This window comes from Antedon mediterranea, chromosome 7, assembly GCF_964355755.1.
Source record: "Antedon mediterranea chromosome 7, ecAntMedi1.1, whole genome shotgun sequence".
NCBI lineage: Eukaryota > Metazoa > Echinodermata > Crinoidea > Comatulida > Antedonidae > Antedon > Antedon mediterranea.
This window is the reverse complement of record NC_092676.1, coordinates 10,369,946-10,430,893: the sequence shown is the minus strand read 5'-3', so window position 1 is coordinate 10,430,893 and position 60,948 is coordinate 10,369,946. Positions and strand designations below refer to the sequence as shown.

Here is a 60,948-nt window from a genome sequence, read left to right as displayed (position 1 = left end):
AATAAGGGATTTATTGCCTTTTTTATGCAGAGGAATGACATTTGATTTTTTCCATTCTACAGGAAAATATCCTTGGCTTATATCAGTAAAAAAAATAAGTAAAGTACTCACTTTAAAAACGCTAGCACATATGAGAACACTTAGCCAAACGAACATAGTAAACATTGAAATAAAAACAAGAGAACACGTTTTTGCTATCTAAAATCAACAAATAATGGTCATATTCCGTCGGTAAGAAACGAACTGTTAATGTCACCGCACAGTCTAAACGTTCTTAATGTTCAGCAATCAGTCGTTCAAAATCATTTTCATTCTTGACATGCTTGGGTTTTTCTTCACCTTTACACAGGGCCCATATCTTGCATCTGTTAGTCCAGGCACGTTGAACTCCATCATGGTGTCTAACCTTCCAAAAGAGATTGAAATTTGCTTTTGTTAAGTCTTCCGAGATATAAACCGGCATACCCTTCAGTTTGGATTTGGCTGCAAACACATTGTTACGCGTCCTGATTGAATTGAACCGAACAATTATTGGCCTAGGCTTGTCAGTAATAGGACCGATTCGATGAGATACTTCAATATCGTCGGACTTGAAAGTGATACCCATTTTGTCGCGAATAACCTCCGCCACCAAATCATCAGTTGACTTTGTCGAGTCCTGTAAACCGTAGAATCTAAGGTTATTGCGACGTGAATATTGTTCTAAATAGTCCAATCTGGTTTCAATATTACTGATTTGCTCCTGCAGCTTATCAAATGCTTTGTTTAATGTCTCAGTAATAGAAGTAGTCAGCTCCTGAAGCAAGTCTTTCTTCAGCTTATCAACATCTAACTTCGGGGCCATGATTACACTTGCTTTTATACAGTACCACCACTGTTTTACATATCAGGTCACAATCACAGCTGGTAATTTCGGCCAAATTTACTAATTTGCATAAGTGACGCAGATGTTTGGAAACCTTATTGAAGGATTTTGATTTGCATATGGCTAGCACAGTAATAGTTAACCTTGCAGTGCTTTCAACGGCGAGCCAATGGCAATAGATGCGGTATCATGGGGGTAAAATACTCACTGCTTATTTACACCGACAGAGCATTGACCATCATCTTTAAAAGCTTACATGATAAGTCCTAGAGGCTATTTACGATGATAATGATACAATCGGGAAAAAACTTCGTTGAATGTTATTGTTATTGAAACAAGTAAAATTGTTGCTAATAAATATTCAACTAATTCCATTTAAATTCACCAAGAATTTGTTGTAACACTGAACAGTATAGAAAACGTAGATATGGGCGCTCCATACTAACGGCCCCTTTGCACAGGAAGTCGAATTGAATAGCGGCCGGAGTGCATAACATCGCGCTAAACTGATACGGCGGCCGGAGTGAAGCGCGGCCGGAGTGATCGGCTACCTTTTCAGTTGCCTAATTTAAGATTAGTAATAGCAACCATAGAGTACTTTACCCCATGTAGTAACCCACTTCTCTAATAGTAACCCCCTTCTAATAGTAACCCACCCTAAAAAACAATCAAAGAATAATATTTAATAACCCAGGGTTACAATTAGAAGATTAACGGTAGGCCTATATTAATACGGCCTTGATATGTTGTCTGGCTCCTATCTTCGTGTGCCAGCAGAGAGCGCGGAACGATGACGGCGGCGGCGGCAGCAGCAGCAGCATAATAACAAGGACACGCATTAGGAGAACTAGCCCTATTTAGCGTGAGCTTTTGCCTCTGGCATCTTACTTGTTTATTTTTGCATAAAGCCAGTCATTAATGTCTTCTCTTAGTCAATTAATAAATCACGTAACACCTTGTTCATCTTCCAGGCTCAGCCTTCCTTGCTTCTGATTGGCTGCAATGCACAGCCTATTTTGGAATTGGTCACTCATTGTATTTAGAAACCACCATTATACCATGGGTACATTTTTTGCACACAAAATTAAAGAATGCAAGTGGCCTTGTGGTTAGCAAGGTCAGTTCTAATCGAACAGCAGGGAGCCAAAGAATGAACTGTAGAGATGATTTTAAATTAAAAATGTGTGTTTTGTGCACCCAGACTAAAATCGCTGGAAAAGCAAAAACTTTTGTTTTGAAATGAAAACTATATTTATAAACTATTTCATGTTCTTCTGAGATCTCAAAATGATCTCTGTGGATTTGCCACCCCTCTAATGTGTACAGTAATACTATTTCAAATTCTAAGCAAATAAATACTGTATTTTATAATCATATTTTATATATAGTTACTTACCTGTCCGTAAAAAAAAATGTGAACCTGCATAATGCGATAAAGTATTGTGGGCACATATATTAAATCCCGTCACAGTATATCTTGTATCCTTTAATATTTTGAATGAGTCGGTGCATGGCCAGATATAGGAATAAGGATTATGAAGGGGATGAAAAAATGTGAAAGAGGTAGCACAATTTCCCAAATGGTTAGCACAATTTCACAAAGAGGTAGCACAATTTCCGAAATGGATTGAACAATTTCTCAAAGAGGTAGCACAATTTCCGCAATGGGTAGCACAATTTCTCAAAGAGGTAGCACAATTTGCCGAATGGCTAGCACAATTTTTTAAAGAGGTAGCACAATTTCCCAAATGGTTAGCACAATTTCTCAAAGAGGTAGCACAATTTCCGGAATGGATTGCACAATTTCCGGAATGGATTGCACAATTTCCGGAATGGATTGCACAATTTCTCAAAGAGGTAGCACAATTTCCCGAATGGTTAGCACAATTTCTCAAAGAGGTAGCACAATTACCCGAATGGATAGCACAATTTCTCAAAGAGGTAGCACAATTTCCCGAATGGTTAGCACAATTTCTCAAAGAGGTAGCACAATTACCCGAATGGATAGCACATTTTCTCAAAGAGGTAGCACAATTTCCCGAATGGTTAGCACAATTTCTCAAAGAGGTAGCACAATTACCCGAATGGATAGCACATTTTCTCAAAGAGGTAGCACAATTTCCCGAATGGTTAGCACAATTTCTCAAAAAGGTAGCACAATTTCCGCGATGGGTAGCACAATTTATCAAAGAGGTAGCACAATTTTCCGAATGGTTAGCACAATTTCTCAAAGAGGTGAAAAGACGCACAGCACTAAACCAAAATTGGCACTATTACATTACCACATTAAAACTGTTTTTGCAATAACATCTCAGTCCGGAGCTACGTTGGGAATTAAAGGACTATTCAGACATTCGGATTAAGCAACTGAGTGATCTAAATGTAATTTTCTACTTGAAACTCAATTTTAATGATCACCCAAATCAAGGGCATCAATAAATACATCTGCAGTTGAAGTTTGACCAACAGATCATTTACATGTACGTCCTTATCCTGTAGTTAGACAATGATGTAACAACATTGCAGAAATATTGAAGGGTACGTATGAGAAGCTTGGTGATAGTTACAAAGATCAGATAGTTTTCCCACTTGAATCATAAATTTCAAGAATGCTACCAGGACTACTAGTAAGGAGTAGCTCATTTTATGACAAATTCATACATGCCGGAAAATCAAAGATAGTTACTTTCCTTTCTGCATACAAAAAATCAAGCATACGCCCGCTATTTCAACATATGAGTGATAAAGCAGATGACTTACAGTCTCTTGTAAGTCCAGCTCATATTGAGAAGGCAACTAGTGCTATCGGGCGACTTGGAACAGTCCTGAATATTGTAGTAATGATCAAACTTGCAAAGTCACTAATGTGAACTTCCTAGCATTAACTGCAAACACAATCAGAAGATGTAGTACTTCAATAAAACAAATGTCAAACAAAGAAAGAAAGCAGAAGAAAATACTAGGTAACGTTAAAAAAAGAAGTAACATCAATAAAGATTTACAAGGGGATTACAATTTGTGCCAATCGTTTGACTGGAAAGGCCACAAACTGCCAACAAATAAAACATAATGGAGTAAAGCAAGCTCTTCTTGAGATTTTGGTTGATGATTCCTCACTGGACAAAATTAATTTATAAAAAACAAATTCTAATCTCTTACAGCACACAACAACCACACAAGCTACCCAGTGATTTTAAAACATCAGTAAAGTACATAACAGTTGCCGGTCAGAAGTTTCGCAGCAAAGTCCAAACTCGTGCCGAATACTATGAACATGTACAACGGTCATTGTTTTGTTTCTGTTTAAAAATTGCCATCATATAATTATGTGTGAGAAAATCACTCACACCCGAATTCCTTAAGTTAGACACACGAAAAGGAAGAATAATTTAACAATCCATCACAAGTCATCACTTTCTTACCAAAAATGAGATTCTCAGCAAAGGAAAGTTTAATGAAGCAGCCCTAACGTCAACACAAACAGGAAATTCCTTAATAAGCAAATGGTTATTACGTATTAAGGTCTTGGGTAGAAAACTTTCAATAATTTTTTACAGTGACTACTTATTTGATGATGAAAATATGTCCAGTACACCTATTGAAGTCCAGTTCCGGGAAAACGGCTGCCATACAAATAAGCATTTGGTTGATATACATCAACGCAAAAGAGAAGGAGAAGCTGCACAAATTGATTGGCTTCCCGAAGCACTTAAAGTACTTAATGAAGGTAACTCTGTCCTGGCGTTTGTTACTTCAGGAGACATTGACGCTGTCCTCCTTCATATTCTTGCTGTGTACATACTAAAATGGCCATGGGAAAGAAAGTGGTGACTTTGTCTATCCAATTGTAGTTGCCCTTAAGAAATAATATAACAAAAATAGTCGTTATAATTGAAGGTAAATTTGGAAGTTTTGCACTTGCAGTCATTATACCATTTTTCTTAATTATGGCTGGGATCTATCACACATAGCAAGTTTATCCAAGCTGAAGAATTAAAGACCGACCTTATTCAGATTCTTTGGAATGAAGGTAAAGCTGAAAGTGCTCATTTAAATAAGAAAAATTCAAAGAACTTTTAAAATCACTTTTATGTTCTACTAAAAATCAGTCTATGGTTGGTAATTTAATAGTCTTTTTTAGTGGTCAACATTCCCCATAATATATGTCATCAAACATCACCACAACTATGAACACAATAAACCAAATACAAATATTATTTGGACAAATGTAATATTTATTTATTCTAAATATTACAATATATTAATTTAACAGCACCTTCCCTGCGTTTCGGTGGCACCATAAATATGTCATGAAGGTGATAAAATCACATGCTAGGTTCTGAATAAATAATGTGTAAATAGAATTCATATAAATCATATAAAACACATACAATTTTTTTCCTTTGTTTCATAGAAGAGTACATACAATTCATTAAAAAAGATGATAACATATAAATTTCAAGATATCAAATGTTATAATGTAAAACCAATAAACAATTTACTGAATTTAACCAACTACCTACTGATTTAAGGATTTCGTTAATTGAGATTGTAAATGGCAGATGAATATTGTAACATTTTGAATCAGGAGCATCAAACTGCACAAACACTTTATTTAAAAACATAAAAATGTGCAATGTGTTATTTATAGTTCATTTCATTCGAAGTCTGTAGATATTGTTGGTATGTATTGGAATGGTGAAATCCCTAATTCTAATTAAAGAGAAGTTTCTTCTTCTTTCTCATACAAAATAATTAAAAAGAATACTTTATGTTCATTAGATCAAATAAATGCCCTGAGCATTGCATTATTTCCAATATACTATGGTTACCGATATAAGAAGCCATTTTTATTGGTAATCTAGTGATGCCAATTTAATTTAGTAATCTAACTAAAATTACCACCAATATGAATATCTGGAAAAAACACATTTAAAAATAGTGTTTTAATTTTAGATGATTGACCTAAAAAGTACTCCCCACCTTGCTCGAAATATGTTATGGACGTACAATCATGTGACGTTATAGTTCTGTCGTATTTTACAAACATAGTGCCCTCAAGGTTAACTATTGGCAAGGATGTTGTGAAGTTTGACCAACTGCGATCTTACTGTACCACTGTATACAAATACAAAGCTGATCTTTTTGCCATATACAAATTCATTTGTCTTTCTACAAAACTTTTTACAAAACTTTTCGTCTTCATGATGCGTCATGTGCATATCAAGTAAAAAGTTAACTTGTGTGAGTCAATTTTTTTCCTAATTATTATTTTTTTCAGTCTAATTAAAAAAAATTTACTCTTTACTTGAGTCATGTGACATTTTATGAAAACGAAACAATGATCAAGTGGGTATCATCGGTGGCTGGATCTCTATCAGATTTCTTCATCTTTGTGAAATTTATTGCCTATGGTCATAACCATAAGCAATTAAATTCATGAATATTACAATCTGCTTTCATTCTTATTTACTTACTTACTGAAAATAGTAGGTATGTAAATTAGCAATGTTCTACAGGAATACCTTGATGAATTTTAAAGATCTTTCCCATCTATACACTATCATATTTTGTACGCATTAATACAATTTGACAACTACTAGGTAAGTATCTCCACCATTTATGAATGTGTCTATTCCAACTGATCCAGCCTCTGATTATTCTATTGATTGTCTAGCGAATGTCTGAAATAAAGTGTGAAAAGAGCTTGTTTGACATCTAAATGAGTGAATTACATTAATACATATGTATAAAAAAATGTATAAAAAAAATTAAAAATTAAGTTTACAGTACATACCACTATGTTCGTTTATTTTCCAAATCTCCGACTTTAGCTGCATAGTTAATTCCATTGAAGTAGTTTGCTGCGTACAGTACATCATCCATTAAGAATAGTTTACCACTATAAACCTCCATGACTTGGTAGCTTAGAATACTCTAGAAATACGTTTACTGGTAAAATTCCATTTATACACTATGAATTAAAATCATGGATGACTTATCGTAGAAGTTGACCACAAGTAAATAATGATTTGTTGCCCATTCTGAGTATGATGTATCCGCCCTGTGTTTCAATTTCTTCATGTTCAAAGAAACCTATACAATATATAAAATAAAATATCAACACAATATGAAATATTAGCAACTGAGCCGAACACTGATGATCATAATATGGAATTGGGAACTATACTTATTACTGTATGAGCAGTGTGGAAATGTCAAGCTGGGGCCAAGGGACATCAAAGGGTAGGACACAATTTTCATAAGGTTTTGTTTTATAGAAAATGACATCGGGATCCCGATCGGGATGTGGTGGAATCCTGTTCGGATAGGCTCATCCCACCGGGATGGGATGAAATACCATCGCGTTAAAATACCGTTCCATTACTGGGATTTGTATTACAACTTTGGGGTCGATATGATAGTGCATTTATATTGAAATTAACAAAAAAAACGTAAACTATCCCCTGCCGGACACCATCCCGGTCTAGGTTTTGGGGTCTATATGATAGTGCATTATATTGAAATTGACAACAAAAAAACAAAAAATATTCTGTTGTAAACTATCCACCGTCGGACACCATCCCGGTTTTTCTAGGTTTCGTGGTCGATATGCTGACATTTAATTTAGTTCCTAGGAACAGATACATAGGTTTGATCATGTATATAAATGAACAGACAATTAAATCAGATACAAGACACTGGTAACATTATTATCTGTCCAGGCCTTACTAAATGAATGTGGTTTACGATATATGGTGATATTCTTGGATGATCACATATGGGCACATATCTGTGGAAATAAAGTGAATTAATTGACCACAGCTATCTACATTCTCTTCTTTCCGTACACAACACTGCAATTACTCCTCTTGCTTATTTCTGTACTCGCACAAGTAAAATGTGTTTCTTCCTTTTGTATAGAGGTTGAATTGCCCAGTGTATTGCACTTTTGAAATCAATTCAAAATGGGCACAGTTTTCTGTGATCTCTAAAAAATATATATATATATTGTTAGCTTGTTTTTTGGGTAAAATATAGTGTAAATTGTGAAAAATCAAGTAGAAAATTTCAACTGAATTAAGCAAAGTTGCTGTAACTAATGATGGTAGGCCCTTTGCCATACCAACAGCAACTGAAATCTATATTAATCAAACATAAAATAAAAGTTAAATAAGCAAATCAGAGTCATCATGATTGTATTTGTACGTAACTAACATACTGTACAAATCATGTATCAATACAACATTGAAAATCAAAATCCTTTACTTGGCTATTAACAAATCTTGATCCATTAAAAAGACATTCACTGATTTATACAGTTTATTTGTACAGTGGGCCAAACATCCTGCACACATCAGTCAGGTGTGTCAGCAAATGCAAATTCATGCTAGTACTATATGTTTGTATTATTATAAACGTAAACAAGGTAAATGAAATGAAAAATACTTATTTTGCAATAACATTTTGAAATAGATAAAGTGGTTCATCACAAAAGAGAGAGAAAACATAAGTTCAAAACAATTACCATGCATAAAGAAATAACAAGAAATATAACAATAATACCAGATATTACGTTTATTTACTAACTTTTTTCTTTGGTATCTATCCACAGAAAGACGAGGTATCCACACAGAAAAGACGATAAGATCAGAGCCATTCGCAACAACAAGTACATAAATAAAATTATAAATGTGCCGCAATACCCATTCTCAATTTAAATGAAATAAAAATAAAGTTGATTTAATTTAATTTCGCTTTCTTATCTTATTTTTTTTACAGTTGCGTTTTTGATCACATCATTGCAGATCTTCAGTTGTACCAAAGGATTGATTAAATGTAACCAGAATTTTCAAGGTCGTCAATAAAACCATCAAAGAAATGTCAACATTTAGGGCCTACGGGACGCACTGACCAATAAGATTTAAGATTGGGAATTTATTTGGAATAAAAAATAGTAATCGCGATCTTATACAAATAAAAAATCCTGCTAAAATTATTGGGTTATCATACGCGATACCGTATTTCATTCAGTGAATTGTGTGCAAGATTCTGTATTGTGTGCAAGATTCTGTGAATTGTGTGCAAGATTATGTGAATTGTGTGCAAGATTCTGTAAATTTTGTGCAAGATTCTGTGAATTGTGTGCAAGATTCTGTGAATTTTGTGTAAGATTCTGTGAATTGTGTGCAAGATTCTGTGAATTGTGTGCAAGATTCTATGAATTGTGTGCAAAATTGTTATCAGGTTGAAATTTGACAATTCAAAGGTTAATCAACCTTCGTCTATACAACGTCACTAAGTCGATACAACATTGAAATTAGCTGGTTAAAGACTGACAATTTAAGGTCAATCTACCTTCGTCGATTCAACGTCATTAGTATAACGTTGATTCAGGTTGAAATCTGACAACGAAATGTCATCATTTAGGGCCTATGGGACGCACTGACCAACAAGATTTAAGATCAGGATTTTATTTGGGATAAAAATAGTAATCGCGATCTTACACCAATAAAAATTCCTGCTAAAATGATTGGGTTATCATACGTGATACCGTATTTCAGTCAGAGAAAAACATAAAATCTTGTCCGTAATTGGGATTTAAAAACATTTCTGGAAATCTCGATTATAAATCCCAATCACGAAAAATTCTGTGAATTGTGTGCAAGATTCTGTGAATTGTGTGCAAGATACTGTGAATTTTGTGCAAGATTCTATGAATTTTGTGCAGGATTCTGTGAATTTTGTGCAAGATTCTGTGATTTGTGTGCAAGATTCTGTGAATTGTGTGCAAGATTCTGTGAATTTTGCGCAAAATTGTTGTTATCAGGTTGAAATCTGACAAATCTGATCAACCTTCGTCTATACAACGTCACTAAGTCGATACAACATTGAAATCAGATGGTTGAAGACTGACAATTTAAGGTCAATCTACCTTCGTCTATTCAACGTCACAAGTATAATGTTGATTCAGATTGAAGTCTGACCATTTTAAGTCGATCTACCATCGCCGAAACAACATCACTACTCAAAAAATTATACTGAGACTGAGAGATTGGAATTTCCATTTATCGTAAATCAATACATTTGTATAAACAAATATTATATCGAAATAGTATTTTTAAAGAAAATCAGCCTATCTTCAACATCATGATGCTGTACTCAAGCTGTTCAACCACATCTAGCCTAATATTAATAATTTTTTTTTTGCATTCTTATTTTAGAAAGTAAGGATGAGTGTGAGGCGTGTGATGATACCACCGCCAACGAATCAAGTAACCATGAAACGCCAACTGGCCCGGGGAAGAGGAAAACCAAAAAACGAACTTTCTCAGATTTTCAAATGGGTATACAACTAAAACTAATTTTGAAACTATTATAAAAATATGTAGTAGCATTTCAACTTTATTTCACATTTTTTTTAGTTTAAGATAAATCATTTTCCATATCCCATTAAACTTATTTAAATTTTTACTTTTTTTCAGACTCTCCTTCCAGTTTTGATGATATTGAAGTTAGATCACCACTATAACCGCCACAATTTACGCCACCGCAGTACTTTCAGTATACTGAGTATAGTTTATTAAATTTTGTCCAACACCCAATGGTGCCATAAGAGTACATAGAAACAACCATTTTTGTACAGGATTTCAAATGACAGTGCTCAAATTTTTGACTAAATCGAAAGACTCTGAAATAAACTTGGTATTAGATGAAACGAAAGACCCGATGGTAAATGTTAAGAAAGTACAATCAATGGAAGAGTATTACAAAACAAATAAAGAATTACAAAATGAGGAGAATTATCGATTAATGGTAATTACTGTAAACAGGATAGTGCCTAATACAGTATAAGGCAAGTATCCTTAAGGCTGGTTTCCTGTCGACGTAAGAAGTCGAATTTTGCAACGATTCTTGCGTTTCATACGTTTCTTACGAAAGTTGAGAAAAAATTGACGTCGTTGACGTTAGTCAAGATCGTGTCGGGCCGCAGAGAAACATCTGTAGTTATGCTGCTCCCGAAAGTTGAAATTTTGGCTGTGAAACACACGTCGTATGCTTACGTCGATTTTAGTGTTGTTACGAAAGTTGAAATTTTTTTCTTACGTCGGTCAGATTTATAACGTATTTGAAACAACATCTCTGATTGGTGTTTCTTTTTAGAGCGGGTTTTGTCATTCGCGCGAAATGTTGAATGATGTTATTGTATCTGTAGCTACTCAGCAGCAGTGTCAGTGCAGCACACCAACATATTATTTTTAGTAGATAGGCTAGGCCCTAGAATTAGTAATAACTTACTCCATGATTAATACTGTAATAGGAATTGATTTGACCAAAATCTAATCAAACTAGCCTAGGAGCCTAGGCTAGTAGGCCTATGTACTATTGTATGAATCAAAATATGAATTAATTATTCTGGCCTAGCCTTAAATAGTTTTCAAAATTAAAAAAAAGGCAAATCATTTTGGGATTCCTATTATTATTAGACCTACTTATGCCCTAGGCTAGGCCTTGGCCTATGGGCCCAGGCATACTCTAATCGAGCATGAGATAGTACTACCTCAGTAGGATACCCATTATTTACAGGCCTATAATAAGAATAAATTTAACAAAACAATATAAATTATACAAAATCAAGCAAACACTTTTTTTAAAAAGTTACATAATAATATTATATTTCTTACAAAGGGGCTTTCTATATCTTATCTTCTTGCAAATGTTCACCTTTCGCGACGTTTCTACCGACAAATAGAACAGAAGAATGTCGGTTTCTTTGAAATGCTGATTGTTTATTGCACGTCCATAAATAAGTGTATTATATTTTGATATGAGTTGTAAACTCCCTGATTAGAACATTATTCTATTGAAACTATACTGTGCATTTGTAAAGTATGTACAACATTGTAAAGTGGGCTAAAATTATAGTAGTAAATACATACAAATGTTATTGTCCGGCTTTATTTCAATATAAGGTCATACACATTACGGAAGAAAACGTCGTAACGCAACATTTGTTAGGTCATCGGTTTCCTGTAAAATCGTTTGTCGTTACCATTTTTCTTACGTTGCGTCGATTTTATAAATTTTCGATCGTAATCGGTTTCCTGTAAAATCCGCATTTCTTACGACAAATCGACATAGTCGCAACAAAAGTGATGTTCTTACGTCGACAGGAAACCAGGCTTTACCAGCCGAGTGGTTGATTTTGTATCGCATGCCATTGGTTATTGAATTCTTTTATTCTATTTTTAAAGTTGTTGGTATTGCCTTGTTTATTATAGTAACAAAAAGCCTATATATTTATAATGCAATTTGAGCTCTACAAGTTAGCCCAAATCTAAGATATGTAAACAAATTACCACTGTTACCATAGGGACTGACGCTATTATACACGAACCCATCACAGAACCTACTTTAACCTTTTCGACTCAAAGCCATATTAGATGTCAAATCGGATATCAAATCGCTTGACTGCAAATTGTCAGAACAAATATTAACAATTAATGAATGAATTTCTGTTCCATTATATGAAAGTGAAAAAATGGACAAATTAGAAAAGGAATGTTATGAACTCCATTCTAGTGTATAGTGAATAGTGTAACCATCCGTATAAAGAAACGGGAATATTTCACATCAGCCATTAAAGCTAACAGAAGTGATTCTTCCATGCTGTGGAAGAAACTAAAAGAGGTTCTTCCGAATAAACAAAAATCTATCCCAAATTCAATCCTTTCCAAAGATAGAAAGAACATTGACGATCATGTTGGCATTGCTGATACGTTCAATAATATTTTTCCACAATTGGACATCGTATGGCAAATAGTGACGACATTGCACCGGAATTTGATATGGACATCAATATCCGTAATCTTCCACGTTACGAACCACCTCAACCGTGTATACTGCCTAATATCACGGAAGATTTTGTTCGAAAGCAAATATTATCTATGTCTGCTAGGAACAGGTCCAGATGGAGTTAGTGTGAACATTCTTAAAATAGCATCTCAGTATGATAGACCTATCTTACAATCGTTAGCGCATGTATTGAACCTCTCAATACAATGTGAAAAATATCCTGCAGATTGGAAACATGCATTGGTCACACCCATTTACAAGGGGGGGGGGGGGGGGAGACAAATGCAATACAAACAATTATAGGCCTATTTCAATACTACTGATTATATTGAAGATTTTAGAAAGATGTGTGCACTCAGTAATTTATTCGTTTTTGAATGAAAATAGTCTAATTCCACTTTACAAAACCAGATAGTGGTTACAGATAAGTTTTTTAGTCAAGGTTTCACTTGTTGGTGGAAAGACAGTCAAATATACACGAAACTCCAAATATTAAAAGTTGTAATGGGTAAGTTTTGTTACGTTGATGATTTTTTTTGTAGGATAAATAAACAGCTTTCTGATTATTTACTGTTTAAATTTGTTGTTATTGATTATTGATAATTAAATAGCACTCCATGAAATTAAATTTTCATCACCAACTGGCAATGCATTTAAGATTGCAGAATTTTGCCAATCCAAGAATCAGGAAGTGGCGGTCTTTTTGAAAGATTGTCGAAGAACAGCAGCAGTTGCCAGATAGGAATGTTATGAAGAAGAGGCAAATTTGTGCCTTCTATTATCACTTCAAAAGAGTACAGCTACTGTTAAATCCTGTCATGCACAAACTAAGGTGCATTAAGTTTGGAACAGGAAATAATCAGCAATATAAAATCACAACATCACAAGTAAGTTTTATAATAATTTGTAATAAATTTGTACTGAAAGGAATTTGAATGTTAATACACAAATTTTTCCCACTGGAAAGCACACAATTCTGTTTGTTTTTTAAAAAAAAAAACCCAAATAAATCTTAAATTTTACAAACAATGTTTGCATAAATGAAGAAGGGAGAATGTGTTTTTTCATTTTTATTAAGTACTGTATTAAAGTTAATGTGATCTTACAGTGTGATTTTTGCAGAGAATTAATATGCTGTACAGTCATTACTGAGAAAAATACTTTAGTAATAATAATATTATTTATTATATATATATAAATCCAAAGGCAAATTACTGAAAAAAATGACAATGCTGTGGGTATCAGTGGCTGGATCTCAATGGAGATACAAATAAAAAAACGAAAAGCTAAATCAAAACGATAAAGTAAACAGCCAGAAAAGTTAGCAGAGCTTTCGGGCAACACTTATAGCCCTTCATCATATATATATTCTATTTCTATGCACTACTGATTTGTTGTTTCTAGCATTAGAAAAGGTGAAAAGCCTTGCAAACCACATACTGTACAGGTGTCTCGAAAACAGAGACCTCGAAAACAGAGACCCGAGACCCAGGGTCTCACTAAAACGTCTCAATATTAAGTAATATAGGGGGTCTCTGTTTTCGAGTTTTTGAAAACAGAGACCCCCACTAAAACGTTACTCGAAAACAGATACCCCCTATATAACGTAATATTGAAATGTTTTAGTGGGGGTCTCTGTTTTCGAGAAAATCTCGAAAACAGAGACCCCACTAAAACGTTTTAATATTACATTATATAGGGGGTCTGTTCTCCAGTTTTTCTCAAAAATTAAGTCAATATTACGTTATATAGGGGGTCTCTGTTTTCGAGAAAAACTCGAAAACAGAGACCCCCACTAAAACGTCTCAATATTACATTATATAGGGGGTTTCTTTTTTCGAGATTTCTTGAAAACATAGACCCCCCCCCACCCACTAAAACGTCTCAATATTACGTTATATAGGAGGTCTCTGTTTTCGAGAAAAACTCGAAAACAGAGACCCCCACTAAAACGTCTCAATATTACGTTATATAGGGGGTCTCTGTTTTCGAGAAAAACTCGAAAACAGAGACCCCCACTAAAACGTCTCATTATATTTGGGGTCTCTTTTTTCAAGATTTCCCGAGACTCCCTAATATAATACCTGTTTATTAAGAGTGTTGCAAATACCCACCAACGAGCTTGGTCATAAATTATTAAAACCCAACTTTTATCGCAAAAACCGTGAATTTATGTTTATTTATTTATCAATTTATTTATTTAAGGCTCGCTGTCATATTATTTATGTTGTGATTCTCTGTGTTTAGATAAGGATGCTTTAGACCAGGTCCGCCTTATATTATTAGCCAATCAAAATCGTATAATTTTGGAGGGAAAATGTTATCCTCCTCTGAAGCCTAAAATTTGCATATCCAGTATAAAAGTAGAATGTAATAGATATTAGAGGAGAAGAGAGAATAAGATCAAAGTAGATAAACGGAAAGATGATAAAGAAAATATTAAGGCTTGACTGGTAGTGGTAGAAAGATGTATTAATCGAATTACAAGGAATAAAAGTTCTAGTTGAGTTAAATATACTTTTTGTATGAGTTATCATTCAGTGACAGTGTACGTCGCGTGGAGTTATATACAGTATATACGCCTGAGAAAGCTCGGAACCAACTTAAATAATTCACTACATGGTGGCAGCGGTGAAAATTTTTGTTTAAGATACATGATTTAGTATCAAAAAGAAGAAGAAGTGACAGTGCCTACTCTACGGGCCTGTTAAATCAGTAACCAAAAAGTTAAATGGTTACGAAGATCTGGATTCCTGACAGTTTTTATACCGTGCGTTGTTTGGATATTACAACGAAGAAGAAGTACTGTTGAGCTCAAGGCTGCTGGATATTCATCGGAGATATATATTCACCGAGATCTGAAAGAAGAAAACTGAAGTAACAGAAGGAAGCCCAGTAAATTTTGAGAAGATTTGAAAAGCTGACTTTGTAAACTATTTTTTATTTCGAAAGTAAATTTTTGTACGGCGCGAACTTGGAACGTTGTTTGTGACTTTGAAGTAAATTAATGTCTTATATTGTATTGCATTTAAAAATTTATGTGGATTTCATATTTTTTACATATCTGAATGGAATCAAGGTAATACAAATACTTTTATAACATATTTTGTATACATAAGTTTACATATTTCATTAGTAAAATTGTTATTAGCATGACAACTTTAAGATCGGGTAAAAATATAGATAAGACTATGTCAGACAAAGATACTAGGGAAGATATGGTTGACCAAGAAGAGGTTGACCAAGTCAATGAAATATATGATAAAATGGCTAGGGATATTGATTTGCCCGAAATACCCGGCGGTATGCCTAAAGATATGATGCTCGAATATTTTCGAATGAAGTTCGAGGCCGAAAACAATAAGTTAAGATTAGAAGCAGATATAGAGCAAAGAAAAATTGAATCACAAGAAAGAGTGAAAATGATGGAATTAGAAAATAGGTCTAGCTACAATAATGCTAGGAATATAGTAGATGAAATGAAGGTAAAGGTTCCTACTTTGAAGGAATCAGATGATATTGATATATATTTTAGAACATTTGAACACTTGGCAGAAGCCACAGGTTGGGATAAGAATACGTGGTCCGCTAGGTTAGCACCTGAACTGTCTGGTAAAGCTAGGACAGCATATGCATCCTTAACCGTAAAAGAATGTGTAGATTATGATACCTTAAAGAAGGCAATCTTAGAAAAGTATGATGTGTCCGCAGAGACCTACAGATTTAAATTTAGAAATTCAAACAGAGTTAAAGATATGTCCATCAGGGAATGGCTGAATGAGCTCTCCCATTATTTAAAATGTTGGATGAAATGTGCTAATGTAAAAGAAGATGATGCTGCAGGCATTATTGAAATGATTATAATGGAACAGGCACTTGATAAAATGCCTGAAGATCTGAGGCTTTATCTTAAAGATAAACAAGTAAATAAGAGCTATGATATGGCTATGATAGCCGATGATTATATAGCTAATAGAGGTGGCCGTGGCTATTGGAATGCCGTAAATTCTGAAAATAAGCCTACGTATTATAAGGGCCAAGAAAATAGTAAACCTAAGAATAGTACAACTCAGAATAACCCTGGAGCTAGGCAGCAAGGATACAATAGGTATCGCGGAAGGGGAGGCAAATTCCATAACTATGGTAGAAATTTCCAACAGAGAGAACCTTCAAATGAATGGATTAATGGCCTATGCTTTAATTGTAAGGAGAAGGGACATAAAATAGGGGATTGTCCTAAGATGGTAGCAAAAGGAAAGACTAGTGACACTAAGAAGGGCCCGAATGTGAAAGATGGCTTAAGATGTGAAGAAATAAAATCAGATAGACCCCAAGTAGTTATGGATAGTGTAGAAAATAAAATGGAGAAGTGTACAATACCAGGAAAATTAGAAGGACAGGATATAACTATGCTTAGAGACTCGGGATGTACCCAGTCAGCTGTTAAGGAAAGTCTAGTGCCTAACAAATGTTACTTGCCAGGAAAATGGGTTACGTTAAGAGGTATAGGAGGCGATATTACCGTCCCCTTAGCTGAGGTAGCTATAGAAAGTAAGATAGTGACAGGAAAAGTGATTGTAGCCGTAATCGAAGGATTACAGAGGGACATGTTATTGGGTCATGATTTGGACCAAAATTGTGGGGAAACAATGGCTAAAGAAATGTTCGTCCTAACTAGGGAGCAAGCCAGAATAGAAAATGATGTTAGAATACAAGACGAAATGATATTGTTAGGGAAAGATAGTAACTTTAAGCCGATAGAAGAGCCGCCTAAAGAAACTAATGTACAATTGTTGAAAACAGTAGTAAATGACAACAAAGTAAATAAAACTAAGTGTTTAGATGATATGAATGTTACAGAAATGAATAATTTGTTTGACGAAAATGAGGATAGAGCTAAAGATAAAACAGTCAAACATAAAACTTATGAACAACTGCACAAGCTGTTCTTATTTTCATTCTTTTTTCAGTGAGCCTTCTCCGGACGTTCCCCGGGACTATCCAGGTCTTCCTGACTATGCGGTGGATAACTTAAGTTCTCTGTCTGTGAATCAGCATTCTGTGGAAAAGGCACTTAGTAACATTGATATCAATAAAGCTACTGGCATTGATCAGATTAGTAACGTTGTCTTAAAGGGTGCCTCCTCCTCACTCTCTTATCCGCTTTGCAAATTGTTTCAGCTATCTATTAATTCTGGGGTTTTTCCTTCATCTTGGAAACACGCTAATATTGTCCCAATTCACAAGAGTGGTCCCAAAAAACTAATCTGTAACTATCGTCCTATTTCGTTATTGCCTACTATGTCTAAGATTTTTGAGCGCATTGTGCATGATGGTTTGTCATCACATGTTGATAATGCTTTAAGTCCTAGGCAGCATGGTTTTGTCTCTGGGAGATCATGTCAAACCAACCTCGCACTGCTTCTTGCTACATCATACGATGCAATTAACAGCAAGAAGCAGTGCGATGTGATTTACACTGATTTCTCTAAGGCTTTTGATTCCGTTTCCCATGATTTGCTTATTTTTAAACTTTCAAAATTTGGTTTATCCGGTTCACTGTTAAGTTGGTTTAAAAGCTATTTAACTAATAGACAACAGCGTGTTGTCATTGGGGGAGAGACATCTGATTGGCTCCCTGTGTTATCGGGCGTTCCGCAGGGCTCGATCCTGGGCCCGCTTTTGTTTAATTTATTTATCAACGATCTTCCTTTAAAATTTAATCATTCCGAGTCTCTTTTATTTGCTGACGATCTGAAATTGTTTAAAGTGATTACCACTCCACAGGATGCTTTTTCACTTCAGGAGGATCTGGATGGTCTCGTGGAATGGACGGAGAAGTGGGGGATAAAACTTAATGCTAATAAATGCAAATATTTATCTATAACACTTAAAAAAAGGCCTGTGCTCTTCAATTATAATCTGAGTGGACATGATCTTGAGATGGTTTATGTATGGAAAGATTTAGGTATTTTTATTGATAGTAAATTAAATTTTTGTTCACATATTAATCATGTGTTGTCAAAAGCTAATAGAATGATGGGCTTAATATGGAGAAATTGTAGGTTTATGAACGACGGCAGGGCACTTTTATCTTTATACAAATCTATTATACGTCCTCACCTTGAATATTGTTCCGCAATTTTCAATTCAATTTCTCCATGTCAGGCCCGTCGAATCGACACTGTTCAACGGAAGTTTGTTCGATTCCTGTCTTATAACTGTGTTAATTTTGCCTTTTCCATTGATTCTGTCAGCAATCGTCGAACGATATCTGATATGGTTTTTTTATATAATATTTTAAATTCTAAATATGACTGTTCATTAATTTCACTATTTAGTTTAAATGTTCCTGGTCGTACACGAAATAGACATTTATTGCATATTCCTTTTAGCCGTGTCGACTGTACTAAGAGGGGACTTTTTCATAGACTACCTTATACATTTAATAATCTAAATAGCAATCATATCGATATTTTTAATGATAGACTTGGTTATTTTAAGAGGACGATGATGTGTTCACTTCTTGAACAGTCTGCATAACCTGTTTTAATTGAAATTTTTTATGGCATGCCAATCTATGTTTTATATATATATATATATATTTTATCTGTATTTTATTGTTAACCGTTTTTGATGTTGTATTGTTTTATGTTTCAAACCTGTTAGTGGCGGTATTTATCGCTGTTGGTTTTGATTGAATAAAATAAAATAAAATAAAAAATAACTAAACAAGAACTGATCAAATTGCAAACTAAGGATGACTCACTCAAAGGAGTGTTTGACAGGGTAGTCCCTATAGAAGAAATAGGTCAGCATAGGGTATGTTTCTTTATGAGACAAGGTATATTGATGAGAAATTGGAGTAGTATTAAAGATAAGAATAACCAAGTGGAACAGATTGTATTACCCACTCAGTGTAGACAGGGTGTATTACACTTAGGTCATAATGTGCCATTTGCAGGTCACATGGGTGTTGAGAAAACTAAAAGTAGGATCCTGAACCAATTCTATTGGCCAGGTATATTTAAAGATGTGGTAGTCTATTGTAAAGTCTGTAAGGAATGCCAAAAGGTAGATAAGGGTAAAAGTAAAAGGAAACATACTTTGATACCATTACCGATAGCGATAGACATTGTTGGACCCTTATCTAGAACAAGCCGTAATAACAAATATATGCTTACTATAATTGACTATGCTACGAGATATCCGGATGCTATCCCGTTACCCAATGTTAGAGCTGAAACAGTAGCCAGGGCTCTAATAGAAGTCTTTACTAGAGTAGGATTACCCGAAGAGATTGTACATGATCAAGGAACTAATTTCATGTCTTCAATTATGCAATCTATATGTAGTATGTTGGGGATTAATCAATTAAAGACTACAGTGTACCACCCCCAAAGCAATGGGCTTGTTGAAAGATTTCACGGTACATTGAAAAATATGATAAGGACACTTACAGTTAAGCAAAGAAAAAATTGGGATAACTACATACCCCCCTTTCTGTTTGCATACAGAGAAGTTCCTAGTAAAGCGACGGGCCATTGACCTTTTAAATTGCTTTATGGTAGAGAGGTGAGGGCACCCTTGAGTTTACTCAAAAGTAATTGGGTAGAAGATGAAGAAACATCTACTGATGTTATCAAATACATGTTAGACATAAGAGAAAAAATGGAGGAATTAATGAAAGATGCTAATGTAAACAAACTTGAACAACAAGAAATTATGTCCCACAATTATAACAAGAATGCTATTGATAGAGAATTTGTAGAAGGGGACAAAGTGTTGATATTCCTTCCAGTAGGAAATAGTAAGTTAGACAGTAAATGGCAAGGCCCCTTCACTGTTACAAAAAAGGTCAATGATGTAAATTATGAAATATACATAGGAGGTAGAAGAAAAGAAAAACAAATTCTACATGTTAATATGTTAAAGAGATGGTATGATAAAGTAGAAATAAGTAAAGATGGTTATTATGTAGTAACAAATGTTCAGTCGATAGAAAAAGTAGACTTAAATGAAACAGTCCATGACAATGAGTTAGATAGTGAAATAGACATAGGATTGTCTTATCATCAATCACAAACATGGAGAGATGTTAACGTTAGTAGTAATTTAAATGATACACAAACTAAACAATTAACAGAATTGTTAAAGTACCAACAGAATGTATTCTCGGATGTACCAGGTAGAACTCACTTAGTGACACATGAAATTAAGACTAGTGGTGAAATGCCTATAAGGCATAGGGCATATAGAACGCCCCAAGCATTAAAGGGTAAATTGAAAGAAGAATTAGATAGTATGTTGGCTATGGGTATAATAGAACCTACAGTTAGTGCCTATGCTGCACCTATTATTGCCCTGAAGAAAGGCCAGAATCAAATTAGAATGGTGACAGATTTTAGATCACTAAATAAGACTACACAATTTGACCCTTATGTTATGCCTCGCATAGACGAAATGTTGGATGAGGTATCATCCGCAATATACATAACTACGTTAGATCTAACTAAAGGATTTTACCAGGTGCCTCTGGATCCTAAGACCAAAGACAAATTAGCATTTATTACACAATTTGGACAGTATTGTTACAATGTACTTCCATTTGGTATGCAAAATAGCTCTAGTACTTTCCAAAGATTAATGGATAAGGTATTACAAGGTACTGAGGGATATGCTAAGGCATATATAGATGACATATGTATTTATAGTCAAACTTGGAAAGATCATATTTTTCATTTGAATGATGTATTAGAAAGATTAAGTAGTGCTGGATTGACAGCAAAGCCTTTGAAATGTAAAATTGCCTATGCACAGGTAGAATTTCTGGGGCATAAGATTGGTAATGGAGAAATTAGACCCATGATTGATAAGGTTGAGGCTGTGGAAAAGTTCCCCAGACCTTTGTCTAAGAAACAAGTCCGATCATTTCTCGGATTAACTGGCTATTACAGAAAATTTGTACAGAACTATGCCGATATTGCTAAGCCATTGATTGATTTAACTTTAAAGAGTAAAAGTAATACCGTTAAAGTGGAATGAACAATGTGAAAAGGCCTTTGTAACTTTAAAGAAACGACTTACTGATGATAATGTATTAAAAGCCCCAAATTTTGATAAGATGTTTATATTGCAAACCGATGCCTCAAATGATGGCATAGGTGCAGTGCTGAGCCAAATAGATGGTGAGGGTAATGATTATCCCATTGTGTACTTAAGTAGAAAGTTATCTGTACATGAGCAGAGATATTCTGTGCCAGAAAAAGAGTGCCTCTCTATTGTTTGGGCTATCAATAAACTTAAGTATTATCTGTATGGTTGTGAATTTCAAGTTCATACTGACCACCAGGCATTGAGATGGATGGACTCAATGAAGGGTGCCAATGTTAGACTTATGAGATGGGCTCTGTTTTTACAAGGATATAAATTTAAAGTTATTTACAAGAAAGGATCATTAAATGGAAATGCAGATGGATTAAGCCGTGCATAATAATATTATAGAGGTGTTATTTGTAGATAGTTTATAGTAAAATGGTTTTAAATGTTACATTTTTGGAAAGATTGACACAATCTTTTTCCCAATAAGGGGAATGTCATATTATTTATGTTGTGATTCTCTGTGTTTAGATAAGGATGCTTTAGACCAGGTCCGCCTTATATTATAGACTAGGCTATGAATGAGGTAGGTGCCACCCGGAGAGGTAGAAATTCTCATATAACTTTTCTAGACCAGTTTTTTCTGGGGAATCCAAATATATTGGGTAAACGGGCTGTAACCTGAGAACTTTCGCGTGAGGGCGCTTTTTTCAAAATGGCTGCCAGTTACAGTAGACTATGATATCTTGGCAACCACTGGTCATAGAGAGTTGATTTTGGTGTCAAATTGTTTGGAATATACATGTTCCTATTTGATGTAATAGAAATTTTTGTCAGAAAATGGCCGGAAATACCTCTATTGACCTTTGACCCAATATCTAACAGATATCATATCTCCGTAACTACTGGACACAGAAAGTTGTAATTGGTGTCAAACTCTCCAGAATATAGATGTTTATATTCAAACTAATAGAACATTATCTGTAAAAATGACCGGAAATAACGTTACTGACCTTTGACCTAAAATGCAAGACATTTCTCCTATCTGATCACGTTAATCCTGTCAATTAATTCATTTTGTGCCAATTGGAGGTTGACATTCTCATATTATTTTCTTGACCAGTTTTTCATGTGCAATCCGAGTAATATGAGATAAATAAGCCATAACAAGGCCAAGAATTTAATTCTTTTACTACATACATGCTTCCCTTTAGTGTTTCAGTCTGTATGTCGTGTATTAATCTTCAAGATCGCTCACATCACTGCAATCTGAAAAGTCTTCATATTCATTATGTGTAAACAGTTCCTGGACATCAGTGGGAATCACTGTCTCAATCCATTTAGGCTCCATTTGTTCGTTCCATCCATTGTGTGTACTGTTGTTAACAAAATCATTGAAGTCTGCTGATTGCCATTCTTTAGTAATGAAGTTTGCTCTAAGTATATGAAACTCAAGGGTCTGCGGACATAGTGGCAGTAATGATATATCTGTAATCTTGTTGTGTCTGGAAAACTTTCTGTTGAAGATATCATATCTTGCTTGATTCACTTTTCCCCTTCACTCCATACAATGGTGAAACATACTCTTCAAGTTCCTCATACAACTCTTTTGATGGAACATCTGACACTCCAATGTTGCAGAATGTGTCAACACATTTTTTTTTTATTCCAGAAGCTTCCAGCAGGTACGTTTTCCTTTCCGAACGAAGCGGAGTTATACTCGTTACCTGTGAAAGCATGGAATCCAATAAGGGATGATTTCTGCACTTTTGTTAAATCAATGTCACTCAATTTCAGTACATTTCGGTATTTCCCAGTGTTTGTATCAATAATTACCCTCTGCCCATCACCCTATGAAATGAGATAGTGAAATGACTGGAATGTCAAAGTCTCCGGAATGGGAACGAATTATTGCTACGCCTTGATTGTTATTTGTTAAAGCATGCTTTGCATGCAGGATGACTTTCGTGTCGGCTTCTTCTTGGCTACTATTAAGCTCCGGAACCAATACAACATCTCAGTTAGTAACGTAGATGCATTCTTTGTACGATGAAAAGTAGATAACATCACTCCTCATATCTGTTAGAATGCTTTCTTTCTTTGACACTAGTACACAGCGAATAAGCTCAATCAATCTGGTCTTGTTTTTGCCGTTGGCAAGGAAATTGTTAAAATCACGGGGCAACTTTGATATTTTTGAGCTTACAATTACTTTTGGTGCAATACCGCGTCTGTTTCTTGCAGTGCTCGACCAGGATCCATAACATCATCTCACTTTATTTTCGAATAGTGGGAAGAAACTCGAAATCAAGGCAAATGGGAAAGTAAGAGTAATATAAGCTAATCGGGATGTTTTAGGAAAGCTTCTTGCCACCTCAACAAAGCATGGTAGAATAATTGACTTTAAGAAAGCCTTTGAGTATCCACTTACCCCTGTCCCGCTAAGCCTTGCTAATGCAGATGGGACAAGACGAACAACTCAGAAAAGTGTCCTAATGGAAATTCTCATCGAAAGTTCAACAGATGTTATAGATCCTGGTCGGGCACTGCCAGCAAAGGCTACTGTCATTGCCTATGTTGTTGACTTGATGGCATTAATCAGAACATTTACATCTTACCCTGATACGTACGAGGATCTTGTAGCAAAGGTTTTCAACAGCATCCCTAAAGGATACAAGCGTGTTGATATTGTTACCGATGAATACCTGCCAAAAAGCATTAAGTCTGTTGAGAGAAACATACGCGGTATTGCACCAAAAGTAATTGTAAGCTCAACAATATCAAAGTTGGCCCGTGATTTCAACAATTTCCTTGCCAACGGCGAGAACAAGACCAGATTGATTGAGCTTATTCGCTGTGTACTAGTGTCAAAGAAAGAAAGCATTCTAACAGATATGAGGAGTGATGTTATCTACTTTTCATCGTACAAAGAATACATCTACGTTACTAACTGAGATGTTGTATTGGTTCCGGAGCTTAATAGTAGCCGGAAGAAGAAGCCTACACGAAAGTCATCCTGCATGCAAAGCATGCTTTAACAAATAACAATCAAGGCGTAGCAATAATTCGTTCCCATTCTGGAGACATTGATATTCCAGTCATTGCACTATCTCATTTCATAGATGATGGACAGAGGGTAATTATTGATACAAACACTGGGAAATACCGAAAGGTACTGAAATTGAGTGACATTGATTTAACAAAAGCGCAGAAATCATCCCTTATTGGATTCCATGCTTTCACAGGTAACGATTATAACACCGCTTTCTTTCGGAAAGGAAAACGTACCTGCTGGAAGCTTCTGGAATCAAAAGCAAAATTTGTTGACACATTCTGCAACATTGGAGTGTCAGATGTTCCATCAAAAGAGTTGTATGAGGAATTTGAAGAGTATGTTTCACTATTGTATGGAGTGAAGGGGAAAAGTGTAAATCAAGCAAGATATGATATCTTCAACAGAAAGTTTTCCAGACACAACAAGATTACAGATATAAAAATTATAATTACTGCCACTATGTCAGCAGACCATTGAGTTTCATATACTTAGAGCACACTTCATTACTAAAGAATGGCAATCAGCAGACGTCAATGATTTTGTCAACAACAGTACACACAATGGATGGAACGAACAAATGGAGCCTAAATGGATTGAGACAGTGATGCCCACTGATGTCCAGGAACTGTTTACACATAATGAATATGAAGACTTTTCAGATTGCAGTGATGTGAGCGATCTTGAAGATTAATACACGACATACAGTCTGAAACACTAAAGGGAAGCATGTATGTAGTAAAAGAATTAAATTCTTGGCCTAATTGTTATGGCTTATTTATCTCATATATTCGGATTGCACATGAAAAACTGGTCAAGAAAATAATATGAGAATGTCAACCTCCAATTGGCACAAAATGAATTAATTGACAAGATTAACGTGATCAGATGGGAGAAATGTCTTGCATTTTGGGTCAAAGGTCAGCAACGTTATTTCCGGTCATTTTTACAGATAATTTTCTATTAGTCTGAATATAAACATCTATATTCTGGAGAGTTTGACACCAATTACAACTTTCTGTGTCGAGTAGTTACGGAGATATGATATCTGTTAGATATTGGGTCAAAGGTCAATAGAGGTATTTCCGGCCATTTTCTGACAAAATGTTCTATTACATCAAATAGGAACATGTACATTCCGAATAATTTGACACCAAAATCACCTCTCTATGACCAGTGGTTGCCAAGATATCATAGTCTACTGTAACTGGTAGCCATTTTCAAAAAAGCGCCCTCACGCGAAAGTTCTCAGGTTACAGCCCGTTTACCCAATATATTTGGATTCCCCAGAAAAAACTGGTCTAGAAAAGTCATATGAGAATTTCTACCTCTCCGGGTGGCACCTACCTCATTCATAGCCTAGTCTATTATTAGCCAATCAAAATCGTATAATTTTTGGAGGGAAAATGTTATCCTCCTCTGAAGCCTAAAATTTGCATATCCAGTATAAAAGTAGAATGTAATAGATATTAGAGGAGAAGAGAGAATAAGATCAAAGTAGATAAACGGAAAGATGATAAAGAAAATATTAAGGCTTGACTGGTAGTGGTAGAAAGATGTATTAATCGAATTACAAGGAATAAAAGTTCTAGTTGAGTTAAATATACTTTTTGTATGAGTTATCATTCAGTGACAGTGTACGTCGCGTGGAGTTATATATATACGCCTGAGAAAGCTCGGAACCAACTTAAATAATTCACTACACTCGCCCAACACAATATATTTGTCTTCATCCTCCAGTCTGCCTCAAAGTCTGACCTCATATCATTTTGTTATTATCTTTTATGCTTGTAAATAAATGTTACGAAACTAGTGTCAGCTTTTGAAATAATCTCCCGCTTTTTAGCTTTTAAAAGGCACAGCATAGCATTTATACATCTTACTTCTAGGACGTCAACCTTGTATTCCAAAATGACAGTCTTTTCACACGCGTTCAAGAATTCATCAATCTCTTCTTATCGTTGTGGCATGTTCTTTGATCAGCATATCAGTTACCGTTTATTCGCTGCATATACCTCGCACGTTTGGAAATGATGTCTCAGCACAAATATTCGTCGTGCTTCGCACTTTGTCAACACTAGATCCATTGGTACCTTGGTAGGTTTATCATCCCAAGTCCAGTTGATGTTGTCAAGCTTTTCATGAGGAGTGCTTTTCATGGTAAGCTTTAATGACTTTTTAAAATCAACATTTCTAGCATTGAAGCCTAGTTTTCATTTAATATAGAATATCCATTTTAACTAAATTATCATGTCGGCCTATTTTATATTTTGTAGGCCATCCATGGTGGGTAGGTGTTGATCTAGTTAAAATACCCTATTGTTGGCCTACGTAGTATCTATACAATTTTGTTGTTGTAATTTAGTTTAGTTTATACCATAAAACAATTGTTTATCTGCTGTTATGTGCACGGAAAAGTGTAATGAATGAATAGGTACTAGCTAGGTGGAAAAAGAAAGAAAACGACGCAATAGTTTTTCAACAGAAGTTGCGCATGATATAAATTAAACTTTTGCAAAGTTTCAATTTAAAATGTTATTTGGTTTTTGACCTATGTTATCGTACCTCATTTCGCTGGAATATTGCTATGTGTTGACAATAAAATAATACTGTAATCACTAAAATTAAATCAGTGCATTTCAACACAGTTTTAGTGTGCGCTCTCGCCGTATGCTTGTCTTTAACGCGCGTTAGCACAAGCGGTAAACATGTTTGTTTGTTTTATCTTTATACTGGGTGACCTCTTCAGTCAAAGACTGATCTCCCAGAGGGCCCAGTTGGTGATCAGTGGCTGTGATGTACTAATACACCGGGGTAACCCCCTACTTGTCTCGAAAGATGTACTAGGTTCTTTAAAGTGCACACGAGCAAGTTGTGTACACTGGACCTACGGTTTATAGTCCTTATCCGAGAAGACTCGTTCTACCACCAGAACCATGGAGTGAGTGAGCCTCGAACCCCTGCCGATGCTTGTATTTAACGCGCGTTAGCACAAGCGGTAAACATGTTTATCATATCAAACTATTCAGAAACAGTCAATTTTTAGCAACATAAGAACATTATTAACATCATTATTTACTTTACTAGTAGTAAGTAGTAATTTTCATCATTGATTGAATTAAAATCATTAATGGAATTTTCATAATCAATTCAATTCATTACATCAATGCAATTTTCATCGATTCAATTTTCATCGATGCAATTTTCATCGATGCAATTTTCATCGATGCAATTTTCATCGACGCAATTTTCATCACATCGACGCAATTTTTAATATATCGATACTATATTCATTGACGCAATTTTCATAACATCGATGCAATTTCATTGCATCGACGCAATTTTCATCATCGACGCAATTTCATCATCGCCAAAAACTTGCGTAAACGGCATAAGTTACGTTGTGCAATTGTAAAGAGAAAAAAACCAGACACGACTGGTAAAATGCAAAACATTTGGAATGCTGATCTTTACACTTTTAAATTAATTTCAGAAGAACAGTTCTATAAAAAATGGCTGAATTCAAAATTCCCCAGTTGAAAAAAAGGAAATCAGACGTGATTAAACTTGATGGCATACATGAATTTGAATGTAATCAGCTACCTGTAAACCGCATTGTTGGCAATGGCTCTTTTGGACAGGTATATACAACTACTTATCAACTCCCAGAAATGCCACAGCCTGAATGCGTAATAATCAAAAAGATGATGCAATTTCTTGATGCAGAAGACAAAAAGATGTTCATTGTCCCAACAACCTTATGCAATTATGCTAGAATACGTTTATTTTGATTTGAAGCCATTTGGTGAAGACTACCAAATTAGCAACCTCTCCAGTCTTTTACTGAAACTAGATACATATGACTGTGATAACTTTCAACATTTAGTATGTTATGCTGGAAAAGAGATTTTAACCGGGCTTTCCTACTTACACTCAAAGGGAATTCCACACAGAGATCTCAAACCAGAAAACATTCTGGTCAGTAATCAGCAGTATGCTAGTTTTTTAGGGAATACGTAATTCGGTCTTTACTTACCCTATTTAGAATACGGTAATGGAGTATTGTAGCAGTCAAACGATGTCCAAAGCTGGAAGTATCCTAGGCTCGAAGTAAATAAACTATACGGAGTGTAGAAACCACATATCCACACGAAGCACGTACGTACGTGCGCAGTGTAAGGTTAGGCTAGGCTAGTTCAGGACAATAATTTATATACAACGGTACAATAATTGAAACACGATAACATACAGTAACACGTAGTAAAATATGTAAAGTTAAAACGCTAAATATCAAAATGTAATAGTGCTAATAATTAGGACAACTAATTATTATCGTAAAACTTGTACTAAAACTCGCAATATGGTTTGCTCATAAAAATGTCGATGTCTTCTCGTTGAAAACTTGACGCAGAGAGAGAGAGAGATCGCTCGTTGCGCGTTCGCTATATTTACAACAGCAATTTGCATAACTTTACGCGTTGAGCGCACACACGCAAATATATATATGTATGAAGTTCCTACATAGCTCCCCCTAGCTCTTTGCCGCTAGGTGAGAGCGATAGAAAAAATAAGTTCATAAAGTTAGTAAAAAGTATTCAGGTACAGTCATGCTCATTGAATTTTTGTGGCCAATGTACGTGTCGTCCAGAGCGAGTTTGGCGGGGTGGCGACGGTGCGATTGCAATGTGCGTCTCTGTCGTATGATGTTGCTGCCTGACTAGGTCCGTAGAATTAGATGAACATCGATCTCATAGTTTGAATAACTTTGCATTATTTAGTATAGTCTGGGCTCCAGACGGAGTTTTGTAAAAATATAAATATTTTTGCACATATGGCGTTTCATACGTGTATTACTTGAGTTTGGATACTCCGTCTGGGGAAACACGCATAAGTCACGTGGTTTGACACCAAGAATTCTTGGTGCATAAATTATCCAGTTGACTAGTTTCAGCCGCATGCCATTGGCTACTCACTCGTACATCATTTTAATATTCATATTTCAGAATTTCAAAGACTCAACGTCTAAGACGCGTCTTAAACGATGCGCATGCGCTATGTTACGTTTAGACAATGTGTACTTGGCCGGGTACATTGATGAAAGTTTCCGAAGGCTAAAAATGATTTTATATGCCTAGTAGTCTGGTAAACATTTGATGAGATTTTTCCCAAGAACATGAAAACTCGTCTTGATATGATAGGCTAGCTTCTCCGCCAAATCAAACATTGAATGGATCATTTATTATGCGAAAAAAATTAGATTTAATTCCCACCCAGACCCTGTCCTGTTCTGTGTGGTGGTGTAGCCTGTTGTGTGCCGGTCGGTGGTGGTATGTAGGCCTACCTTATTGGCGTTTTATTTGGAAGGTCATACGTACGAGTTGAGTAGCCCTACGAAGGAGGCCTAGGCCAGGACTAAACAATTAATAAACAAAACAACTTGGCAACACGATTTTATATTTCAACAGTTGTTCAGTCTCATCGTACATTCAGCATACTGTACGTACGTACTCGATCTTTTTCATTTTGAAACAAAATGATCATTGGTTGATTCGAAATCCATATTTACATACCGCCCGCCCCATATAGCCAAATACGGTATGATAACCTACGTCATTCTTATTGGATGTTTGCGGTTTGCAAATCGATTTCTATACGTGTTTCACAAGTCTGTATTTTCAGACAAAAATCGCGGTCGAAATAAAAACAAATAAATTAAAAAAAAAGACAATAAATACAGACTTGGGGCAAGTCTACAGTATTAGATACATTATTGAAATCAACGTTCATTGGAGGTGGGGGTTGAATCGCCATTAAACACGTCATATCCCCCATCTCTTCCCTCATCTCTTCCTCCTCCTCTGCTGTAAAATAGGCACCAGTCATAGCTAGTATGTCTTCGTCTTCAAATTCTGAATCACTGCTTATATATATAACATCTTCTTCGACATCAGAGTCCATAGTAAGATCAATGATTTCAATCACGGAACCCATAGTAACTAGTTGTTGGTTTTTGGTCTGTCTTGTCGAGCTCTGTAGCGTTGTAGAATGAGGTAAAGATTACAAAATAATCGAGAGTTATATACAGTCAAAGGATTACATTCGGCATTTACTAAATTTGTTTCAGCCAATTGTCATTGTTGTATTTCCTGTTGGAACATTGTGTCGAAGCGCCGTGTATCTTTTGTTTCATTAAGTAGCTTCCCCAATGTCATTCAATTTAAAAATCCTGTTTTGATTCTAACATTTTCCTCTTTGTCAAAATCACCTCTTTTGTTTCTTGCAATGCGGCAAATTCCTTGAACTGCCATGTCGTTCTCTAATTGAAGTGTTTCTTCCCCTTCATTATTACTTATATTCAAAATACCGTACTGTAAAACAAAATTGTTATATTAGACTAAATATCATATATTATTACCATTTTCAAAATAAATTTATAGAAATAGTAACTTACCATTTCATTACATAATTCGTTCTGATCATCAATTCTTCTAACTCTTCTATACATCGAATCTGAAAATTAAATAACAAAACCCATGTAACAGACAGAACAAAGAAGTCATTCTTAATAACATTTGGAAAATAATATACGTAAATTTTTGTGTGTTTTTTTTTATACAAATTGCTTCAACTTACCATTTCATCGTTGTCATTAAGAATTTCTAACAAAAATTCCTCGTTACCGCTAAGACTGCTGTTTTCAAATTCTTGTTCAATACCGGTATGCACGTTAGATGTCGGTATAGTTCAATCAAGACATACTTATTATTTAACTTCATTCATTCTTATCTTTTTGTTTTTTGTCATTGTTATAATATCCGGAAACAAATTACCCTTATTAATTATATGTGGGTTCGATATCTCAATTAACTAGTTATACTATCACAACAACTTTTGTTTTATTCTTCCGTAGTCATTTACTTTTCAGTAGGCCTACTTTGTAAAACTGGACTACAAGTTGTACAATTTATATCATACAGCATATAGTAGCCAACATACTGAATTAACCCACTATAAATGTTACCAACACAACATGATAGCATGTAACTAATTTAAATATATACGGTAATACATCTATTGTTATATACCCCGAAACACAATACCTATTGTTTCATACTTCCTAGTAATTTGTTTTTTCAGTAATTTGTACAGCTGACTAATATTTACAATTTTGTAAAAACAACCTATAAACGGACTATACCATCAATATCTATCAAATCTTACAACAATATTTTACTTCCTTACTCAATGTTAACCGTTGTATTATTATATCCGAAACATAACACCTATTGACTTCAACCATTGTAAACCATTTGTTCTCATCACAAGCAACTAAATCATCACCAAATATTTTTTATTTATTATTTAATAATTTTATATTATAATGTATATTAATTAACGTATTTTTATATACTCCTTATCATACACCGGTAGGTTAACATCGTATGATTTCGATTTCTCCCCTTTGTTAAAATTGTCCGGAAAATGGTTAAGTACGTGTCGTTAAAGAATAATAAGAATAACTTTATTACTTAATTGTACATACTTAAATAACCTTTATTTTCAAATCCTAAATATCCGGAAGAAAATGACTTATGTCTTTGGATTATGTCGGCGTAGATCAAGCAAAAAACCTCAATTAACTAGTTTTAATTAACTCCTGCACGTGCATACATAAGTATCTCTTTTTAAAATTACCGCCAAGTACATGATGTCATGTAATCAAATTAAATAATACCTATATTGTTATATATCCGAAACATCACACCTATTTTATACTATCAAAACAACTATTGTTTTATTCTTCCGTAGTCATTTACTTTTCAGTAGGCCTACTTTGTAAAACTGGACTACAAGTTGTACAATTTAAATTATACAGCATATAGTAGGCAACACACTGAATTAACCCACTTTAAATGTTACCAACACAACATAATAGTATGTAACTAATTAAAAATATATACGGTAATACCTCTATTGTTATATACAAAACCTATTGTTTCATACTTCCGTAGTCATTTACTCTTCAGTACTTTGTACAGCTGACTAATATTTACAATTTTGTAAAAACAGCCCATAAACGCCATTTAACTACTCATATGAGTATCATTTTCTTTGATAGGATGTATCTTGCTTATGATATCTTGTTTGTTGTCCTCTCTACAAAAGTATAATTTGATAGTAGTATGCATTCATGTATACCGGTACTTAATTATGCATGGCATTCCCACATGCTACTCTAAAATATATAAATATATATACAGTAATAAAATTAATACAGAATGTACACAATCATACAAAATTACAAGTGATCTACCGTAGGAGTTTGGTTGATAACTGTTTGATAAGTGATGTTACGTTTTGGGATGTCTGTGTCTTGTCGTTTACTTCTTTAACTAATTGCGGAAGGGCCTTTGCCATTCCTATAGCAAACGATATCTGTGAAAACAAGTATGTACACTTATTAAAATGTATTTAAAGCGCATGCATCATTGAGGAATGCTAAAAATAACTGGACAGTACCTGACTATTCACATATCGCGAACCATGAACCATTTTCTTCAGAAAAGCGTTCATTGACTCAAAACCAAAGCATGAATAATTGAAAAGTGGACCATACATTCTACAGACCACCAGAAGGTGCGAGATAAGGTGAATATTCATTGTCTGCTTAGTTTCTCCTAAAAAAACAACAAGTCTATTATATAAGTATACTTATTGTCATCGCCATTTTATTTTAACTCACTAAGTATTTGAGACTAATGTCAAATAATATGCATTGTCATTTTAAAGATTGTGTTGACCTACCGTAAATATCTGGGAAGATGCGGCAGAAATTTTGTAGTAGGCCATCTGCCTCTACTATATCGGCGTCGCTAACAGATGCTTGTGTCAGTAGGCATATTCCCGACACAAAACATACAAAAGTGGTCAAAAATAACCAAATCCATTATTCCTCTTAACACTGGTACTGAGAAATGGACAAGCCATTCTCTGTACTCCGAAGCTGTGACACAAAGTAGAATAATAGTTTATATATTGAACCAATATGAATTACATTATACTTCAATCAATACGAACCTGAAACTAGTTTTATTAAAATTCATAATTTATTAAAATTTACATATTATCCAAAAAGCGAGAAATCTGCCCGAGCACACTTCAATATTGAAAACTGTTCTTCCGGGCCGTTTCGACGTCGGACCCACATACGGGCCAAGTTGTAGATTTTTGATAGATGACCATGAATACATATGATAAAGTGTACGTTTACCTATCCAATGCTGGCAATCTTCTAAAGTTGTCTGACGACGTGCAATAAAAAAGGGAATTTTAATATCTAACAACCGCCTATTCAGAAGAGCAATCTAGATAAAAGCAAACAAGTTAATGTGCATGTTTATAGTTTAGTTACGACGTTAGTTGCCTATTTATTAATAGTCAGTCAATCAGTTTGCTGATGTCTATGTTAAAAAAAAAGCAATTAGGTCTACCAGACTCTTTCAACACATGCTTACCTTTGATCCCATATAAAATTGTGTTCCTCTTGAATCCTTGCTAAACCAAAGATTCAGCATTGCTTTAGTTGCTCCAAGAAGAACACAATGCATCCAGTCGACTGGAAATATGGTCGTTAAATCAATGTAGGGTAAAAAAACAAGTGGAGAAGCACCTTTAACGCCTCGCACCTACATAGATAAATAATTAGTATATAAAAGTGTAATTATGTTTTATTTGACAATACTGTATTGCTCTACTTTATACTATATTGTACTGACTACGCTTGTTTACAAGCCCTAGCTTCATGCACGGTTGAGATCAACTCTCTTTTAAGTTGAGACTATAAGGTTAAGGCGTATGCATGTTGGAGAAGATCCAGGGAACTTCTAGTCCTGGTTGAGCGCTTTAAAAAAAAAATTATCACCACATTTTTGTCATTGCTTTCATATAGATTAAGTTCGTTTTTTAATGTATAGCTTAGAGTTTACGGTATGAATATAAAAATAACTTACAGAATCTCCGCATGTTACGGCTTGTCTGGCATCGCACATAATGGAGTCATGAGTACGGCTTGGGTACTCGCCAAACGGATAGTATCGATGCAATGGACAATTTGGTGGCGTAGCTCCCTCGGCAAAGCACATATGGCAGCCAAACTTGCCATTATACTGCTTCATATTAGCAACGATTGCCTTTGCTGGTAGGTCCACTGCCACAGCCAATAGTCTCGCCTTCACCGTTTTTCTCCCATAAAATGTCATCATCTCAATGCCTAAATAATGATATTGTATCATTCATGAATCAATATACTATACGGTAAGGTACTGTGATGTAATTATGTTTATCCAACAAAAATTAAGATAACTGAACACCATTAACATAATTTCGGCTCACATATTACATTTGCAAATGACAGGCCCATTGTAATAAGATAGATAGATTTGTTTTGTTAATAAATTCAAATGCTTTCTTTAACTAAAGATCTGTACTATAATAAACAAACCCGGACCTTCATCATACTCTTTAATATTCCTTATCAGCTTTGATAAGTACATCTGCATGTTGGGTTTTTCTGCACTGCAGTACAAGTCGCATGGGATGATGTACTTCCTTGAAAACCTGATGAATAATACATTTGTATCAGTATTTTATTTGTACTCACTTTTAAAAAATGTGATAATGTATACATTTCATTTTATTTCATTTCAGAACATTTATTTCTCTTTTCTTTTTAATGTACAGAGTTTGTGATAAAAAATTAAAAAGCTGCCAAAATAAAAAATAATGTACAAATTAATTTAAAAAAAAAAAACAAAAAAAAAAACAAAGTAAACAAAAGAAACCGATTGAAAATATCAATGAAATTTGATTAATATTATTTAGGAGTCAGTGATTGTATGTGGATAATAGAAGCCTTTTTAGCTTAAAGAGAAATGTTTTTTTGTTGGCGATTCGGTTATGTATTTGGGTAATCATACAGACCAGAGAAGACCATAATCTATAAATTATTTCATTATAACATTGACTTTGTCAACTTGAATCAGCTGCTGTTTTAATGTTACGGTATCTCACCTCAGCTGGACTGGCAATTCATTTATTGCCAAGTAAACTGGCCACAGACTTTTTTTCGAAGATGAGAATATACTCACGCCATCTAAAGAGATAACAACACGCGTAACTTATTATACCAAGCAATAATTCATTCACCAACACATGTAACTGGTATATGTTTTGTCTATGTATAATACTTACTGTTTGGACGAGGGCATTAATTTAATTGTACATCTTAGAACATTTATATTCTAGAAAAAAAAACCCAACAAACCTGTATTCAATATAAAGGTTATTAATACATCATTGGTGTTTAGTGGCGAGATGGATGAAATGCGCTTGTATTCTGTTCCGTCGCGGATATCTGTTAATGTACCGGTACCATTGTTAAGATCCTTTTGCATCCTAATCAAGTCGCAGAACGTCTTATCTAAAGAATATTATACATACATGTAATTTAATGATAGTTAATGAATCAATAGGTCTACAATAACTGATCGGGTTGATTGATGTGGGATTAAATTGGTTTATTTTAAGTTTATAAGATACCCTAGTAGTATCGATTCTTTATATTGAAATACATCGGACCTTGTGCAAAACACCAGATGATTATCATTAATAAAATGTAAAAAAAAAACTGTTAAAATACATTAATTCAAATTAGACTAAATCAAACATCTACCTTTAAAGAGTTGTTGTAACTGATTGTCCAGGCTCATTGTATGGTACGTCATGATCTGGCCGCCACATGCACACGGCATACCTCTGTCCAGTTCAGTATAACAGCGTTCGCAATAATGCTGTTCAACCGGCTCTTTAAACGTCGCGATCTCTTTAATCAATTTTCTAACTTTGTAGGGTGAAGATGCAACTTGGCAGGATGAAGGAAGAATAGAAACTAGCAATTTGATCAAATCAGAAAATGCATCCTGGGTTAAAGAATGCTTTATGACAAACAAAATAACGGATACGTAAAAACTTAAATATGTGTGGTCAGATTCATGAAATAAACTTCTAAGTAAGGACTCTCGAAACCTCGTCGATTCTGATGATTCGCTGCTACTGCTACTATTAGGACTACAACTAAAAGCACCACCATCTGAGTTAGAAGACATTCCAGGAGAAGAGAATGCGGCATTCTCGGCGAGAAAGTCATGCTCATGGTTAGAAGTTGAACTGATGCTGGTTTGACTTAATTCTGAAAGAAGTGACGCTATGCTGGCCACACTGCTACTCAAAGATGTGCTGGAAACCACAGGACTTTGTTTTCGTTTCGGTTTTGGTTGCGTTCGTCCCGCAGCATACCGGGCCCTCTTGGGATTAAAACCAAAATGCTTGGAATGTTTTATTTATTTTTTTTTCGGTGTTTGTATAGTATCCGATACTTCACCACTGGAGCTCGAATTAATCCTGTACATTTTGTAGGTTTTGATCGAAAACTAAATATAATATGTAAAAAAAAATAATAATTAATATTAACGACCAGGTTCAGGTCTGTTTGTTTAGTAGTATCACACAACAACACAATAACAACAAATCACCCATCATAGGCCAGGTCATAATGTTTATCATTTTTAATTCGAAATTGTAGGCCTAATGGTTTTAATTTTCTTTTTAATCAAATGCTTTTAATTTGTTATATCACCTGCAGTATAATAGTATGCTCTAGCATTATTTAATAGGCCTACTACTACTACTACTACTAGTAGTAGTAGTAGTAGTAGTAGTAGGCTAGCCTATAAAAATGCCTATATTTATTAGGACAGCCTAGTCTAGGCCTTTCAATATCTAGGCCTATAGTACTTACTCCATATATATATATATACACTGTACTAAAAACATACCGTACAGTCAAGCATTACGTATCAGACGTATCTGTTCTTCAGATTTAGATTTTCAGAATCGTACCGAAGAACTAACCGGACATCTCCGGAACAGAAATTACAAGAAGGAATACATCGAAACTGCTATAAAGAAAGCAAAAGATATTCCTCGATGTCAAACACTGACGTACAAACCACGTCAGCCAAAAAAATCGACCAGAGTGCCATTGGTCACAACCTACCACCCTAGGTTGCCTCCATTACGGGCTATTATTGAGAAACATATGCCCATTCTACAGTCCACAGAACGTCTCAGGACTGTTTTTCCGGAACCACCCATTATTGCATTTCGTAGACCTCCCAACCTTCGTGATATATTAGTCAGATCCAAATTTAAGAGTGAAATTAACTCTCATGACAGCCAAAATTTGGGCAGTCACCTTTGCGGCAAATCTTGCAAAACTTGTTCATTGGTTGATTCTACTGAAAAATTTGAGAGTAACCAAACTGGCCGCATTTTTCGGATAAGACAATCAATTAATTGTCTAACCAAAAACGTCATTTATCTCATATACTGTAATGTTTGTGGCAAACAGTACGTCGGAGAAACAAAAAACACTCTCCGTATGAGAATGACACAACATAGATCAGCTATCAAAACATTAAAGCTTGATCAACCTGTAGCCGAACATTTTAATTCAGCTGGTCACTCGATTGCAAATTTCAGAGTTATTGCAATAGACCACGATGTCAAATGGAGCGACAAAACTCGCAAAGACAAAGAAAACCACTGGGAATTTACTTAAAACCACAAAACCTTTTGGACTTAACATTAGGAACATACTCCCAGATCGGTAAAATTATTCCATTGACTACCAAAATTTAAGTTTCAATATTAACCACCATTTAAGCTGTTTTTTAGTCTCATTCCAAAATTGTTTATATCTCTACCAAGCTACCTTCTTTGTTTTCCACTCTTATTCAGACTCCACCCTGGCTCCCTTTGTTATATTTCTTTTATTCCTGTCCACCCAGGCAGCACTTGCCAGCTTATACTCTGACGTTATCCAAATTCCTTCACTTGCACTGATGAAGGGCTAGTGTTGCCCGAAAGCTCTGCTAACTTTTCTGGCTGTTTACTTTATCGTTTTGATTTAGCTTTTCGCTTTTTATTTTTGTATCTCCATTGAGATCCAGCCACTGATACCCACAGCATTGTCATTTTTTTCAGTAATTTGCCTTTGGATTTATATATATATATATATATATATAATCAAATCCGGCAAAGAACAGTAATTCTAAACCGCCCGGATATATAATATATGCTCTCCTGCTAACTTTTCTGGCTGTTTACTTTATCGTTTTGATTTAGCTTTTCGCTTTTTTTTTGTATCTCCATTGAGATCCAGCCACCGATACCCACAGCATTGTCATTTTTTTATAGTTACTACAAGAAGGACAAAAGAGAATAGAGAAAAAATTGGACCGGCTGGCAAAGTGCAAGACATGCGTGAAAGCCGTTTACAAGGTAAGCCCGTACTACAACCCAATCTTGTAAAACCAGAAACTTTCGCGAGCATTAAACTTTCGCGAAAGTAAACACAAAAGTTGTTTCAGTACCCAGTACTGTACGATAATGCGTGGGAAGTGGGTCAAATAACTTGTAACAAGCAATTTCAGTACACGCGCGCCTACTACGATAGTGATAGCTGTTTTGCTTGCTTCGTCGTCTACTGTCGGTAAACACAAAGGATGTCGCATTACAGTACTGTACGATGATGCGTGGGAAGTGGGTCAAATAACTTCTAACAAGCAATTTCAGTACACAGGCGCCTACTACGATAGTGTTAGCTGTTTGCTTCCTTCATCGCGTACTGTCGGTAAACACAAAGGACGTCGCATTATTGTTAAGTAAGGATACAGTACGCGATTTCGTACTGTAAATACTACTGTGTAGGATATACAGTAGTCTTTATACGAAGGTAATACAATGGTTGAGGCAATCTTGTTATTAATTTTACTACAATACGTTATACACACACAGTACTAGTATGCCTTCGTGCATTTCAACACAACGAATATCGCACCCACAAATGATTTACGCGATCTTGTTTACAGTACACTATTTTGCAGCATGCATATGTTTTTTATATCATATATACACTCAAACATTGTTTATTATCTGGTTTGGTTATCATCGATAACACTCGCATGCTCCCATGAGTATGTTTCTATATGTGTTTGATCCAAACCCATATATAAGATTGAATTATTATTATTGTCGATGGTATTACCTCTATTGCAAAGTATTTTGAAGGCGATAATAAATGTTTGTTTATATAATTATAATATTTTATCTGTATTTATTTATTTTAGAGCATTAAACCTCAAGAAACTTCGGCTTCAATGCCAACCTTCATCGAAACTCTGCCTCATCCTCTTCCTGCTATTCCTTGTAGTCCTCGATCTTCTTCTCTTCCTGCTATTCCTTGTAGTCCTCGATCTCCTCCTTGTATCATTATTGTAACATTATACTTTTGGCACTTTTGGCCTTTCATATGTCGCACGTGCAGTTGACACAAATGGAGCTTACTAAATAAATGTTCATCTCGCTTGCCAGTAGTTATATGTCATTTTTCTTATTTTTGACTTAATTACACATGGTAGCAGCGGTTATTCGAACCTAAGTATATTAAAGTACTATTGTCTTAGAGCATTCTCGTATTTGTGTGTACATTTTTAAGAGAAAATGTCTTTGCCTGATGCACCTGTTGCTGACGGGGACTCTCAGGTTGGCACTCAACCAACCGTACAACGACCCGGCCGGAAACGCATCAATGTATCGCCGCCAGACAAAATCAAAGCTGATTATGGTCCTGACGAATGGCGTCTATGGAAGCAATTGTATTCCAACTATTGTGTCTTATCTCATATCTCTAATGAGGATACAGAGTACCAAAAAGCGATGTTACTGCATGCTTTGGGGCCTGAAGGGCTAAAAATATATAACGGTATGAATTTTAGTTCAACTGAGATTGAGAATTCTGATACTATCTTGCAAAAATTTGACCAGCATTTTTTAGGTCAAACTCGTCAATACTTTGAACGCTATAAGTTCAATAAACGAAACCAACAACAAGGAGAAACTATAGCTCAGTATGTAGCAGCTTTACGTACTCTCACAATAAACTGTGGGTTTTGCAACTGTATGAAAGACCACCTGCTCATGGACAGAATATTGCTAGGTGTCTGTGACCCCAAGATGCAGGAAAAAATGATGGCCACCCATGATTTAACCCTTCAAAAATCAATTGAGATCTGCAAAGCCATTGAAGCAGCCACAACTCAAATGCGTTCTCTCAGCAGTAGTAGTGAAGTCCATTCTTTTAAAAATGACAACAAAGTTGGTCATAATGAAAGAAAAGTTGAACGTAAGTGCAAATTTTGTTGTAAAATTCATCTCATGGACAAATCAAAATGTCCAGCATGGGGAAAAAAGTGCGCTACATGTGGCAAATGTAACCATTTCAAATCCTCACAAGTTTGTGCGAAGAATGTTAATTGCACTACGCAAGATGACTCTGATTCTGCTGAATCCGTCAGCTGTATTGTTCAAGTTAATTCGATAAATGATAACAGCATACATTGTAATATGTTGGTACACAATGTGAAAGTGCAGTTTCAGGTCGACTCTGGTGCTACAGTTAATTTGCTACCAAAACGTTATCTGATAGCAACTGATACTATTCGCAAGGAGAAAGTAACATTGCGAATGTGGAACAAGTCCACACAACCTGCACTAGGAAAATGTAGACTAATCGTAAGAAACCCTGCAAACAACAAAAAATACAAGATAGATTTCACCATTGTTGATGATTCCTTTGTTCCAATTCTTGACAAAACTGCTGCAGAAAAAATGGGACTGATAACTGTTAATTACAATTCAATGGATGTTGCACACGTGTTGAAAGTAAACACTGATAACAACATCTTCACCGAGTTTCCTCAGGTGTTTGATTCTGAAAGAGTTGGTTGCCTACCAGGTGAACCAGTTAAATTAGCCATTTCAGAAGGTGCTAGACCTGTGATCAGACCAGCGAGAACACTTCCAGAAGCAATCAAATGTTCAGTGAAGGCAGAGCTTGATGACATGGAATCCCGTGGCATCATTGCAAAGATTAGTGAGCCTACCGAATGGGTTAACCAAATGTCTGTTGCCCAGAAAAAGTCTGGTAAGATTAGGATCTGTCTTGACCCGCGTTCACTAAATGATAACCTTATGAGGGAACACTATCCTTTGCCTGTGTTAGATGACATATTACCTAAGTTATCTCATGCTAAGGTCTTCTCTACATGTGATCTTAAAGAGGGATATTTGCATTGTAAACTTAATGATGACTCAAGTATACTAACTACTATGGCTACACCTTGGGGTAGATATAAATGGCGTTGCCTTCCGTATGGATTAAAACCGTCAAGTGAAATTTTTCAGAAACGCCTTAAACAAGCCCTTGAAGGTTTAGACAATGTAGAATGTATAGCTGATGATATCATTATTTGGGCTAATGATGACAAAAGTCATGATGTAATTTTACGTAGATTTCTTGAAAGATGCCAGGATATAGGCATCATCTTAAACAAAGATAAGTGTAAATTCAAGGTTAATGAAGTTAGCTTTCTTGGTCATGTAATAACAAATACTGGTTTGAAGATCGACCAAGGCAAAGTTGATGCAATTCACAACATGCCTAAACCTAAATGTAAAGATGACATTGATCGACTTCGTGGTATGGTAAATTATTTATCTAGATATTTACCTAGCTTGGCCAATATCATGACACCTCTAAATAATCTTACCCGTAAAGATTCTGTCTGGGTATGGGATGCTGTCCATGACAAAGCTTTTTCTAATATTAAGAAACTGATAACTGAAGCCCCAGTGTTGGCATACTATGACCCCAATAAAGAATTAATCATTCAATCTGATGCAAGTGCCAATGGCATAGGTGCGGTCATGGTTCAAGAAGGTAGACCCATTGCATGGACAAGCCGAGGGCTCACAGAGGCTGAAGTCCGATACTCAGTCATTGAGAAAGAAATGTTAGCCATCGTCAATGCTTTGGAAAAGTGGAATCAGTTCACTTTTGCTAGGCCAGTTAAAGTTTTAACTGATCATAAGCCTCTTGAATGTATTGTAAATAAGCCTCTTGACAAAGTTCCTAAGCGCCTCCAAGGCATGCTCCTAAGAGCATTGGGATATAACATTGATGTACATTACATAAAGGGTAAAAGTAATGTTCTTGCCGACGTATTAAGTCGCTCATTCTTGCCACATACTGGCACACAAGACGAATTTGATGTTATAAATGTTATTACTAGGCCTATAGATCTACCAGACGACAAACTGATTGAACTAAAACAACACACAAATGATGATAAATCTTTTCATGCTCTGAAACGGTTAATATTACAAGGCTGGCCAGAGCGCAAATGTGACTTAGACCCCACAATTGTACCATATTTTAGTTATAAGGATGAGCTTAGTGTAAATAATGACCTCATATACAAAGGTGAACGTATTGTTATTCCGCAGTCAATGAGACGTGCGATCAAAGAAAGTTTACATGTTGGCCACAATGGCATAGATAGCACGCTGCGACGTGCAAGAGAGTATGTTTTCTGGCCCCAAATGACACATGAAATCAGTGATTGGATGCAAACATGTGAGATATGCATGGAAGATTCCACTTCTCAACCGCCTCAGCCCTTAATGTCGCACGATATACCAGAGCGTGCATGGGAGAAGATTGGGGTCGATCTTTTTGAATACAACAACGTACAATATCTAGTAACTGTATGTTATACAGGTCAAATTTTTGGGAATTGGACAAACTATCAAAAACCACAACCCAATCAATCATAAATAAACTCAAGGTTCATTTTGGAAGATATGGGTTACCAGACAGTATTGTAAGTGATAATGGGCCACAGTTAGCATCTGTAGAGTTCAATGATTTCTGCTCCAAATATGGTATAAACCACTTAACAACCTCACCATATAATAGCAAGGCTAATGGCAAGGTAGAGTCAGCTGTTAAAGCTGCAAAAAAGATGTTAAAAAGGTGCGGCCGTTCCAATCAGGAGCACTTTGTTGCATTATTGAACATTCGCAACACCCCTAGTCAAGGGCTCGAAAGCAGTCCTGCTCAGCGTTTCTTTCTGAGGAGAACAAAAACTATTCTTCCTACTACTAAATCACTACTGTTAGCGCAACATACCAGCCATGATGACGATGCAAAACTTGCACGTAACCAGAAACGTCAAGCACAATATTTTGACAAACATACTAAGAAATTGCCAGATTTAAAAGAGGGTGACGTGGTGAGGATGAAGCCTTTCAGACAGAACAAGATATGGGAAAAGGCAACAGTCTCAAAAAGACTAGATGATCGGTCATATGAGGTAATACAAGGTGATGGTGCTTTCAGAAGAAATCGAGAACACCTCAGATTATCAAAAGAAAAGGCAGATCACAGTGTTGATGTTGACATAGATATCCCTGAGCCACAAAATGAAACCGTAGCGAATCAAGAAGAAACGGATGAAGCAAGAGAACCGGTTCCTGAGCATGAGCTTCCCATTAGAAGGTCGGAAAGAGAGCGAAAAGAGCCAGCAAGATTTGATGATTACGTTCGCTATAAATAGTTGTGTATCGTGCTCGTGGGCAAAATAAACCCAAAAGACCGGAGGTAGTCCACCCGATGATGGTCAGTTCCTTGCTTTTTAACATTGTGTTTTTTAGAGGTTGATTAGGCATTCAGTTTTGTTTTTACAATTGTTAACTTGTTAGTGTTCTTTAACTTTAATAATGTTTTAAGACTTTAACTAAAAAAACATATAATAGTAAGGATGTATCATTATTGTAACATTATACTTTTGGCACTTTTGGCCTTTCATATGTCGCACGTGCAGTTGACACAAATGGAGCTTACTAAATAAATGTTCATCTCGCTTGCCAGTAGTTATATGTCATTTGTCTTATTTTTGACTTAATTACACACTCCTCTTCCTGCTATTCCTTGTAGTCCTCGGTCTCCTCCTCTTCCTGCTATTCCTTGTAGTCCTCGGTCTCCTCCTCTTCCTGCTATTCCTTGTAGTCCTCGGTCTCCTCCTCTTCCTGCTATTCCTTGTAGTCCTCGATCTCTTCCTCTTCCTGCTATTCCTTGTAGTCCTCGGTCTCCTCCTCTTCCTGCTATTCCTTGTAGTCCTCGGTCTCCTCCTCTTCCTGCTATTCCTTGTAGTCCTCGGTCTCCTCCTCTTCCTGCTATTTCTTGTAGTCCTCGGTCTCCTTCTCCTCCTCCCACTGCTATGCCTGACGAACGTGAAGAAGAAAACGATGACCAGAGCTCATTGGACGGTAAGTCAATAATGCAGAATTGAAACTCAAGCGTTTTAATTCTACACCAAAGTATTACCTCCGCCAGAACGACTAGATGTTATGAGGTTAATCGGGTGTGTTTCTATATTCGTTAGTTAGCAGAATTACTCAAAAAGTTATTTCCGGATTTTCATAAGACAGTAAATGATGGTTTCATAACAGTATGTGAACACGTGATTCAATATGCCTAGGCGGAAAATTTGTCCGGGCCACATGACTATAATTAATACAACTATAATTTACATTTTAGACATGACTTATTTGGGTAATGCCAAATTTGGTGTAAAGGTGTCCAAAACCAAATTGACAAATTGTCAAATGTTTGCAAACACCATCGAGAAGTTGGCCTTGTCAACGTTAGAGCTAATTGTCACGAGGCAAGATTGTGAGAAAATGACAATCTATGGCAAAGCCAAGGGAAATGTGCCTTTGGATGAAGCTAAACGAAGAGCATTGCGAAGTGAGTATTGTGAGATGGTATTTCAATATTGCCCCTCTCTGTCGGTCAACTAAACATAAATTCTAGATTTTACACTTTTCATAATGATCATAAATACATACCTACCTATCCTCTTCGGGCCCTTTGGCCCATAAAGCTGCATCATAAATACATACGAACGATATAATATTTTAATATAATTTAAGATAAGAACAGTTAACTGGGTTTAAGCCCAGGACAGCCAAATCATCATCATCATCTTGTGTTTTAATCAACCATAACAAATGGGTGTTGGATATTTAGAATAAAGTACCGATGATTAGAACCAAAAAAGGTTTTATATAATTTAATAGAATACATCATATTTGTTCCACCACCAGAACTAGGAGCGAGTCGGCCTCGAACCCTTGCCGATGTTGTTGTTGGCTCTTTAGGTACGGTAAACGGCGCCCCTGCCTTAACCGCTCGGCCATATGACTCAACAATAGTGTAAACCCTCAACATATTATATAACTCAAAACTGTTAGTCAACATATTATGTGAATACAAATTTTTGTAACATAATATATTTTTGAACATGGTAAATATTTTAATATATTTAAAACCAACTCAACACTTGTTAAAACATCATAACACATTAAACAAAAAAACTCTATTGTAACATTAAATTAAATTAACCAAGAATGTATTACTGTAGTTAAACATTTGTATCGAACCATTATTAAACTTGCATGCGTACCTTCTAAAATCTTGGCTATAATATTAATTCAATAATTCATCCACACCTTCATTCGTTTATTGTTGTTCTATCATTTGCGATAATAATAATAATAACATCATTTTATTTATTTTCAGGTTATATTTTTAGTGTCTATAGCGTAGTCGAGGCAGAAAGGGAAAAGAAGTGGGAGGAGATCGTTAGAAAACTGAACGATAAGATCCGTGCAATTCGCAACAAAAAATGTAGTTTGTAGCCAAAATAAAAAATAAGCTTAACAACAAAGCTAATAAAAATGTTTAGGAATCGACCACAATTGTGACGTGTTGTTTTTGTTTGTACGTTTAACACAATCCTGTGTCATTCATTCTTTGCGGATCGATCCCGGTACAAATTCTATTTATAAATCTAAATTTTGGCGGGATTAAATTTATTCGGCATCCCGTCTTAAATTTACAGCTGAAATCCCACTTAATCCTAATAAAAAATATCTCGATTTTTTGCCGGGATTTTTAACCGGGATATCGATCAGGATCCTGCCGAGAATCCCGATCGATATCCCGGTTAAAAATCCCGTTCGTTTTTGCGCATTATCCCGATTAAAATTTCACCAAAAAAATCGAGATATTTTTATTGGGATCCCGATAAAAACCGGGAATACCGACCGAAAATCCCGCGGGATGACCGGGATCCCGGCCGTGAATATCGCAAAAATCCCGATTAAAATTGTGGAAAAAATCGGGATATTTGTTACCGGGATCCCGGTAAAAACCGGGAATACCGCCCGAAAATCCCGCGAGATGACCGGGATCCTGGCCGTGAATATCGCAAAAATCCCGAACACAATTTCGCTAATTTCCCGGTCGGAAATCCCGAAAATATCCCGATTTTTTCAGGATTCCCAACCGGGAATACCGCCCGAAAATCCCGCGGGATTTTACCGGATCCCGTCGGGATCCCGGCCAGGATCCCGATGATTTTTTTTATAGGGATATATATATATATGTGTCATGCAGTTCTGGCGTATGGCATACAACTAGCCAAATAATGAAAAAAAGTGGTTTAGAATTGAGATCCTTGTCCGGATTATCTCCAAAATGTAGTAAAGTTTGTAAAGATCCATCTAAAAATAGTAAAGTAATAACTAGTGGTCCAGAATTGGGATCCTGGTGGTCCGGATTGCCTCAAAAAATGTAATGGGAATCTTATATATCTATTCGTGGAGTAAATCAATCAATCTAGGTGCCTCAGTCAAATTGACCACGGCCTTCCGAAAACAATTTAAAATGATAGTAAAATATTTTATGGTGTCTGGCTACTATATTTTTTAACACAAACCTGTTTACAAGACAATAAACTTAAAATATATTTATTCTTTATTTGCAACAACAGTAGCATGCCTTTTATTCCTTAGGTTGTACAGCTATCAGAAGGCAACAAAGAAGTAGATGACGAGAAATATGTAACAATAATTGATAGTGACAGTTCGACACATTCAGACACACATTGTTAGTATATTATGGCACCAATACATGTCTAATACCTTAAGGTCGTTTTCTACTAGGTGAATTTATTTCGCGCGAAAGAAATACGTAGCCAATCAGTGCTAAGCGAGAAAATGCGCAGCCATCATAGGCCCAACAGCGAAGATCCCTTGTGAATAGTGAGGGGACGTAGGAAAAAGTAAAATGCCAATTTCCAACTGACAAGCAAAAAAAGATTATTCAGATTTTTCGGTCTCTAGTTGGGGTACCTATTTAATACTGATACGTCATTCTGTGATTTTGCTGTTAAAAAGTGGGGTGGGGAACCATCCGCCTAAAACACATGTTCTTCCCCCAGGATCTGCGCCAGTGGCCTTGCCCCGTTGTTTTAAATAAGCTGAAGTATAATTGCTCTTAGTGAATACTGCTTTTTGTTCTTATGATTAGAAACATTTTAAAAGGTGATTATGCATTAAATAAACTCTTTCCACTACTTTCTAAATTAAGGACCAGAAGTATTAGAAAATTATACTACAAATCTCTCAATTATGTATCACATTCCAGTTTCGTTTGTTTAGTACAGTTATTGGTTATTTTAATTTTTCAGATTAAAAACATTTCAAAATTCTTCAATGGTGACAGACGGCTTCCAATATTTGAAGAAGGTAGGAAAAACCGCTATACCTGGTCACAGGCAGTAGAGATCCTTCTTGAAACAGGCCACACAAAATGCATTATTGCACCCAAGAACGTGAGAACAAGAGCATCTTTCCTTGCAGACACTTCTCAGTTAAAGTGTTGGGAGGATGTGAAGAGCGACATGAATGGCGTGTATAACAAAAAATTACGTTCGTGCACATGGACAGTGGACGTGGATGAGCATAACGGTATTACAGTTAACAAAAAACGTATTAAATTAGGTAAAGACTCATCATCATTACATATCTACACACATTCAGTTGTAAATGACGCAGGGCTATGCCGCTCAATTTTTCTTTTGATAGGAACTGATGGTAACATTCAAGGATGCAACGAGGTGAACTTTTTTATTCAGGCACATGGAAATAGTAAGACAACTAATAGGCCCCATTTTATCCGAGCAAAAAGAGTGTTTTGAAGGCAATAAAAAGTGAGTTAACTACAAATTCGGCATCAGTTGCATTTAGAAATGTTTCTTCAGCTGTAGGTGGTGTGATTGGTGCAAGTAATCCTGCAGATCTTCCAGATCAAAGAAACAGCTGTATGATTTAAGATATAGCATGAAAGGAAGAATTACTAGAATATGCAAAACACTCCGAGGAAACATTAGTTCTAGAACACCACGATGTACCGGAAGACTTGTGGGTCTTGGGAAAGAAACATATGACTTCAGATCTGTCAAGGTTTTGTACATTTGATGTACTTAACCATCCCTTAAGTGTAGACCCGACATTTGATTTTGGACGATATGAAGTGACCTTTTTTTAAAAAGTTGACGCACCGGTATTGCACCTTCATTTTTAGGCCCCACAGCAATACATTACAGTAAAGGAAAGATTGTCTATAAAAAGATTTTTCATGCAGTGGTAAGTGCCAGTCCCAGACTTGCTGATAAGGCAATTGGATACATTACCGACGGCGAACAAGCATTGTACACCGCTATCGGTGAGGAAATGAGACGTGCTACAGGCTTACGATGTTTCAGACATTTCAGGATGAATTGCAAAGAAAAATTGCATAAATTAGGAGTGCAGAAGGCTAACCAACAAAAAATATTTCTTGATGAAATATTTGGAAATGAATGTAAGGATGGTGTCTTAGATTCGCCAAATAAAGATGAATTAAAAGTAAGATTGGCATCAGCAACAAAGAAATTAAATCCTATAGAGGTGGATATTACGGGAAAAGAAACTCCAGAATTTGCAAGCTATATTGAAACACATCGGAAAATGTTCAAAAAATGTATGCTTGCTCCAGCAAGAGCAAATGCAGGAATGCCAAGTGATTCATCCGGTACACCATTAAGATGCTACTCAAACCAGTCAGAGAGTACAAATAACAAATTAACACGTATAAAAGAGGCTATTACTAAGAAGGATAAAAGCACAAGTAGCATGACCAAGCTGGAATTTGTGAAAGATGTGTTTGAGGCAGTTGATCGTCAACAACAAGAAGAGCTAATGATGGCAATATGTGGCCTGAAAGCAGAGTTTGAGCTTGCTGACATAGTACAACACTTGAAAGTGCCAGCGGAAGAATGGTTTGATCTAAACGAAAAGGAAAGAACAGCATATGTTACTGAATTTAATAAGATTAGAGTTGAAGAAGCAGCGGCAGGTAAAATGATTAAAATAAGGAACATAGCGTACATGGAAGAGTTTGAGTATAAACAGTTTTCTGTTGATGTAGTTGGGATCCTAAAGGCCATGAATAGCTGGCCAGATGCTACAGTGGACAAGGTCGTACAGGGTGCTCAAGATTTATTAAATAACAATGGTCAAGTACAACGAGAACCAACCAAAAACGCAACTGCAAGAAAAAGCTACCTCGTTGCGTCAGCAGAGACAAAAAAGTACATCTGAAAACATCAACATAAGCATTTCCTGCTTAACTTTGTCAAGCGCCTTTGAACATTATTATGGATACTGGAGCTATATAATTCTGATTGATTGATTGGTACAAATGCAGTGTTTTTGCTGACTATGTCAATTGCATTTGCCGTGTTACAAGTATAAGCATATGTGCAAACACAGCTTATGCGTTGTAGAGATCGAGGGAATTTTGGAAACCCACTTAGATCACTTGAAGAGATCCTCTAGGCGTACGGCGCCGAATAAGAGTGATCTTTTGGAGCCACCAAAAGAGGCACAAGGTAAGAAGGGAGGAAGCCACAAAAACCCATGACGAGGAAGGAAACAACAACAGCATGATATCCTGGAACGTCCTTTCACAGAAATACACCACAACAAAAATCCATTCATAGTAGTTTTCATTGGAGAGCTACTATGGAAAAAAAAAAGAAGAAGGATCATTGTTGGAAAGTTTCTCCCAATAAATAAGTTATAACTATTGCTTGAAATACATTAATAATAAGTGGACATTTTAATAAAATTTGTCAATGCCCGAAAAATGTTAATTTTGAAATTTATTAAATTATAGTAACTGTTTAAATTATTTAATTTCGTTTTTTTAACCTGGACAAAAGTAACATACATCATGTAACATTTGTCAAGCATAAAATGGTTCTGATTTTTAGTGAATATTCTACAAAAAAGTTATTGTAATTTATTATCTTTATTACTGTAACTACATACAATTTTTAAAATATAATGTTTAATGAGGTAAATGAATTAAAGTCCAATTAGTTTAGAAAATTAAATCAAAATTTCTGTTGGTATTTTTTACATTAAGCAAATTTGGTGAGCATTTTTTCTCCCTCTCCCGCAAAATATTAAATATTATGCGCTTTTCCAACATTTACACATTTGGCTACGAATGACAGAAAGGCTTTAAAATTGTAATAGCATCATCATGTCCATATTGACAGTGAAATCCTGAAGTTGATACTACAATTTTTTCTGGAATTTCCCAAATTGTGCTGGATTGCAGTGGCGAAATAATGGTTGCGTGGTGATGGTTGGTATTCAATAAAATCAATAAATGTGTTATTAGTCATCATCAATCATTAACGGTTTCACAGATTCTGGCATGTTGACTTTGTACTTCATTTTGTAGTATCCTGTAGTATCTCACAGCAAATTCTGTTTAGATGTAACCACTCTCTATTTTTCCAACCGGTCGGTTTAAATTATATTTTCTGAACCAAAGTTGTTTTATTCAAGATCCACCTTCTGTTTGTATTTTAAAGGGCTTAAAACCCATACACTTCAGTTTAATCATTGGGTTTAGTTTATACCTCACGGTTTTCTGTGGCTTTTACCATCATTCTCCAGTTCCACAGCCATGAGAATAAAGTGGTGAGTTGGTTGCAAAAAGAAGGATCAATTCCAGGCCAGTTGTTAATGATTCTGTTAAAATGTGGTCAGGTTCAAACCAGAAATAACATCAGTTGAAATCCTGATTGATAACAAGAGTACTACCACATTTTAGTTTCGGTGACATTGACTTTTCATTGTTTTTCACAACATTAATAATTGTTAACACTGTAGCTTTAGAATACCAATGTTATATCTCAATCGGGATGTAATGTCATGCCAGATGATTTACAATTGTTGTAAAGCTTCAAATCATGTTCATTCGTAGCCAGAAATGTGAATATTGGAAAAGGGAAGTGAATATTGGAAAGGAAAATTAATTAGTCCAATTAAATTAAAAATCTTTTCTTCGTTTGAAACTACTCTTTAAAAATGGTCACACCAATTTTGCTATTAAAAAGGGTAAACAATATTGCATTTGCACTGAGCATGGAGAGAGTGCAATACTGTACATACCATTGTGTTAAAAAACATTGAACAATTATGGAATGCATTTAAAAATATTGTGAATAAACGATTGCATTGTATAACGATTTCAGATTATTTAGCAATGTCTGGTCAGCCGTGTCAATAAATATGTAAGAGAAAAATTCTGAGTGAGTGAGTGGCCGAGCGGTTAAGACAGTGGAACCGTAATCACGTAGCCATAACATTGGCAGGGGTTCGAGGCTCACTCACTCCATGGTTCTGGTGGTAGAACGAGTCTTCTCGGACTATAAACCGTAGGTCCAGTGTACACAACTTGCTCGTGTGCAAAGTACATCTTTCGAGACGAGTAGGGGGTTACCCCGGTGTAGTAGTACATCACAGCCACTGATCACCAACTGGGCCCTCTGGGAGATCAGTCTTTGACTGAAGAGGTCACCCAGTATAAAGATAAAACAAACAAAATTGGAAACTTGACGTTAATTGGCACATATTTCTCTATAAAGTGATAAAAGATATCAAAAACAAATTTTGTGTAATGGACAAAATTTAATTCAAAACATTCATTGATCAACATCTTGGAGCAACAAATTTGGTCTAACAATGAACTTAGTATCAACTCCAATGCTTGGTAAAACCATATTGAGAAATCAGTTGAAGACAATTCCTTTTTATTTTCATTACAATGATAATAGTCAACTTCCACCCAATTGCACAGACAAGGCTTACTTAATGAAAGCAGTTCATGTAAGAATATAAAATATCGGATTAGCAACATGAAATGGAAAAGTTCTTGTGCATTGAAGAATTCTCTAGTTTATAATGAAAACTAAAAAATGTACTTTTCTACAAAATCACCTGTACCAAATATGTTATTACAATGGGCTGGTGCATATAAATCAGCAATCATCTAAAACGAGATTATATTAGACTAAGGCTGCATTGGGTGAAGCTTTCAAATAAATCTGGTAGTAAAAAAAAGGCCTTAATTCTTAACCAGAAACAGAAAAGTGCCACACTTGATATTCTTTTGGAGATGGATCCAGCAGCAGTGACAAGTGACTGCAGAAAGAAAGAAAACCATATCAGATTGGTGGCAAACTTTTAGCTCACCTAATCATCAGAATAAAACATTCCAAATAGCTTGCAAGCATTATAAGGGGTAGATTGCTAAGGAAAGAATATGCTAAGGAAAGAATAAGCTAATGATGAAGAAGATGTTAAGATTTTCAATGATGATGATAAAGTGCCAATTTTTTAGAACACAAATGATAAAAGGTCGCTAAAACTTCAGTTTAGATAAACAAGTATTCACTTTTGGAGGAAGTAGATTAGTGACGCTGTTATCAAAAAATATTAAGGAATACTTAAAATATTGACAGGTCTGACCCAGAGGAAATCCAAGTCACAAACAAGATCCAAGTCCTTAGCACTATACAGCCATATTAAATTAAACCTTCAGATGGAAGCTGTTAAATTGTATACATACTTTGGACTATGGATACATCTGGTACGATTAGAAAGTTGAAAATAAATACAAGTTTGTTAAGGATTTTAAAATTACACATCATGATTTAGAAAAACAAAAATAAGTTGAGTAGTTTAAAACCCATTCCAGATTAAAGTATTTTAGTAAGTAAGTTATTTAAATCCAGCCAAACTGGCCACAAACAGAATACACAGCATCATGGATAGCTGGCCAGCACATTATACCACCAGCCAAACAGTGTGAGCAGGAACTGAGCAGAATCTATACACCTAGTAAAAAAAGGCTAAGAACAATGTACCCATCACCAAATGCCATCATCTTCCTGCATCATGTAGCTAAGGCACAGGCGCATCCAAACGCTTCATAAAATCACCATTTCACGCTCTCAATACCGACGCCAAAGCAATACTCAATCAAAAAAATCGAAGATGCCATCCACCTCTTATTACCAACAAATGATAGCACATTATTTGCAGTATATATAATTTCTTTTAATTTATATTTGCCATGGTTTCTAATGCATTTGTAATACATTCTATTTTTAACTTACATTAATACTATGTAAATTGTAAATACCTTTTTTTTTCTTTTTACCTCAACAATATGTTATACAATGAAGGTTAATTACCAACGTACATGCCAAAATGGTGATATTTGATTATATCTCAAAGTTTTCAGGCATAAATACTTAAGTCATTAGCGAATTCCAACTTGCAGCTATACAGGTAAACATTGTTCAGTATCTTTATGTTGCAAGGTTTTTTACACTATCTGTATTGATTTGCTTCAGGTAGCTAATCCAATGTTCAGCCAAGTTTTTAACTCTTTATTTATCTATGTAATTATTTATGCGTGCAAATTGGTTTCAAATGCATAGTTCATTTTATTAAACTTCCTTTGAATTTCAGGACTATGTCAGTAACTTTTTATGTGTAGTTGTTTTTATATAATTATATTTATAATGTCGTAATTCTATTTATCTACCTGAACTCATTGGTTCCATATGCTATTACACATATTTAGAGCTCTATTTTGAACTCAAGTCTTTATGTGGTCAGGATATACAAGCATTTGACGTTCATATGAGTTTTACTTTCTTTTTTTTACTATGTATATAACTTGTTAATATTTTGTTTTGGCCTTCTGAAGAATATGTGTGCCATGGTTTTCAATGCACATGCACTTCATTTTAGTTTCAATTTTCTTGTGATTTCAGGACTATATAAATAAATTTTCATGTGTAGTTGTTTTTTTATATATTTATAATGTCGTAATTATATTTATCTGTCTGAACTCATTGGTTCCAAGTAGCTATTACACATGTATATAATATATATTATTTTGAGCTCTGTTTTCAATTCTTTATGTGGGTCATGATATAAAATGCATTTGACGTTCATAGTATTTCTAACTTTCTTTTCTTCTACTATGTATATAAATTGTTAGCGTTTTGTTTTGCCCTTATTAAGAATGAAACTTATTCATTTTTCACCCATGGCAAAAAGTGAAATTTATTTATATCAATCAATCAATAAAATCAATCTTGATTGTTACCAAAAATAATTAAATGATGGTTTTATCTTTAGCATTACTTGTGTTTCCTTACTAATTGCCCATACAAAGTTGGTTGCATACATTTATAATCAAACGTAATTCTCAATGGTGACTGTCATATGTTGTAATTACACAGCAACATTCAAACTATTGCATGCCTAGCCTAGGTTTTCATGTAAGCCTCACACTTTAACTACATAAGTTCAATTAGAAATATTCTATGCACCATTTTACCCAATTTAAAGCTGTTAATTAACATTAACAAGTACATAAGTAGCAACCATGACTACTTTACCAGCTATAGCAGCAACACCCAACCCATAGACATCAATAGTATACTAGCATATAGGTAGCAACTGTGGCAGCTTTACCACCTAGCGCAGTAACACCTAATCCTTAGATTTGAACAGCATAGCATATAAGTAGCGACCAAGCAGTAACATCAAACCCATAAACTTCAATAGCATAATAGCATATCAGTATTGACCACAACACTGCTTTCTGATTTCAGTCAAATCATTTATCTATAGATTCATGTAGGCGAGCACACCCAGAAACAAAAATGTGCCACATAGATACAGAACTAACAGAATCAACACTCAAACAGGCCTTGAATAGACCTGGTGGCAAAAGACATATGGTACAGTATTATTAGGATGTTTAACTTCAGTATGCTAATAATGCGCCACGTCTAAATTTAATATACATCTTGCACTTCTGCATAATTCTCAATATGAGTACAATTACTGTTACTCTGAGAAAACTCAGATCTTGATATCTGAGTTTTCTAGATCTAGAAAACTCAGATATATCTGAGATCTGAGTTTTCTAGACACATAATCAAAACATATCTTTACCCTATCTATTTTTTCATAAGGTTGTTACTATGTTGTTACTATTATGTTTCAGGCTTGCCCAACACAACACAACACAAGCCTTCTTTCAATGTTACTTAGTCATATTATGTATCACCTTTTATTTTGTTACCATGAACATTGATATTAAATAAATGTATATGCAAATATGGATGTACTGGCAAGGAGAAAAAACAGAATAAGAAAATGAGCATCTATTCTTTAAATTTTAAAGAAATATGAAAGGCCAAAACCATTGCAACGTCACGAAATGGTTCGAATCATTATACAAGATGTACGCACTATATAACATTAAAGACTAACAAAAAGCAGTTAAGCCACATAGCTGAGAAGATTATCAAAGAATATCCTAAATAATATAAAGTTGCCATTGATGGTCATAGAATTGGAACTAGATACGACTCGCTATTGACAAATCTGTTAGAGGGATCGCACAACCAAGCAAGGTCTGATCATAAAAAAAAAAACACAAGCACCTGTACACAAAAAGGAGTTCAAGAAACAGCTGACAGTTACGGGTGTATCAATTTCAACCCAACTGAATTGCCTCCAAATGAAACAAAGAAGAGATATTACATCGATGGAAATTTCAATTCCTAGTTTGTGTTCGGAATGGCCATTGTTCTTTTCTAACGAAGGAATTTCGATTCACTTCAATGAACTTGTTGGCATAGAAAAGAAGCAGTTAGAAACATCCTTTGAAAAAAATAGGGGAGAAAATTATTTAATTTATGGAACATCTTGACAAAAGGAAATACATGACATTGTATGTGACATTGCAAAGGACAGAGGAGAATTGGCAAACGACACTCCTAATGTGCCTGGACTAATATTACTTCTAGTATTTCGGAGGAAAAAAGTGGCAGCATTTTTACTTCCTTTGAGTAAGTTTACATTATTGCACATATTATATCCCCATTTATCAGCATGACTGAGCCAGCTTACTCAATCACTCTTTATCTGTACCTTTCTACACAATTTGATGTAGTGTTACTTTAATGTGATTTTTTTTTGTGGAGACATCAAATGAATTGCCATCAACTCCAGTACTGATTGCTTATGGTATGTCAAATACTCTATGAATATAAATAAAAAAATCAAATACATTATGTTAATCAACATAAATCTTTAATATTTTCAATGCTTTTCTTGCTAGATATATCATATTGATTTTTAGGAGGTTGGTTATTGATTGAAATGTTGTCAATGACAACATTAGTACGTGTCTGTCTGTCTTGAAAATGCTCTTTACTGCGCATTATTGTTTTGAAATCCAATACAATGCCGATGTTGCCAAAAAAAAACCAAAAAAACAAACAATGTCCACAATTATTCAATAACCATTATAACTTATCTATTTATCCAGGTATCCAGTACACATCATAACTAGTGACAGCAAAACGTTCATGGTTCCAGAGGATATCCCATTTTACTTTGATGTACATTTGCCACTGCACATTACTGTTTTTGATGCTAAAGGTAATCTGAATTGTACATACATTTTCATTTTAATATGCCACAAATGATTATTTTGGTTACTGTACTATCACATATATTTGATTAATATTGAATGTATGTAACCTTTTAAATTTATATTATTGATAATATTATTACATAATCTTTAGGTCGATGCCATCAATTACAAATAGAAAATGTGTTTGTGCAAACCTGAATATACCTTTTTTTACAATGCCACCTTTGGCCAGCAACATCTACAAATATTACTGTGGGTTACTCATTAGACCTTTTAAAACTGATGAGAACCTGTAAACTTGAATGCCATATTTCATTTAAATCCTTTTGTTAATTATTCAAACAAACTAAGGTAAAATTATCATTTGTGGCAATTTTCAAAGTTCATACCATTTTTTTTTCATTGAAGATACGACTAAAAACTAAAATTATTGCATTATTTTTAGGCATTAGTAATCTTTATTTTTAATAATATTAATTTTAATTGTTATTTTTCGCTGTTTCCTTTTGGTAGGCCAACAAATTAAAACTTTTATCTAAAAAAGAATCTCTATTTGAATTTCATTGTAACAATTTGTTGTAGAAAGGTGTTTGAGTCTATTATATGATGTAGTCATTGAATACAATATAATTTATTGCAATTTATTCATCCACAGCTGCAGAAAATGAAAGAATAATTGCTGATGGTAAGTTAAACATCATTTACTTGATATTTAATGCAACCAAACAATTTGTTGTAGAAAGGTGACGTTGGATGCATTGTTACTGTATCCAACACATTTATGTTATGGTAAAAAATGTTGAAAATAATAATACATAGGACACTGAACAATATAATGCTGGTAATCAAGACATTCAATATTATTTTACTGTAAAATGTTTTTAAAACCTGTATGGTTACACTGTTATTTACTTTTTTGGTGTATTTATTTATTTTAAAGTTTTATTAATGCTGTGTTAAATTGTCATTCTTATTTCACAGCTGCAGAAAGCATAAATGCCTTAACCAAAGCCATGCTCGATGATGGTGAGTTGTTGATATAATAAAATGTGTATTTAGTGTCAATCAAAATGTTTAAATTTACTTTCCTTTGTGTTATTCTTCATAATGAACATAATTCTTCCACAGATGCTGAAATTAAAGGTACCATTAGGCCTCACAAAGTCTTAATTGATTTTGGTAACACATTTAGCAAACCTAATTAAATTTAAAACAGCAACACATACAATGAATACGATTGTGTTAAAGATGTGACAGAATATGGAATGACCTATGATCAATACAGTGTTATAGTGCTTTAAAAAAAATTAAATTATTTGACACTTAATTGACCTTAACATAATAATATACATAATTAGATTTTATAAAGTGCGCTGGTGCATAATTAAATTAAAAAAAACAACTTTTAAATACTGTAGCACATACATTCAAATTAGAGTGCAGGGAACCTCATAAAAATGTTTTAATTATTAATGCTTAACTGTTTCCCCCCCCCCCCCCCAAAAAAATACAGATTTAGAGAACATTTTTTCAGAGATTGTGCATACCAATGAGAAGACCGAGTTGCAAGAAGGTAAGAAGCAGAGACAAAATATTACAACCCTGATAATAATCAAATATTGTTTTGGAAACACAGTTTGTTTAACTTATTTGCATGCTTGTAAAAATTGCTTCTTTTTTCAGGATTTTTTCCGATTTGGAAAAATATTAAAAACTGTACCACGTAAAGTGGGTTGGCTTCAAAAAACCTACTGGGAGCTAGAAGCAAATGTTCCAGAACACTTAAGAATTAAAATTACTATAAATACAGTAAAGTGTGAAGTTTACAAAATGCATTTATAAATGTACTTTACCCATTTTATTGTAATACATTTTCCCTCTATGTTTTTTTTTCATATATTTTAAGCTGCATTTCATATTGGTTTAAAGTTATTTTACTACTGTATAAAGTAAATGATGAATTCTTTAACGATGTTGTAATAGATTTATGGATAGATTTCTTGTAATTCTGTGAAGAATTTGAGATTGGTTTGGTAGGAGCTGTGAACTGCCATTAAATTGACCAGATGACTCAAGGGGTTTGGGTTCTCATTCCAACAATGTCGATTAATATGGTAAACAAAGCCCATGACATTCTTGATAAATTCTGCAAATCATATCTTAAGAAAGCATGGGCCTTTTAGACAACGTATAAAGTCTAACATTATCGAATGATTTTTTATATTTTTTATTGTATGTAATTTGGTTTAGTTATCTTACTTCGTTCTTTTTCAGTTCTTTTACAGTCATCAAATAATTCACCACAGCTGAAATAATTTAATCTATGCTTTCCTGTTTATTGATGTCCCTAATTTGGGTTCCTAATTGTTGGTTATCCGCAACGAAGTTGCAGGATAACCTCTTGTGATTGTACGAAATCATCATCATCATCAACTTTTTATTTTTGGTTATCCGCAACGAAGTTGCAGGATAACCTCTTGTGATTGTACGAAATCATCATCATCATCATCATCATCAACTTTTTATTCTTCTTCTTTCTTTCTGTATGATTTTTGTGTAACGCTTTTCTCTAAAACTCGCAAACATAACATTTTGTTAACTATGTTAACATTTTGACATTTATGTAACGTCGTCAAGCGAAGCTTTTCATGATGTTTACAATTGCGCAACGTGACGTACGCGCGATTTAACGATTTTATCGTATTTAACATATGTCGAAAACCAAATAACATTTTAAAGTGAAACTTTGCAAAAGTTTAATTTATATCATGCGCTAAATTTCTGTTGAAAAAAAATTGCGTGTTTTACACAAAGTTACGCGCGCACGCACATTTAAAATTTCAAAATGCGCAAAATTTATTTATAATCAACTTTCTACGCGTTTCATGTCGTTTTAAGCATGTCAAAAATTCCCACGCGTGCGCACATTTCTACGTGTGCGGTGCGCACGTAGCATTGAAAACGTATTTTTTTTGCGTGATTTATGTTTTTCCAGCCTTTTCTAGTAATTTTACCAAATTTTAAACAATTTCGACTTAAAGATACGTCATACGAGCACGTCGAATTGGACAATTTGCGCGCGTTTTTTATGAAAAGGTTAAAAAATTCGTTTAAAATATGCCTTTTTTTAAACAGTCGTAATTTCTAAACTAGACGGTCAAATTTTTGTGGATGACATATTCTGGAAGTAGATGAGTTGTAGATATCGGATCAGGTATTAATATGGCTAACCGGACATTGTGACGTCATCGTATGGCCACGCGAATATAAAATTTAGTATTTTTGTATCTTTCGTCTTAGCTTATCACATTGAATAGAGCGCATTTCCACTTA

The 60,948-nt window shown here is 34.9% G+C and overlaps 3 protein-coding genes and 2 long non-coding RNA genes across 6 annotated transcripts; 1 reads left to right on the top strand and 4 right to left on the bottom strand.

The window, feature by feature from the left end:
• Nucleotides 1-274: 274 nt before the first annotated feature.
• LOC140055410 (uncharacterized) lies at nucleotides 275-844 on the bottom strand. Its single transcript, XM_072100749.1, has one exon. It carries the CDS (start codon nucleotides 842-844, stop codon nucleotides 275-277), a length of 570 nt encoding a protein of 189 aa, XP_071956850.1.
• Nucleotides 845-5,142: 4,298 nt separating this feature from the next.
• Nucleotides 5,143-9,287, bottom strand: LOC140054898 (uncharacterized). 2 transcript variants are annotated; one of them, XR_011846586.1, is made up of 4 exons: nucleotides 8,456-9,287; nucleotides 7,598-7,856; nucleotides 6,663-6,961; nucleotides 5,143-6,549 (listed from the first exon to the last, which is right to left on the bottom strand). It is a non-coding gene; the product is annotated as an uncharacterized lncRNA (long non-coding RNA). The 2 variants fall into 2 exon arrangements; XR_011846585.1 differs by having other exon boundaries at nucleotides 7,686-7,856.
• A 19,097-nt stretch (nucleotides 9,288-28,384) lies between these two features.
• On the top strand, nucleotides 28,385-28,892 carry LOC140055409 (mitogen-activated protein kinase p38a-like). The gene is made up of 2 exons (XM_072100748.1): nucleotides 28,385-28,513; nucleotides 28,671-28,892. Exons 1-2 carry the CDS (start codon nucleotides 28,385-28,387, stop codon nucleotides 28,890-28,892), a joined length of 351 nt encoding a protein of 116 aa, XP_071956849.1.
• A 2,283-nt stretch (nucleotides 28,893-31,175) lies between these two features.
• On the bottom strand, nucleotides 31,176-31,680 carry LOC140054722 (uncharacterized). The gene is made up of 3 exons (XR_011846564.1): nucleotides 31,506-31,680; nucleotides 31,324-31,382; nucleotides 31,176-31,240 (listed from the first exon to the last, which is right to left on the bottom strand). It is a non-coding gene; the product is annotated as an uncharacterized lncRNA (long non-coding RNA).
• Nucleotides 31,681-34,372: 2,692 nt separating this feature from the next.
• Nucleotides 34,373-35,431, bottom strand: LOC140055408 (uncharacterized). The gene is made up of 3 exons (XM_072100747.1): nucleotides 35,374-35,431; nucleotides 34,883-35,142; nucleotides 34,373-34,558 (listed from the first exon to the last, which is right to left on the bottom strand). Exons 1-3 carry the CDS (start codon nucleotides 35,429-35,431, stop codon nucleotides 34,373-34,375), a joined length of 504 nt encoding a protein of 167 aa, XP_071956848.1.
• Between the last annotated feature and the right edge of the window lie 25,517 nt (nucleotides 35,432-60,948).

Bases quoted from the DNA above. Each gene is read 5' to 3' on its own strand.
- LOC140055410 (XM_072100749.1), bottom strand. From the start codon at position 844: ATGGCCCCGAAGTTAGATGTTGATAAGCTGAAGAAAGACTTGCTTCAG.
- LOC140055409 (XM_072100748.1), top strand. From the start codon at position 28,385: ATGGCTGAATTCAAAATTCCCCAGTTGAAAAAAAGGAAATCAGACGTG. The intron at 28,514-28,670 runs GTATATACAACT...TTTGATTTGAAG, and splicing joins GCAATGGCTCTTTTGGACAG to CCATTTGGTGAAGACTACCA.
- LOC140055408 (XM_072100747.1), bottom strand. From the start codon at position 35,431: ATGCAGATGTACTTATCAAAGCTGATAAGGAATATTAAAGAGTATGAT. The intron at 35,143-35,373 runs GTTTGTTTATTA...ATCATTATTTAG, and splicing joins AGAGTATGATGAAGGTCCGG to GCATTGAGATGATGACATTT. The intron at 34,559-34,882 runs GTAAGTTATTTT...TTATCTATGTAG, and splicing joins CCGTAACATGCGGAGATTCT to GTGCGAGGCGTTAAAGGTGC.